The sequence below is a fragment of the Bubalus bubalis genome, chromosome 9, assembly GCF_019923935.1.
Source record: "Bubalus bubalis isolate 160015118507 breed Murrah chromosome 9, NDDB_SH_1, whole genome shotgun sequence".
Taxonomy (NCBI): Eukaryota; Metazoa; Chordata; class Mammalia; order Artiodactyla; family Bovidae; genus Bubalus; species Bubalus bubalis.
In genome coordinates, this window is record NC_059165.1 from 38,871,479 (window position 1) to 38,932,426 (window position 60,948).

Below are 60,948 nucleotides of genomic sequence, written 5' to 3' on the forward strand. Positions count from 1 at the left end.
TAGGTTTATATACTTTCCTGTTTGATAATTTGGCTAGATTTGTTTGTAAATGTAAAGAAACTAGGATTTTTATTTCAAAAATAAAATCATACAGTTTTATCCAAGCACTGTATGCTCAAGGCTGGAGAAGAAATGAGTCATATGAAAAGCCACAGTCCCCTTCCTACCCAGTTACCTTAACAGTTGCTGTTTTAACAATTTATAGTCCCCCCAAAATATCTAAGTAATATGTTACACCAAATACACATGTGCCAGTTTTGACTTATAAGAGTCAGAAGTTATATATTGACTCCTCTAGATAATATGTAAGGACTGAATTTATAAAGCATCCATCTCCTACTACTTCCAGTTTTTTGTCATGGCAGTATTAATTTTATTTCATAAATTGATTCTTCATAGCCCTTTGAAGATTTTTTTCCTTCTAGGAATTTCTCACATGGAAAGAATCAGGGGTGTCCACAAAGTTTATAAGGTGGGTAATCATAGCATTTTTGAAAAAAATTTTTTTAACTTGAAGGGGAATGAAGTCTATCAAATTTAGATGCCACTTGAGTATGCAAATTGAAATTTATATTTCCTACACAAAACTAAACTTTATCCACCAAAATGCTTTATCAATGAATATAAATACACCCCTTCTTTTCTATAAAAATTTTAGTTAGAAAATATAAGTCCTAATTTTTCCTAGTATAATCTAACATCAAGAGCAGTAGGAGAAATTTCCAAAGCTAATACAGGAAAAAATCTGGAAGAGTATATATGGAGTTTAATATGTATGCATATCTAAAGATAGGAAGGAAGTAGGGATGGGAGCAAAGGCATGAATGAAGCCTGGGACTTAACAATACAATAGCAAGATTAGGATGAAGTGCCAAAAGCAAATGACTTGTGATAGCCAGCCATTAGTCCACTAGAATTTTCTCTTAGACTAAATTCATTAATTTCTGCTCTGTAACAAAAATCCAAAGGACATTCTAAAGGCAACGGCTAACCAAGTTCTTCATTCTTTTTTAAATTCTAGAACAGTTCATTTTCCTCTGATCAAATGAAAGAGACTGCAGTGTCTGCGAAAATGAAAACTTGAATTTCTTTTTTTAATTTAAAAAATCTTTAGTGGTACATATATTGGCAGGTTTAAGTCCTATATGTTGTTTCTTTTTCTTCCAAGGAAGAAATAATTGTTTTTCTTATATTTTCACAATATGATGTCATTGATAATTGCAAAAAGTCAAGATGTATAAAGTATAAAGACATAATTTTATAACCAGCAGATGTCACTCTTAGTGGATGATTGGTTAAAAGCAAACTTACTCTCATTACAATTTTCCCAAATATCTGATTTTCAACATCTTTAGAAAAGGGGTGTGAGTCTGGAGCTTCCAGTTGTCAACTTCCCTGCCAGAGGGTGGAGCCAGCAGAGACAAAGCCAAGAAAAGGAAAGAGGTTCCTTACAACGTTGTTTCCGCACCTAAATGCATTATACTTTTTTAACTTTTTAGTTCTATAAACTGATTCCCTCTTCTGCAGTTTCCTGTCACATGCAACCGAGAGACTTACTTCATATACTTGGTTTCCAGTCTTACTTTTATGAGTAAATATGGCGAATAGGAAAGTTTTTACTCCATTAATTTTACTATCAATTTTGGACAACTCTTACTTGTCCCCTATAAGATGAAACAATTGGACAAGTTTTCCCTAGGAAACCTTTTCTTTTTTTTCTACAGAGGTCATATTTCATCTGCTTAATTTTTGAATTTTGATGGTATGACATAGTAGACCCTTTCCTAGATATAAATAGAAAAATAGACTTTTTGTTTGTTTGTTTTTTCTTTTTGGTAATGGCATCAGCTTGGTTTCTGGAGCAATCACAGTTCTTATGTATCATTTCCTTCTACTAACAAAAGACGTAACCTAGAATTTTGGACACTTTCACCCTTTATCAGGTTTACTCTTTTATTCTGGTAAGAAAGAGACCTTTATCTCTAATGCTGTATTATGAAAAGTCTCAAACATACCAAAAAGTTGGATGAGTAATACAGTGGACACCCATATGGTTATTTTCTAGATTCAAAAACTGTTAACATTTTGCTATAGTTATCTGTTTATATAAATGTATAGGTGTCCCTGTACCCAACAGAGTCCAGTAAGAACAGAAACTGTACCCATTTTTAAATAGTATCTACAATGAAGAATCACTGACCTGCTACTAGATAACTGGAAAGGCAAAAGGGGATACTGAGGTGTCACAGAGATAATAAATGCACGAAACAGCTAGCATTAATAGGGCTAATAAACAAGAGGCTGACATTATTAAGACACAAGCTTGAATTGAGGGGTCCCTTGAAAATGAGGCTCAGGTGTCTGAGGAAGAGGCCCTGACTGGTATTAATGTCTTAGGAGCTCATAAGTCTTAAGAATGGGTGCTGTCTCTAAGCATGTATGATGAGGCTGGCTCCAGAAAACACTGAAAACCTAAACCAACTGTTGCTCCTAAACTAACTCTCACTGCCAGGGTGAAGAATCGCTGCACAGATGATGTCGTCAGCAGTAGGAAGCAAAAGAGGAAGGAGCAAGTCCCTGGTCCTTCCTCTAGATTGCTACCATGTCTCTTGTTTACCCCTTATTTACAGGGCCTAACAGAAAGCTGGATGATAAAGAAGTGTACTTTGCGAGATCCCAGCCCCAGCATGACAAAGCAAATGACAGGAAGTAGAGAGGGTGGGTTTGAAGTTGAAAGACAGTAACTTAGTAACCAGCACAGGCCATCTTTTTGGCTGCTCATCCTTCTATCCATAATTGAATCTCTATACAATGAACATAGCTTTGTGGTTCTCGTAAGATATAACTGTCCTCTGTACAAATAAAGATGCTTTACCTTCTCCCTAGAATGAGGAAACAGAAGTCTTAACTCCTCCCATTTAGTAACAGTGCCATTTAATTATTCTGTTGCCTAAAAACTAGCCCCAACAACCAACTTTTTTGTGTGGGCTTGAGTGGGCAAAAAAGAAGTTATAAATCATCTCCAGGTATAAATCATCTATCTCACTGTTACAATAAACACTAAAATAAATAAAACAAACTACCCTAAAACTCCTCAGATACATGGTTACAAAACAACACTATTCATCAGGATATGCCATGCCTTGAGGAGACCAATTTCAGGCCCACTGGCATTACCCAACAGCACAAGCCAAATAAGGTCAGTAGCAGTCTGAACTCCCAATTCAGTAGAAACACTGTTAGGTCCCTTGGTGAAGACATTCCTCCCTTGGGAACCAAGGGAGCCCCAGTCACAGCAATGGGAAGCAAAAATTCTGTGAATTCTCAGGTGTTCACCCCCTGATTCCCAGACTAATGTATTCTGGCTTGGTGGATAAAAAAAAGTATATTCATTGGTGACCAATACAAAGCATAATTGCATCCTATAAGAACCTTAGCTTTTAGATTTGTTTTTTCCATTGCAAGTAACAGTATTAAGTAGATCATTCTGTCATTCTAACAGACTAGGTGCTTCTGAGTGATCAAGTACATGACAAGACCAATAAATTCCATAGGTGTCAATCTGTTGCCACACTCTGTTATGAATGTCTGTGTCCACTCCCAAATTCATATGGTGAAGTCATAACCCCCAATGCATAATATTTGAAGATGTGGCCTTTGGGAGGTAAGTTAGGTTTAGATGAAGTCATGAGGGTGGAAGCCTGGCCCAACGGGATTAATGCCTTTATGATAGTCTTGGCTCTGTATCTCTGGTGCACAAAAGTCATGTGGGCACACAGAAAGATGGCAGCCTCCTACAGCCAAGAAAGGTCAGAATGAAACCTATCTTGCCACACCTTGATCTCGGATTTGTTGGCCTCCATAACTGAGGATTTTCTGTTGGTTAAGCCAGTCAGTCTATGGTATTTTCTTATGGCAGCCCAAGCAGATTAACACGCACTTCTTTGCTGCTGCTTGATAAGGTTCAGTGTGGTGCAGGATACAATGACACAATAAAGCTGGCAGAGGCTCTGAAGACGAAGCTACATCCAGATGGTGTGTCTTTTTCCAGTGAGACTAAGCAGCTGCCTCTTCCAAGATAGAAGGAATCTAATGTAATAAGTCTATCACCAGGTGCCCATGTTTGGGGCTAAGTATTGGTCTCTGCAATTGGCAGCTCAGGCACTCAGTGGGACAGGGAGGAGGGAGATCCATGTTGTTGAGCCTCCATTCTTGCCAATGTGGCCATTGCTGTACGTGGCCCATGGGGATTAGGATGATTGGAGAAAGGCTGACTAATCACTGCAAAGTACATCATCTTGTCCTCTTGATTACTGAGAGCTTCCTCTTCATTAATGTAGGTTCAGCAAGGCCAATACGAAGTCCTCGAGCCAAAGGCAGCTGTCACAGGAATAGGCCTGCTGTTGATTAAAGTGAAAGAGGAGAGTGAAAAAGCTGGCTTAAAACTCAATATTCAGAAAACTAAGATCATGGCATCCAGTCCCATCACTTCATAGCAAATAGATAGGGAAACAATGGAAACAGTGAGAGACTTTATTTTGGGGGGGGGCTCCAAAATCACTGCAGATGGTGACTGCAGCCATGAAATTGAAAGACACTTGCTCCTTGGGAGAAAAGCTATGACCAACCTACACAGCATATTAAAAAGCAGAGACATTACCAACAAAGGTCCATCTAGTCAAAGCTCTGGTTTTTCCAGTAGTCATGTATGGATGTGAGAGTTGGACTACAAAGGAAGCTGAGCACAGAAGAATTGATGCTTTTGAACTGTGGTGTTGGAGAAGACTCGAGAGTCCCTTGGACTGCAAGAAGATCCAGCCAGTCCATCCAAAAGGAAATCAACCCTGAATATTCATTGGAAGGACTGATGCTGAAGCTGAAACTCCAACCTGATGCAAAGAACTAACTCATTGGAAAAGACCCTGATGCTGGGAAAGATTGGAGGTGGGAGAAGGGGACAACAGAGGATGAGATGGTTGGATGGCATCACCAACTCAATGGACATGAGTTTGAGTAAGCTCCAGGAGTTGGTGATGGACAGGGAAGCCTGGCGTGCTGCAGTCCATAAGGTCACAAAGAGTCAGACACGACTGAGCAACTGAACTGAACTGAGTATCCCTGCCTCTCTCAGTCACTTGCTGGGAACAGCTCATGGGAAGTGTGAACCAGCCCAGGTGCAGTGGTGTGCATCAGAGGGCAGCAGCTAGGGCTTTGGTTAATTGTGTTCCCCGTAGTTGTATGTCTTCAGAGTGTATTCTCATGTTTGCACAGTCCTTTGGTGAACATTCTCCCAGAGCACAATTACCTTCAACTCTGTCCACTGAGAGTTCCTTCCATATATCTCACCCACATACCCTTTTGTCACTTGTCTTCTAGGTCTTTTCTTTCCAAGACCCTCACCATCCATCATACCATGAGTGAGACTCCCCAGGTGGTCCAGTGGCTAAGACTCCATGCTTCCAACGCAGGGGTGAAAAAAAGGAAAGAAAGTGAAGTCGCTCAGTCTTGTCTGACTCTTTGCAATCCCATGGACTGTAGCCTGCAAGGCTCCTCTGTCCACGGGATTTTCCAGGCAAGAACACTGGAATGGGTAGCGATTTCCTTCTCCAGGGGATCTTCCTGACCCAGGGATTGAACCCAGGTCTCCCACATTGCAGGCAGACTCTTTACCATCTGAGCCACCACGGAAGCCCTATGCAGGGGACCTGGGTTCAATTCCTGGTCAGGGGACTAGATGCCACATGCCAAAACTAAAGATTCTGTGTGCTACAACTAAGACCAGGTGCAGCCAAATAAATAAATATTAAAAAAAAAAAAAATGAGTAACTGACCTTGAATACTAGAGTTTAGATCCATACTTCTGGATCATGCTCAATTTAGACAGCATAGACAATTAAATGTACTGCTCAAAATTCTGCTCCCTGAGAAGATTCCCTTCAGTAGAATCTTTCATAGACATACCTGATTGGAATTGTACTGCTACAGAAGTTTTTTCAGCAACCAGCTGATTCTAGCATATTGGGCAAAATAAACTGTAAACCAGACCTAAATTACTTCCTCCTAGTCAGCTAGTCCTAAGGAACTCCCCACGCGGCCAGGAGTTACAGACTGAGAGGAAAGGAAGGCTTTCAGGAAGAGTAATTGTCACAGGAGCTGGGTTACCTGTTCAAGCAACTTGCTTATTATGCCTTCCCAATCTGCCTGATCTCTAGTCAGCTCACGGGAGATAACTGCTGTGCACACTCCAATTTATGACTTGCTAGATCACACAGCACCCAATCCCATGGTCAGGTGTTCACTTCTGACAGGGCCTAGTAGCAAACCAAGATCTATTTCTCAAAAGGAGAATAGCAATCTTCAAAAGAGGGTGTGAAAAAAAGAGAAGGTGTGGACTTGCTCCAAAATCCTCAGGGTCTATGTTTCCATTCCCCTACTGGCATTTACCAAAGAACCCACACAGAAGCCTTATTTGCCACATTCCGGTGTTGCTGGATCTGCTGGGTCTTAGGTGGCGGAGTAGCAAGCACTACAGCATGGGCTTGTTGCAGAACGTTCTGGCGCTCAGGTCTCCACTCAACCTGGCCATGTTGTGGGTCAGAATAACACCTAAATGTGCTGTATGTTGCCTCCAAAAGCCAAAAAGGCCCATCAAGCATTGTGCCTCTGTTGTAGTGGCAAGAGAGGTCCCTTGTAAGGACTAGTGCAATACAGGCAGCAGTGTTGTGTTACAATCATCAGCTTGTTAAGCAACTCGATCTTAATTATTGCACCGCCAAAAGGAAACAATAATTATGTGACAGGACAGAGGTGCTAACATCACTACAATGGCAATCATAATTTATAAATGTGTCAGATCAGCATGTTGTAAGCCTTAAACTGATAGTTATTTTTTTAAGATTTTTTTTAAAATGTAGAACATTTTTAAAGTCTTTATTGAATTTGTTAATGTTTCTGTTTTATGTTTTGGTTTTTGGCCTAGAGACATATTGAATCTTAGCTCCCCCACCAGGGATTGATTGCATCGGAAGGCAAAGTCTTAACCACTGGACTGCCAGGGAAGTCCCAATTTACAATGTTATGTCAAAATATATTTCAACTAAAAAAAGACAATTTTTTGCTTTTTGTTTATTTATTTATTTATTTTAATTTATTTTTTTAAGATAATTTTTTAAAAAAGGAATAGACTATTGCAACATACTCCAGACCATTAGCACATTAGAAACTTCACCAATGTGGATGAGTCCCTGAATTTTTATGAGGTTTATCTTCCACTCTCTGACTCATATGCATTTTACTAAGGCATCTAAAGTAGTTTCTTCTGTGTTCTTATCAGATCCTTCTGTAAGTCATCAGTGAGGGGGACAAATTTGATGATCTGTGAAATGGCAAGATCATCAAAATCTCTGCAGATTAGATTATTGCAGACATTAATTTGATGTTGAGTGAACTCCGGGGGATGGTGATGGACAGGGAGGCCTGGCGTGCTGCTATTCATGGGGTTGCAAAGAGTCGGACATGACTGAGCAACTGAACTGAACTGAACTGAAGTCAATGTTGAAAAGCAGAGACATTACTTTGCCAACAAAGGTCCGTCTAGTCAAGGCTATGGTTTTTCCAGTGGTCATGTATGGATGTGAGAGTTGGACTGTGAAGAAAGCTGAGCGCCGAAGAATTGATGCTTTTGAACTATGGTGTTGGAGAAGACTCTTGAGAGTCCCTTGGACTGCAAGGAGATACAACCAGTCCATTCTAAAGGAGATCAGCCCTGGGTGTTCTTTGGAAGGAATGATGCTGAAGCTGAAACTCCAGTACTTTGGCCACCTCATACGAAGAGTTGACTCATTGGAAAAGACTCTGATGCTGGGAGGGATTGGGGGCAGGAGGAGAAGGGGACGACAGAGGATGAGATGGCTGGATGGCATCACCGACATGATGGACTTGAGTCTGAGTGAACTCCGGGAGGGAGTTGGTGATGGACAGGGAGGCCTGGTGTGCTGCGATTCATGGGTTCACAAAGAGTCGAACACGACTGAGCGACTGAACTGAAGTCGATGTAGCCCTAGGGCACAACTGTGAAGGTGATCTCTTGGTTCTGCAAAGTGAAAACAACTTCCTTGTGGTATTCATTGAAATTGATTTCAGTTCAGTCAGTCAGTCGTGTCCAACTCTGCGACCCCATGAACTGAAGCACACCAGGCTTCCCGGTCCATCACTGACTCCCAGAGCTTGCTCAAACTCGTGTCCATTGAGTCGGTGATGCCATTCAACCATCTCATCCTCTGTTGCCCCCTTCTCCTCCTGCCTTCAATCTTTCCCAGCATCAGGGTCTTTTAAAATGAGTCAGTTCTTTGCATTAGGTGACCAAAGTATTGGAGTTTCAGCTTCAGCATCAGTCCTTCCAATTAACACCCAGGACTGATCTCTTTAGGATTGACTGGTTGGATTTCCTTGCAGTCAAGAGGACTCTCAAGAGTATTCTCCAACACCACAGTTGGAAAGCATCAATTCTTTGGTGTTCAGCTTTCTTTATAGTCCAACTCTCACATCCATACATGACTACTGGAAAAACTATAGCTATGACTAGGTGGACTTTTGTTGGTAAAGTAATGTCTCTGCTTTTTAATATGCTGTGTAGGTTGGTCATAGCTTTTCTTCCAAGGATCAAGCATCTTTTAATTTCATGGCTGTAGTCACCATCTGCAGTGATTTGGGGAGCCCCCAAAAATAAAGCCTCTCACTCTTTCCATTGTTTCCCCATATATTTGCTATGAAGTGATGGGACCGGATGCCATGATCGTAGTTTTCTGAATGTTGAGTTTTAAGCCTACTTTTTCACTCTCCTCTTTCACTTTCATCAAGAGGCTCTTTAGTTCTTCTTTGCTTTCTGCCATAAGGGTGGTGTCATCTGCATATCTGAGGTTATTGATATTTCTCCTGGCAATCTTGATTCCAGCTTGTGCTTCATCCAGCCCAGCATTTTGCATGATGTACTCTGCATGTAAGTTAAATAAGCAGGGTGATAACATACAGCCTTGACGTACTCCTTTCCCGATTTGGAACCAGTCTGTTGTTCTGTGTCCAGTTCTAACTGTTGCTTTTTGACCTGCATACAGATTTCTCAGGAGGCAGGTAAGGTGGTCTCATATTCCCATCTCTTTAACAATTTTCCATAGTGTGTTGTGATCCACACAGTCAAAGGCTTTGGCATAGTCAGTAAAGCAGAAGTAGATGTTTTTCTGGAACTCTCTTGCTTTTTTGATGATCCAGCGGATGTTGGCAATTTGATCTCTGGTTCCTCTGCCTTTTCTAAATCCAGCTTGAACATCTGGAAGTTCATGGTTCACATACTGTTGAAGCTTGGCTTGGAGAATTTTGAGCATTATTTTGATAGCGTGTGAGATGAGTGCAATTGTGCGGTAGTTTGAGCATTCTTTGGCATTGCCTTTCTTTGGGATTGGAATAAAAACTGACCTTTTCCAGTCCTGTGGCCACTGCTGAGTTTTCCAAATTTGCTGGCATATTGAGTGCAGCACTTTCACAGCATCATCTTTCAGGATTTGAAATAGCTTAACTGGAATTCCATCACCTCCACTAGCTTTGTTCATAATGATGCTCCCTAAGGCCCACTTGACTTTGCACTCCAGGATGTCTGGCTCTAGGTGAGTGATCACACCATCGTGGTTATCTGGGTCATGAAGATCTTTTTTATATAGTTCTGTGTATTCTTGCCACCTCTTAATATCCTCTGCTTCTGTTAGGTCCCTACCATTCTGTCCTTTATTGTGCCCCTCTTTGCATGAAATGTTCCCTTGGTATCTCTAATTTTCTTGAAGAGATCTCTAGTCTTTCCCATTCTATTGTTTTCCTCTCTTTCTTTGCATTGATCACTGAGGAAGGCTTCCTTATCTTTCCTTGCTGTTCTTTGGAACTCTGCTGGGAACAGGAGCTCCGCCCATGGCAAAGGTCATGAGGAAGGAGGCTCGGCATACGCAAAGGCAGATCGAGCCTCAGGAGTCCCCCTGGAAATTCTCGAGCATCTACGCCCAAAACCAGAGTCTGCCTACTTTCTTCTTTGTGCTCTCACCTACACCTCTGACTTGACGGGGGGCTGTCCCCCACTACCTCTCTGTGAAAAAAGAGTTAACTTACAGCTCCAGTTAATAATTCCTGGGTGTGACAGTGTTTCAACCTACAAACTCCTTTGGAAGTCCTCTAGCCTGCCTGAATAGGTTTTTCCGGCCACATGTGATTGCTCAGAGCCTCCCAACTGTGAGAGGCATGAGATGTTCTAAACTGTCTAAATACAGATTCCTTTGAGTAGTTAAAAGATTGATTAGAAATTGTATTGGTGAAGGGTTTTTCACTTCTTGGGCCAATGTTTGCTGCTAAGTCTCCATATCCCTCACCTGCTGTGTCCCTGGCAGTGTATTGATTAATATAATTGGTGTAAGTAGTAGCCTTAATATTTGCAACCTTGGACCCTTGAATTAATTCTTTTCTTGTTATAGCCCACCACACCTTTGCCCTATAGGAATGCAACTTTATCCAATGCTTTTTGGAGGCTGGCGCCTGACTTTAGAATAATCACCTTTAGAGAAAAATAAGTTTCTTAAAATGTTAACAGGCCTCCGGGCCAGAAGATGATGCAAATCACCTAAACTTTTGCATATGATATGTTTGCAGGAAGAAAGCCTGGCTTACTGCATGACTCTACCCCTTCCCACATTATCCTCTATGCATAACTTAAGGTATTAAAAACTACTTTGGAAAATAAAGTGCGGGCCTTGTTCACCGAAACTTGGTCTCCCCATGTCGTTCTTTCTCTCACCTTCTGGCTGAATTATTCAGCCTCTTTTCTCCACTGAATTTCCTCACTGAGCTATCCTTATTCTATTACTCTTTATATCCTTAATTAACGTTTAATTAAGCAGTTGTTTCCTGATCCTCGCCGACGCCATCCCTGCTTCGAATTCCCTGGATCCACCGGGGCTGGACCCCGGCAGAACTCTGTATTCAGATGGATGTATCTTTCCTTTTCTCCTTTGCCTTTCACTCCTCTTCTTTTCTCAGCTATTTGTAAGGCCTCCTCAGACAACCATTTTGCCTTTTTTCATTTCTTTTTCTTGGGGATCGTCTTGATCACTGCCTCCTGTACAATGTCACAAACCTCTGTCCATATTCTTCAGGCACTCTGTCTGTCAAATCTAATCCCTTGAATCTATTTATCACTTCCACTGTATAATTGTAAGGGATTAGATTTAGGTCATACTTGAATGGTTAGTGGTTTTCCTTACTTTCTTCAGTTTAAGTCTGAATTTGGCCATAAGTAGTTCATGATCTGAGCCATAGTCAGCTCCCCGTCTTGTTTTTGCTGACTGTATAAAGCTTATCCATCTTTGACTGCAAAGAATATAAGCAATCTGATTTCAGTATTGACCATCTGGTGATGTCCATGTGTAGAGTCTTCTCTTGTGTTTTTGGAAGAGGGTGTTTGCTATCACCAGTGCATTCTCCTGGCAAAACTCTGTTAGCCTTTGCTCTGCTTCATTTTGTACTCCAAGGCCAAATTTGCCTGTTACTCCGAGTATCTCTTGACTTCCTACTTTTGCATTCCAGTCCCCTATAATGAAAAGGACATCTTTTGGGGGTGTTAGTTCTAGATGGTCCTGTAGGTCTTCAAAGAACCATTCAGCTTCAGCTTTTTCAGCATTACTGGTCAGTGCATAGACTTGGATTGTTGTGATATTGAATGGTTTGCCTTGGAAACGAACAGAGATCGTTCTGTCATTTTTGAGACTGCATCCAAGTACTGTATTTCGGACTCTTTTGTTGGCTATGAAGGCTACTCCATTTCTTCTAAGGGATTCTTGCCCACAGTAGTAGATATAATGGTCATCTGAGTTAAGTTGGTATAGAGGGGCAAAAGCATTTGCCAGATCACTACTGGTATATGCCAAGGGTTATGCTGATTCTCTTTGGTAGAGTTACACATCTGAAACAATTGCTGCAATTTGAGCCATCGTCTGTGCAGTTTACAGTAATCCATAGTCATTGTCCAGATCCAACAACGTTATGCACAGGAAAAGCAGGTGAATTTAAACGGGGATGTGATACATATTAAGCCTATGCTGCTGCTGCTGCTGCTGCTGCGTCACGTCAGTCATGTCCGACTCGGTCCGACCCCGTAGACGGCAGCCCACCAGGCTCCTCCGTCCATGGGATTTCCCAGGGAAGAGTAGTGGAGTTGCCACTGCCTTTCCCAATTAAGCCTATGATAGTGGCACTAATCTCTTCACTTTCCTCCAGGAATGTGGTAATTGATTTTGGTTTACTAATCTGGTAGGGAGGGGCTTCCCTGGTGGCTCAGCCAGTAAAGAATCCGCCTGCAATGCAGGAGACTCTTGTTCAGATCCCTGGGTCAGGAAGATATATTGGAGAAGGGCATGGCAACCCACTCCAGTATTCTTGCCTGGAGAATCCCATGGACAGAGGATCCTGGCAGGTTACAGTCCATGGGGTGGCAAAGAGTAGGACACAACTGAGAGACTAAACACACACACCCTGATAGGGAAGGGACTTTCTAGGGACTTCTACTTGGCCCTTTTTACCATAATAGCCTTCACTCCATGGATCAGAGAGTGAATCAGGATTCTGCCAGGAATTGTCTATTCCAATTTCATGTTCACAAACTAGAGATATAACCACTGGGTTCACACACCTACTAGGCTCTCTGTGATTTTAGCTTGGGCCGATCAATACTCCTCTCATTACCTGACCACCACCAGTTCTCACTGCAACTGGAGGACCATTGTAGTACTTTGGTCCCAGGAATTAGCCTTAATTCAGGGTGAGTGCCTATTATTTAATCCCTAAAAGATCTGAGGATTTCCTTTTTTCGTAATACTAAGTCACCTATTAAAGTCTACAGGTCTCTGGGGAAGTATTGAAGGAAGTCTCTAGTATATACTTGTGGCAGTGTTGTGGCATTCTTTTTTTTTTAATTTAATTAAAAAAATTTTTTTTGGCTGTGCTGGGTCTTCATTGCTGCACGGGTTTTTCTTTAGTTGCTGAGGGTGGGGGCTATTTTTTGCAGTGTGAGGGCTTCTCACTGAAGTGGCTTCTATTGTTGTGGAGCACAGGCTGTAGGGTGCACAAGCTTAAATAGCTGCAGCTTCCAGGCTTAGTTGTTCTGCGGCATGGGGGATCTTCCCAGATCAGTGTCGAACCAGCATCCTGCATTGGCAGGCAGATTCTTTACCACTGAGCCACCAGGGAAGCCTTGTTGTGGAGTTCTTAAGGGGACTCAACATGTCCTTCAAACAAGGGGCTCTGGATCTGACAACTGACTGAGGTCTAGAAACTGGAGGAGAGATTCTGATTCTCTCCATAGTGACTTCAGTCGGATTTCTGGGCATCAGACCTTGTGCTTTTTCTGTTATAAAGGTCAAACAGTGCTTTACTAGACTGTCTATTCCATTCCTAGATGTACCGTACCATTTAGCTGCTGTTTTAGTCAGGGTTCTCTAGAGAAACAGAATCAGTAGGATTGATTGATTAATGATAGGAATTGTTTCACAGTTATGGAGGCTGGTAAGTCCAAAGTCTACAGGGTGAGCCAGTAGACCACAGGGCCAGGAGAGCCAGCGCCGCAGTTCCAGTCCAAAGACAGCCATCTACAGAATGCTGTCTTGCTTGAGGGTAGTCTTTTTGTTCTGTTCAGGTTTCCAGCTGACTGGATGAGGTCCACCCACATTTTGGAGAACAGTCTGCTTTACTCAAAGCCCGCCTCATCCCAAATGTTCATCTCATCCAAAAACACCCTCACAGAAACACCCAGAATAATGTTGGACCAAATATCTGGGCACCTGGTGACCCAGCCAAGTCAACACATAAAATTAACCACCACAGCTACTATCAACAATCACTGTGGGTCAAAACATTCTGATTTCCATTTTGTCTCTGCTGTGCTCTAAGTGCATCCACCTTATCCCTCATGATGGAACACTGCCACGTGGCCCTCGCTACTCCAGGATCCTGTCGACCCCACCAAAATCCATGAACTCATCTCAGTGGCAGCACCTTCTACCATCCCACCAGCCCACAGAGATTTCTGAGGATATCGGTGATCTCCTCACTTATGTATTGCTCAGTATCTCAAGGAAGGGGTGTCCTCTGGGCCCTCTTGAACCATGTAGCACTGGGGGTAGTGGGTGAGGGAAGTTCGAAGGTCATACATACAAGTTTACCAACATTTCTGTCTCCCCAAGTCTCTGAATTCCTTTCTCTTCATTGTGCCAGGGAAGTTCTGGGATCTCAAACTCATTATATGTAGGTCACTGTTCAGTCCAATTTCTCCAAGTAAGTGAATGCTTACACAAGCTAACATTAAGTCCAGAATCCCTGATAAGTATACCCATATCAGTGCATTTGGCCTGTTATATCCTGCCTTTTTTGGTCTAACACTCCTAGAATCCCATTCCCACGTCTATTCACCAGGTTTCTGCCTATATAAATTAGAAAAATTTTGTAGTTCTTTTGGATTATACATTCTTACCTCCAGGTTCAGACTTTGTACTTGTTGCCTTGGAATGTGCTGGATCTGACCCTAGTTATGGGTCTAGTAGCAGCGAAGAGCAGTAAGGTAGGTCTTGAAGAGTATAGGTATCTCCTTCAGTCACCTGTCTCAGGTGAGGGTATTCCAGGGACTTCAAGCATAGGACATCTAATCTCAGACACAGAAGGGGAAGGCTCAGAGTGACTTAGGGGTTAAGATTCTCAGTTTCATCTGAGTCTACCTGGACGTCCTCATTCCAAGTCCGGAGGACACTTCCCCAATCCTCATCCTGACTCTCACTGTGGGACATCAGCTGTGAACTCAATCTACATTAAATTCTGCAACCTTCACAATGAAATCCTGTGTCTGAGTTAGTAACTCTGATGGATCTGAGATAACTTTAGGGGCTGTCATAGACCCTCTCTAGTTCTCTGACTGGGACTTAAGCTGAGATGTTAAAGGGCTGAGTGTGTTTTCTTTCTGTAAGCACTCCAGAGCACTCAGAAGGAAGCATCTCACCCCACAGTCCTTGTAGTCATCGTTATTCCCAGCAGCCACTTGGGTCCCCCAATGTACCTGTCGAGTCTGGCTCAACAAGCCAGGGTTTCCTGAAAGCACAATATGGCAAAAGTATGAGAAAGACACAAGAATTGAAAGCGAGGATCAGGGGACCAACACCACTTCGAGGTGAAGGTACCCAAACTGATCAGGTCAGCTTTATTATATGTTTTCAGGCAGGGGAGTACATGCAAGGGAGAACATGCTCTCAGAAGCATATGGAGCCATATGGCTGTTAAAGATAGGCTAGGAATGTGACATGAAGATTAACTAAGCAAGGTTTACTTTTAACTAACAATTTAGGTTGCTGTCTAAAGAATAAAGCTCCAGATACAAAAAACATTTGACTCAGAGACGCCAGGTCATGGAACAGCCTGATGGCTTCCCACCTCCAGGCACACATCCTGCTTTCAAGATGTTTTTCTGTTCCCTCTGGACTTAATCCAGGAGTCATATGTCTTGACGTATCTGGTCAGCAAGAATGATAATGCTTTCGCATGCCTTTCCTGGGGTCTGCTTTTTCTCCCTTGTACTTGCTTCCTACATCTCCCCCTTTTTGTTTTTCAGCAAGTGGAAGTAATTGTAAGAAAGGCTAATTGTTGTTGGTGATGTTGTTGTCATCTCGCTGTTCTTCTCCAGACTACACAGAAGCAAAAGAAAACAATTAAAATTATAGCAGAGGTTAACATAATTCAGTATCCTTAAGCCTTGTTCTGTTTAAGAGGGTTTAGAGAGATATACCATTAGCAATAGTATCAAGTAAATTAGACCCAGAAATTATATCCAACTTTTTATTAAAGGTTTTTAATATATCATGTTGTAGATCTTGAATATCTAGAGAAATATTTTCTTGATTTAATAAATGTTGCTTGATTTTGTCCCAATTAAACCTTGACTGATTGTATTTATGTGCTGTAACACAAAAAGAGGTGTAATTCCAATCACATTTTAATCTTAGGTGCTTTTGTAAACTAACCAGTTGATCTCCCAATAGTATTACTGTCTGTTGGAGATCAGCCACCTGAGAAGCTAATTTTCCATCTATTTTTGAGTGGACCATAAAATGTCAGCATCCTTATGCCATTCTTGTACAAACTGTACTATTTGGACAGACTGATGTAAAGCTACTCCAGCCACTCCAGCAGTGGTAGTGATAGCCATAATACCTAAAATAGCAGCTATAAGCATTCCAATGAATCTTTTGGCACATTTTAAACCTTTAATAATTTCTTCAATGGCATACAGTGTAGGACTTTCTTGCCAAGATTCTTTCTAAATCTATTGGTATCCAAATGTCCACTCTAGTTTTAAGAATACTCTGTAAGCTGCCACTGGATGGGATAGTATTATTTAAACACATGTAAAAGGAACACTGTAAACAATTTATAAGTCCTGTAAAATTGATAATTATAATTTTATCATAATTAGCTGGACCAACCATGAATACAAAAGGAAGTCTAACACAAGCTTGGATATTATGAGTAGAGTTTTTTGTAAAAGTAAAAGTTGTTTTAGGATCATTTGAAATATATTCGGTATATCACCCATTCCATGTCTCAGTTTTCAAAGTCATAGGTATTTTCCAGATCTCATTATGAATAGGATGGTGAACTAGATGCAGAAAGGGAGGGGCAAATCCTACCCCATGCAAAACCAAAGATTCATTACCAAATGTACTAAGAGTCCCATTAAAAAGCAGAGACATTACTTTGCCAACAAAGGTCCACCTAGTCAAAAATATGGTTTTCCAGTAGTCATGTATGGATGTGAGAGCTGGACTGTAAAGAAAGTTGAGTGCTGAAGAACTGATGCATTTGAACTGTGGTGTTGGAGAAGACTCTTGAGAGTCCCTTGGACTACAAGGAGATACAACCAGTCCATCCTAAAGGAAATCAGTCCTGAATGTTCATTGGAAGAACTGATGCTGAAGCTGAAACTCCAATACTTCAGCCACCTGTTTCGAAGAGCTGACTCATTTGAAAGGAACCTGATGCTGGGAAAGATTGAAGGCAGGCGGAGAAGGGGACGACAGAGGATGAGATGGTTGGATGGCATCACTGACTCAATGGACATGAGTTTGAGTAAACTCCGGGAGTTGGTGATGGACAGGGAGGCCTGGAGTGCTACAGTCCATGGGGTCGCAAAGAGTTGGACACAACAACGACTGAACTGAACTGAACTGAAGAGTCCCTTGGTATACCCAAGGACTGGGGATATTGGTGTCTTTTAATTTTGGAGTCCCTCTGGGTCCCCAGTCAATTATGGGACCTTCAGTATTGATCAACAGATGGCCTTCTGCTCCTTTACAATTATTCCATTATATCCAATCTTCTATCCCATGTCCTATCCTCATAATACATTCTGGGATATCAGGAGGACTATAATGTATTACGTTATTTTCCTTTTCTAAAAATGTGAGAGCAGTTACAAGGAAAAAGGAAATCTTATCATCTTTAGTAGATTTAACAACAGATAACCATTTTTGGATAATCTGTTTTTAAATAGATCTCTCCATGTCCAATGCAAATGGGGGTACTTTCAGACCCAATAGTGTAATTGTTTAATATATATCCTGCTTCTTCTGGTTTATCTGGGAAACTTTGATCATAGGGGCCGAGAAGCCAAGCTGAGTCATTCACAAAAATGGGAACTGTTGAATCTTCCCATGTAATAGAGGTGGGTTAGGAACATAGAAAGAAAGAAAGTGAAGTCACTCAGTCACATCTAACTTTTTGCGGCCCCATGGACTGTCGCCTACGAGGCTCCTCCATCCATGGAATTTTCCAGGCAAGAGTACTGGAGTGGGTTGCCATTTCCTTCTCCAGGGGATCTTCCCCACCCAGGGATCAAACCCAGGTCTCCCGCATTGCAAGCAGACACCTTTACCGTCTGAGCCACCAGGGAAGCTCACTCCCAATACTAATAATTGGAATTAGCCTGTACACTTACTGCCATTGTTAACAATGTTACCATGGCCAAGAACAGGTTGTCAGGTGTTTTAGGAAGTTTTCGCCTATGTACTATCTTTTCAGCTTCTTGGGATAGCTTCTTCATTTGTCCCCGTGTTGGTAGAGTGGTGCTCTGTGTCCATTTAGTTTTGGATGGACCTGGTCTAAGTATTAATTGAGACATGGCTCCAATCGGTGGCTCAAACAGGGGATCTATGTCAAACCATATTCTTTTCTTTCTAATACCAGATTTTTCATTTTGGGATCCACGGATGTTCATTGTCCTCTGTCAAAATAAGAGCATAATCTCATCCTTGTTTAAGCATAAGCCCTGTTTTCCACTGTTTATCATCCTTCCACATTATTTTTTGGTGAACTGTCTGTTCTTTTTTACCAATTATTTCATGAGAGGTTTGTACTTCATCCCAATGTACTTCAGCTGCTGGCTTTTCACTACTTCCCCTAATATAAATAAATAATAAATGTAATATAAAATAAATAAATTTAATATAAAAAGGGCTATAGCAATAGCAAGTTTATTTTTAGGGAAGTTAGGCCCTAATCCATACCTCTTTCTCCCTTTTTTGTTTGTTTTAATGTGTGGTGGTCTCTTTTTGCTGTCATTTGACCTTGAGGATTATGGAATTGACCAATCTTCAAAAAATAATTTTTAAGTATGGCTTTTATACACTGGGCCGTTATCTGTTTTTATAGTTTTGGGGAGTCCCATATATGTAAAGGCTAGTTTAAAATGAGAAATGCAATGGAAAGTAGTCTCTCCTACATGATGTGAAGCAAAAATCATTCCTGAAAACGTGTCAATAGATATATGAATCAGTCCAGAATTTCCAAAAGATGACATATGAGTTACATCTGTTTGCCATATAACATTGGGGTATAATCCTCAAGGATTAACGCCTTCTGGTAAAGATGGGATGACGTTAGTTTGTTGACATGTAGGGCATTGTGACATGATGTCACAGCGACGATGTTTGTTGCCGTGAAATTTGAAATTTATGTTGTCGTCCTCTTACATTTGTATGAGTTAATTCATGAAATTGAGTGGGTGTCATAAGAGAGATAAGTTTAGTATCTCTTGTCTCATTATCAGCCACTAATGGTCCAGGAAGTTGGGAATGGGAACGAATATGGGTAATATAGAAGGATAAGTCCTATTATTTATTACTGATTGTACTTTTTAAATATTTGATATATTATTAGATTGGACGTAGGGATTTTATCAATCTGAGATGTGACTTTTATAGCATATTGGGAATCAGAAATAATATTAATGGGGGCATTTATATCTGTCAAAACAGTAAGAATACCATCTAATTTAGCTTTTTGTACAGAAGAATATTGGGATTGTCAAATTTTTTCTATAGGGCCAAAATATCCAGATTTAAAATCTTTGTTTGCATCTGTAAAATAAATATCAGCATCTTTTATAGGGTCTGATTTAGTAATCTTGGGTAGTATCAGGGTATTTTTTTTAGAAAATTAATAAGTTTAGATGACAGACAATGACAATCAATATTACTTATAAAATTAAAGCAATTTGCCTTTCAATATTTGCATATATAAATTTAAATTTATTCCTTTGAAAGAGGGACTATAATATTATGTGGATCATATCCGGAAAGATGTTGAGTACGATTACGTATTTTAAAAATCAGTTTGCTGATCATATCTATATAGGTGGTTAGCAATTTTACTTGTATATGAGGTAAAAATACCCATTTGAGTATAGCTTCTGTTAACATTCTCCATTTTCCTGATTTTTTCTTTATAAAAAAATGGGAATGCCAGGGGCTAAAAAATTCTATGACATATCCCAATTCTTTTTGTTCATAAACTAATGTGGTTAAACCTTCTAGTTTATCTTTTGTTAAGGGCCTAAATTCAAAAATATGCACCAGATCCCATCAATTGTTCTAAAGAAATGTTAACGGGGGCAGGGGGGAGCGGGGAGCGGACTGGTGGCTGCATTCCTATCAGCTTGCTGACTAGCCTCATCTAGTCAACATCTCCTAAATTGTAAAAATTCAGAAGTAGTTAAACAGGTCCTAGCAACCATCTCCCAATCATGAGGGATCAATCTTTCTGCCTGTGACACACCTTGAATCAGTCCCATAGTATAAGGAGAATTAGTTCCATATTGAGTACAAGCCTGTTTGATCTCTTTAATAGTTTTGAAAGGTGAAGGGTTATAATCATAATTTAGTCCTTTATGTGGGAATTGAGGTCTGGGTGGAACCTGTGTCACTATTACAGGAAGAGCTAAAGCATCTTCATCACCTTGTAACTGAGCCATACAAACTTCCCTATGAAATGGAGAGATCGGATTGGGAACGGTTACTTGTGGCTTTAACATAAAGCCATCATCCCAAGGAGTCTCCGGATCAAAAGGAGGAAGCTTACCCAGGGGTGCAGACGGGCGAGCTGTTCTAGCAAACAAAATTTGTTCATTACTTCCATAACATTTCCCTCTTTTAATTTTTGCTTTTAAAGGTTTTTTCTCCTCCTCTGAATCACTGTTGTCATATATATGTAACTCTTCTAATTGTGTCTCTGAGAAGTGGAATCATCAGACTCAGAGACCTTGGATTGTAGTGGACCCAAAGCTGTGAGAATGAGATTTCCTAATGACCATACTGACAAGGGTATTTTTTCTCTACTTTGATAAGCTCGGCGCAAGCAATGCACTACTTCTTGTCATTCTTTATACCTTAAAGTTCCTTTAGTTGGATCAAGCCAATAGCAATGTTTTTCAATAGCAGAAAATAAGTCTAACAGCAGACTGAGAGACTTGCACTCCCGAGCTTTTCAACAGCCTTTAAGACTGGCATATTCTGCATGCTTAGAAGGATTTTGCCCCATTGTTACCCTGATTCACAAATCCACGGGGGTGTACTTACCAAGTACTTCATTCGTTCATACACGGGGGTGTACTTACCAAGTACTTCATTCGTCCACTGCACCAGCTGGATTTCCCTGTGTTCTCCACTGCTCTGAGCTGAGCCTCATAGGCTGATTTCACTTTCAGGTCCCTGTTCGGCCACGACTTGTCAGTCCAGCTCAACAAGCCAGGGTTTCCCGAAAGCACAATACAGAGAAAGAATGAGAAAGAGACAAGAATTGAAAGCGAGGATCAGGGGACCAACACCGCTCTGAGGTGAAGGTGCCCAAACTGATCAAGTCAGCTTTATTATATGTTCTCAGGCAGGGGAGTACGTGCAAGGGAGAATGTGCTCTCAGAAGCATATGGAGCCATATGGCTGTTAAAAGATAGGCTAGGAATGTGACATGAAGATTAACTAAGAAAGACTTAGTTTTAACTAATGATTTAGGTTGCTGTCTAAATAACAAAGCCCCAGATACAAAAAACATTTGACTCAGAGACGCCAGGTCATGGAACAGCCTGATGGCTTCCCACCTCCAGGCACACATCCTGCTTTCAAGATGTTTTTCTGTTCCCTCTGGACTTAATCCAAGAGTCATATGTCTTGAGGTATCTTGTCTGCAAGATTGATAATGCTTTTGCATGCCTTTCCTGGGGTCTGCTTTTTCTCTTTTGTACTTGCTTCCTACAGTACCTGCTTTAGGAGATTTTTTTTTTTTTTGGCTGCACCTTGTGGCATGCAGGATCTCAGTTCCCCAACAAGGGATTGAACCTATACCCCCTGCAGTGGAAGTCCCCAGGAGGTTCCTTATCACAATAATCTACAGCCAATAATTTGATTAATCAGGGCCACTCCATGCCAAGAGTTACTAGCATCTCATTTCCATGACAAGGAGTTCAACACTACACTCAAGTCTAAAGACAAACCCAAACACCTAAAAAAGGGGGTCTGTTTCCTGAGATCCCTTGTTCCAATTTCTGCATCAGTCAAGGTTCAGTCAGGAGATACAAACGCCACCAGTTACTTTTGCAGAAAGAATTTAAAGAACTGTCAACCAGGTATTCGGAGAAGACAATGGCAACCCACTCCAGTACTCTTGCCTGGAGAATCCCAGGGATAGGGGAGCCTGGTGGGCTGCCATCTATGGGGTCACACAGAGTCGGACACAACTGAAGCAACTTAGCAGCAGCAGCAGCAGCAGCAACCAGGTATTAGAGAACTAGAAAGGTAAAAGGAATACTGTAGTAAACACAGAAAGCAGTTACCATCCCTAGGGCTTGGAAAATAGGAGAAGAGCTCAGGATTAATAGAATTTAGAAGCTTGGATTAGGGGTCCCATGGAGCTGGGACAGAGAAGGCATTAGCCAGCTGATACATGTATTTTCTTGGGCTGCAAAATCACTGCAGATGGTGACTGCAGCCATGAAATTAAAAGATGTTTGCTCCTTGGAAGAAAAGGGGTGACAAACCTTGATAGCATATGCAGAAGCAGAGACATCACTTTGCCAACAAAGGTCTGTATAGTCAAAGCTATGTTTTTTCCAGTAGTAATGTGTGGATGTGAGAGTTGGACCATAAAGGCCGAGCACCGAAGAATTGATGCTTTTGAACTGTGGTGTTAGAGATGACTTTTGAGAGTCCCCTGTACTGCAATGAGTTCAAACCAGTCAATCCTAAAGGAAATCAGTCCTGAATATTCATTGGAAGGACTGATGCTGAAGCTGAAGCTCCAATTACTTTGGCCACCTGATATGAAGAACTGACTCATTGGAAAAGACCCTGATGCTGGAAAAGATTGAGGGCAGGAGGAGAGGGGACACAGGATAAGATGGTTGGACGGTATCACCGACATGAGTTTGAACAATTCCAGGAGATAGTGAAGGACAGGGAAGTGCAGTCTGTGAGGTCTCAAGGAGTCAGACACAACTGAGTTACTGAACAATAACAGGTATGTCTGAAGAAGCATAATGAGGCTGGTTCTGAGATTGTGGGAAAAATGTAAACTTAAACAAGCTGCTCCTACAGGAAATAAATGTCATTCCCAGGGTGAGGGACTGTTGCTTGGGTGAGGCTGAGAGTAACAGAAGCAAAACAGAAACAAGCAAGCTCTTTGCGACTCCTTTAGACTCCTAATTCTCTTCTAGAGCCCCCTACAGGCAGACTAACAGAAGGTCCAGTGGCAGAGGAGAAACGTCATTTGCAGAGTCCCAGCCCTGACATCACATAGTTCAGTTTGAAACTAAGACTACAGCTTAATATTAATCAACTCTGTGTGTGTGTGTAGCGGGAGTGGGGTGGAGTGCAGGAGTTGTTCATGCGTGTATGTGAGTTTCTGTGTGTTCATGTGTGTTTTCTAAACCATTTAAAAATAAATTCCCAACATCATGATTCCTCCCTCCACACTTTAGCATGCATCCGCTAAGAATAAGGACGTTATCCTACATAACCACAAAACCACTATTCACACACAAGAAAATTATCAATAATTCCCTGCTAACCTAAGTCACTTCAGTCGTGTCCGACTCTGTGCGACCCCAGAGACGGCAGCCCACCAGGCTCCCCCGTCCCTGGGATTCTCCAGGCAAGAACACTGGAGTGGGTTGCCATTTCCTTCTCCAATGCATGAAAGTGAAAAGTGAAAGTGAAGTCACTCAGTCGTGTCTGACCCTCAGCGACTCCATGGACTGCAGCCTATCAGGCTCCTCCGTCCATGGGATTTTCCAGGCAAGAGTACTGGAGTGGGGTGCCATTGCCTTCTCCCAATAATTCCCTAATATTGTCTAATACTCAGGCCATATTCAGACTTCTTCCAATTGCCCCCCAAATATTTTTTATTCCTAATTTTTTAAACCTCTTTTTAATATTTCTATGATATTAACATTTTGAAGAATGCCTCACTCTCTGAACTGACTGTTTTCTCCTGTGTTGTTTACCGAGTTTCTCTATTCCCTATGCTTTCTGCTAATCAGAGGTCAGGTGTGAAGGTTTGATTATAGTCAGGTTAAACCCTGGATGTATCATGTAAACGTCAGGTTTCATGCACTTGGTAATGCTAAATTTCTGTACTTGATTAACAGAGTGGCCACCAAATCTCTCCATTATAAAGGTATGTTTTTCCCTTTGAGGTTTTTAAGAGCATGTTTTACTTTTAAAATGTGAACAGGTATATGATAAATTGAGACAGTACAGTGAAGGCTGTACCTCCCACCCCATCTCAGCTCCACAGTTCTCTTCCTAAGAGGCAGCCACGGCTACCAGGTTACATGTCTTTAAAGAGTGGTTAAAAATGTGTGTGCACATAAACTTTTATCTTCATAATCAGTAGCACATTAGACAGACTCTTGAGTGCTTTTTAAATTTTTTTATCATACCTATAATAAAGTGGATGAGATGTGTAGAGTTAAGTGTCTTCTGAGTATTTCTTAAATCTGCAGAAATCTTTTAAAATACAAGATTTAGAGAAATTAATCTCTTTCCACATCACAGCAGCTAACAGAATAAAACATTTCTTTCTAACCACAAGGTAAATCTCATTTATGCAGTTTCAACAAGCCTCATTCCCTCAATCTGGGATGTCTGTGCTTCCAATCTCAGCCAAAAAGCAGGGACAGACCCTGTATTTCACATATTCCCTCCCAAAATTATGCTGACAAAGCATGGCAAAGATTTGCCTCCTATACTCATAGGCTACTTTCTCTAAGCTTGATTCTACAAACCAGAAGGCTCTAGACTTTCTTAACAGAGCATCTCCCTCAAATCAAATGTTTGTTCATTTTTCAATCCACAAACTGAGTTGAGAGAAATCTCATCAAGAGGTTTTTGCATCAGATTCCAAAATGAAGTCTCTCCAACTGAAGCCTTTCAAGTTACATCTGGAAACTGGTTGGATCTTTTCTGGGTCATTTCCCGTTGAATAAGTGGTGTCTATTTTGGCCTGACTTCATTTGTGCTGGGACTGTAGCTGGCTCAGGCCATTAACTTTCCTGAAACCTCAGACCAGAAAAGCCCCTTAGAATTCTCTGGTTCTTCTTTTTCTTCCCATGAAAAACTATGCTTGTTGAAGCCCTCTGTCCAGCTAAACATGGCCAAGAAGAAGGAACTTAAGCCTGGGCAAGTTCTGAGCTCTCATCCATCCCAGTGCTGCCCCTCTCTCACTGTGTAACCTTGGGAAGACGGCCTTGCTTCTGGACCCCAGTTCCTTCAACTGTACAAGGGGGGAGATACTTGTCCCAAAAGTGGAAGACTGCAGCAGACTGTTCTTTGAGAATGTTTTTTTTTTTAAGTAAGTATATAATTGTTGGGTGGGGGGAGGGGGCGGGTATTATTATTAGCTCCCTAAACTCTCTGCCACATCCCCAGATCTGACTCATCTATCAGAGCAAAAGAAGAATTTCTAAGAAGCACAACACAGCATTTTTTTACTTTTTATTTTATTGAGTGCTAAGTAAATGATATCTATTGTTTTAAAAATCAAATTATTCCAAAAGACATAAGTAACAAGATACAACTCTCTCTCATTGCTATTTTCCAGTTCCTCTCTCAGAGACAACTTCTGCTGTTACAACTTTTTGTATATCCTCCTAGAGACAGAATATGCTCATATATCCATATGCACCTGTGTTTTCCTCACCTCTTCTTTTTTAAAAATTTTTATTTATTTTTGGCTGTGCTGCATCTTCATTGCTGTGTGAGCTTTTTTTTCCTCTCGTTGTGGTGGGGGCCATTCTAGCCGCGGTGCACAGACTTCTCACTGTGACCGCTTTTCCTGTTGTGGAGCACAGGCTCCGGGGCACACAGGTTTCAGCAGTTGTAGTTCTCGGGCTCCACAACACACGCTCAGTAGTTGTCGTGCACAGGCTTAGTTGCTCTGTGGCATATGGGATCTTCCCAGACCAGGGATCAAACTCATGTCTCCTGCATTGGCAGGCAGATTCTGTACCACTGAACCACCAGGGAAGCCTCTCCTCTTCTTTTTTAAATTTGAATGGCAGCAAACTATACACACCATTCTGTTCCTTATTTTTATAACTAAACAGTATGTCTTGGAGAAAATTCCATAACAGTATATAAAGTTCTGCCTGTGTGTGTGTGTGTATACATACATACATATATATATATATATATATATACACACACACACATATATATATATAATGCTTTCTTTAATTAGTCCCCTATTGCTTAACATTTAGATTGTTTCCAGTCTTTTATTAGCTCAAACAAGGTTGCAATGGATACCCTTATGAATATTTCCAGGATAAATTACTGGACATAGAACACCTATATTTAAAAAATAGTGTATTTTGAATTTTTATAAATCTGCAAAGCTTTCCTTGCAATTCAACTATCATCTTGTTTCATTCTAAGTGTTACAACACCCAGGGCAGGGAACCTTCACTCCAGCATTGTGATCTTTCCATGGGAAGGTAGCAAGTCTCCTTTGTGAACAGCTGTCTCCCCAGTGTTGCCACATATTAAGACCCCATCTGGAATGATCTCATTCTGGAGACTTCACAACCTCAAAGTCCCTTGTTGAATGTAAGCACTGACAACATGGATCGTGAACATTAGCTATTTGGAATGATTCAACAATCATTTTAAAACCCTCTTTTGTACCAAAATCTGAGAAAGGAAAGGTTGAAAAAGGCACAGAGGAAGACCAGGAAGGCCTATATTTTAATCATGTGTGTAAGTCAAAAGATCCTGGGCTTTATCTTGACTTCACAACTAACTACCAAGTCACTGAAGGTCTCTGGATCTCTTTGTCCTTATGTGTGAAGTGAAGACCTTGGACCAAATTATTCCTCAAGACCTTTCCTCCTTTGAGATTCTGAAGACTTCAGTTCAGTTCACTTCAGTCGCTCAGTCGTGTCCGACTCTTTGCGACCCCATGAATTGCAGCACGCCAGGCCTCCCTGTCCATCATCAACTCCCAGAGTTCACTCAGATTCATGTCCATCGAGTCAGTGATGCCATCCAGCCATCTCATCCTCTGGCGTCCCCTTCTCCTCCTGTCCCCAATCCCTCCCAGCAGCAGAGTCTTTTCCAATGAGTCAACTCTTCGCATGAGGTGGCCAAAGTACTAGAGTTTCAGCTTTAGCATCATTCCTTCCAAAGAAATCCCAGGGCTGATCTCCTGCAGAATGGACTGGGTGGATCTCCTTGCGGTCCAAGGGACTCTCAAGAGTCTTCTCCAACACTACAGTTAAAAAGCATCAATTCTTCAGTGCTCAGCCTTCTTCACAATCCAACTCTCACATCCATACATGACCACAGGAAAAACCATACCCTTGACTAGATGGATCTTTATTGGCAAAGTAATATCTCTGCTTTTGAATATGCTATCTAGGTTGGTCATAACTTTCCTTCCAAGGAATAAGCGTCTTTTAATTTCATGGCTGCAGTCACCATCTGCAGTGATTTTGGAGCCCACAAAAATAAAGTCTGACACTGTTTCCACTGTTTCCCCATCTATTTCCCATGAAGTGATGGGACCGGATGCCATGATCTTCATTTTCTGAATGCTGAGCTTTAAGCCAGCTTTTTCACTCTCCACTTTCACTTTCATCAAGAAGCTTTTGAGTTCCTCTTCACTTTCTGCCATAAGGGTGGTGTCATCTGCATATCTGAGGTTATTGATGTTTCTCCCGGCAATCTTGATTCCAGCTTGTATTTCTTCCAGTCTGGAAAAGGTCAGTTTTCATTCCAATCCCAAAGAAAGGCAATGCCACAGAATGTTCAAACTACCACACAATTGCACTCATCTCACACGCTAGTCAAGTAATGCTCAAAATTCTCCAAGCCAGGCTTCAGCAATACGTGAACTATGAACTTCCAGATGTTCAGGCTGGTTTTAGAAAAGGCAGAGGAACCAGAGATCAAATTGCCAACATCTGCTGGATCATCGAAAAAGCAAGAGAGTTCCAGAAAAACATCTATTTCTGCTTTATTGACTATGCCAAAGCCCTTGACTGTGTGGATCACAATAAACTGTGAAAAATTCTGAAAGAGATGGGAATACCAGAACACCTGACCTGCCTCTTGAGAAACCTATATGCAGGTCAGGAAGCAACAGTTAGAACTGGACATGGAACAACAGGCTGGTTCCAAACAGGAAAACGAGTACATCAAGGCTGTATATTGTCACCCTGCTTATTTAACTTCTATGCAGAGTACATCATGAGAAACGCTGGGCTGGAAGAAGCACAAGCTGGAATCAAGATTGCCGGGAGAAATATCAATAACCTCAGATATGCAGATGACATCACCCTTATGGCAGAAAGTGAAGAGGAACTCAAAAGCCTCTTCATGAAAATGAAAGAGGAGACTGAAAAAGTTGGCTCAACGCTCAACATTCAGAAAACAAAGATCATGGCATCTGGTCCCATCAGTTCAAGGGAAATAGATGGGGAAACAGTGGAAACAGTATCAGACTTTATTTTTGTGGGCTCCAAAATCACTGCAGATGGTGACTGCAGCCATGAAATTAAAAGATGCTTATTCCTTGGAAGGAAAGTTATGACCAACCTAGATAGCATATTCAAAAGCAGAAACATTACTTTGGCAACAAAGATCCGTCTAGTCAAGGCCATGGTTTTTCCAGTGGTCATGCATGGATGTGAGTTGGACTGTGAAGAAAGCTGAGCACTGAATTGATGCTTTTTAACTGTAGTGTTGGAGAAGACTCTTGAGAGTCCCTTGGACTGCAAGGAGATCCAACCAGTCCATTCTGCAGGAGATCAGCCCTGCGATTTCTTTGGAAGGAATGATGCTAAAGCTGAAACTCCAGTACTTTGGCTACCTCATGTGAAGAGCTGACTCATTAGAAAAGACTCTGCTGCTGGGAGGGATTGGGGGCAGGAGGAGAAGGGGACGCCAGAGGATGAGATGGCTGGATGGCATCACTGACTCGATGGACGTGAGTCTGAGTGAACTCTGGGAGTTGATGATGGACAGGGAGGCCTGGCATGCTGCGATTCATGGGGTCTCAAAGAGTCAGACATGACTGAGCGACTGAACTAAAATGATGATGATTTCAAATAGCGCCTTGATGTCACTAAACTCAAACTTGGGAAAAGAGGCAAAGAATTGGCTGCTGGCTCCAGAAAACCACCAGCAATGGATTCAAAGCAAGCATTTCCTTTAGCAAGCATGTCCTAAATTGAGAGGATTTCATGAAAGGGGAGAGATTTGAACCAGGGATTAAGGGAAATTGAATTAGGACACTTTTCGTGATAACTGACAGAAACAATCCAAACTAGCTCAAGCGGGGTGAGAGAGAACATAGAATGTGAATGCTTTAGCACAAGACTCTGAACAAAAGGCTCTAATAACGTGGTCACAGGCTTGGTGGCAGGCTCCCTGCCAGTGGCGATCCAGGGCTCTGTACTTAGAGTTAACAGTTCAGAAGAGTGCCCTCCCATGGAGAGCCCATGGAAAGCCTGGCTGGCTAGGCTTAGATGGCTGGCTGGTTCACATCCAGCCCCTGGCTCTTAACTGGACACAGAAGGAAAGGTCCACACACCTGGGCAAGCCGGACACTCTTCCTCTACCACTCAAACACATGAGAGTCATCCAATACAAATGCCCCAAAGGACAGAGGGATGCTGGGTAGATAGGAGAACGCATTTCTCGTAGAAATATGGGTAAGGCTTTGTGGAGGGGCAGAAGAGCAGGTAATAATTAGAGGGAACTGCATAAGTGGAGGTGCAGAAACATACAAGGTTAAAGGTGCATTTGGGAGCAAGCAAGAAGATCACCTGACCAAAGCGGAGGGGGCGGGGAGCAGGAGGGGAGGCAGCAGTTTTCAAAGAAAGGTGACATTGCCCCTCTTGGGACGTTTGACCATGTGTGGAGTTATTTTTGGTTGTCATAACTAGGGTTAGAGGCCTGAGTACTATCACCTAGAGAGTAGAGGCCAGCGGTAACATCCAACAGGGCACAGGACAGTCCCCACAGTGGAGACTCATCCAGCCCCAGATGTCACTAATGCCAAGACTGAGGAACACCGTCACATGGGAAGAACAGGAGAAATGTCTGGGAGGATGACAAATCACAGACGGCTTTCAGTTACTGAGGCACAAAAAGGCTAAGGATTGAGGCATTATCCTATGGCTATTACACAGGGAGCAACAGGAAGATGTTGAGAAAGGCTCACATGGCTCTTACATACTCTGTTCCTGCTGCTTGACACCTCTCCGGCACCTCCTCTGCCCTTGGCACAGCTGGCTCTTTTTCATTCCTGTGCGGCTCACCTTAAATGTTACCTATGTGAACAATCTTCCCTGACCTCCCAATCAAAATAAGTTCTCTTGCAGGCTCCACACCATCATTTTCTCCCACAGTTCCCTCTTCTTTTCCTTCATAACTCTTACCATGATTTTGAATTCTGTGTTTATTTGAGTGCTGGCCGAGCATCCGTCTTTGCATAAGCAGAGACCTTGTGTATCTGTTCACAACTGTGACCCTGAACATCAGAGTGTCTTGTGCACTGTAGTTGTTTGACACAATCAATTCAATTTATTAGTTCATTTGAAGATTGATTATAGGATGAAAGAGGGCGAGGGTAGGAGGTGGAATTGAAAGAGGAAAGAATTGCAGTCCTCTGGATTTCTTCCCTGCTCATTCCACTGTGCACTCGTGTCCCTTCTCTGACTTTTCTGGCACCTGTACTTCGCAGCATAACATATCAATTAGGGTTCAAGTGAAGAGATAAAACCCTTCTAGCTATTTTAAGAAAACATGGAATTAATAAAATAGAGTTCAGAATCAGCACAGAGCGAGTTCTGCCTGGGCTTCCAGGAATGATTCCCAGAACACCATCCATAGTACTGGACCCCCAAACCCCCCCTGCCCCACACACATCCAATCTGGAAGCTAGAGTTCAGGAATGACTGGCCCAGTCTCTGGCTATAGGAACACACCATCCTAGGTATAATCTTGAGACCAGGAGCTACCGTCAGAACGCCAGAGCCATGCTGTGCCTTTTGGGCTGATCCCAGCAAAATGGATTTCCCCCAGGCTGTTGCCTCCTCTCCAAACTCAATCAGTTTTTCTTCCTAACTCAGTTTTGAATTCAGGTCTTGCACAAGCACACAGGACTAACTAAACCTAAATCTCAAACAGGAACCCAGCAGCAAGGAGCCTAGCAAATGGGTTTTTAGTTTTCCAGCCATGGCATCATCAAGTCAATGGACATGAGTTTGAGCAAACTCAGATAATGAAGGACAGGGAAGCCTGGCATGCTGCAGTCCTTAGGGGTAGCTAAGAGTCAGACACAACTCTGAGTGACTGAACAACAACAATCTCTGCAGTATGAGATGGCACACTCATGAGAGGCATGAACAGATGTCGAAAAACAAATTTACCCTGTCAGGTACATGGCTGCCCCTATCAGATTGTAATCCCTCTCTGGTCATCTGTATCCTAATGTACTCATCCCCTCTCATTCAACCGTGAGGATGTTCTCCAGACATGAATGAAACTGTGAAATGAACTGAACTGAATCAAAGGGGGAAAGCCTTCTCATTTTTTATAACACATTGTACTTTTCCTCTGACATACTGTATTTTGTATCTTAGAGTAATTTGTACTCACATTCATTTCCCTGTAGACCAGAAGTTCATCTCTCTATCTCCACATTCATAACAGGTAATACATGTTTGTGGACTGAATAAAAAACATAAACAAGTTAGTGAGAAGAAGTCTTGAGCCCCCATGTAGCTAGAAGTAGCTCCCGGAATAGCCATGTCATGAATATTTTAGATTTCCTGCTCTGTGAAACCATCACCACTGCAGAGACCCACAGGACAAGGGCCCCAGGAATCTCCTTGGCTTCAGGGGACCTGGGTTCCAGGGTGCCTCGAAAAGTTAGGAAAACATCCACTCGCATTAACGCAGCCAGTAAACACTTATTAGGTGCTGCCCGGTGCTAAGAGTGGCACCACTGCCTTTCCCTATACTGCTCATTAACCATTTTCTTGCCAACAAGGGCATGCCAGTGATCTCAACCTGAGTTACACTGGAGACCCGTGGGGGGTGAGATTCTTACCCTACCCTAGGAGAGGGGCTTTCCTGAGCCCTTTAGATTCTGAATGGCCTCCAGGCATCCTTAGCCAGGTTCCCTCACCTTGTCTATTCCTGACATGTCTGGGAACAGACCAAGGTCCCGTTTCCTATGAACTGAAACACTAACTCCACTTCACATGTTATCTTTCAGTCAATTTAGCGCTCTCACCCTCTCAACTCCCCTACACCTAGACAAGTCCCCGCCATCCCTCAGGCTCAACTGAACGCTGCTTCCCTAGGTCTTCCCCTGACCTCCCAGTTTCATATTCAGTATCTCCCTCTTCTGTAATACATTTCACATGAAACCACCTGAATCATCCCCACTAGATTCTATGTTCCAGAAGGCTAGGCACCAAGTCTATTTGGTTTACCTCTAGATCCCCAGGTGGCTCAGTGGTAAAGAATCTGCCTGCAATGCAGGAGACACAGGAGACATGGGTTTAATCCCTGGGTCAGGAAGATCCCCTGGAGGAGGAAACGGCTACCCACTCCAGTATTCTTGCCTGGAGAACCCCATGGACAGAGGAGCCTGGCAGGTTACAGTCCGTAGGGTCACAAAGAGTCAGATACAACTGAGTATGGGTGCATCTAGATCCCCAGCACCTAGATGGGGGCTGACACATACAAGATGTTTACTAAATGTTTGCAGAGCCCACTAACTTTCATCCTCAAATAATATTTACATAATATTAATTCTCTACATAGCTCGATGGCTTACCAAACCTCGCTGTGAGTGAGTGTCACAACTCAAAGGGGAAAGACAGGGCAAGTAATATTATTCTCCCTACTTTTCAGAAAGTGAAGTATCACCTGGGGTAACTGACGTGTCTACAGCGGTGGAACGAGCATGAGAATTTGAATACATATCTGCATTCAAATAAACCCTGGGTCATATACCATCTGTTCATCAGATGCTCTGGCAGCCAAGTGAAATACTGGTAGCTAATGAAAGAGAGCAGGGGAAGGAATAGGGAGAAGCAAAAGACAGGCCTCTAATCACTTTTCTTTCCTCTGGTGTCTGCTTGCTACCTAAACATGGTCACCCTGCCCATCTAGGGGCTGGGGTCCTCCAGCAGGGGCATGTCTCTCAAGGACCTGAGGCTGAGCCAAATAGTTAGTGAGGCCAGTGAAGCCTCATACTCTGGGGAGGAGGGAGATGAGGGTGGGGTCACAGGGGCCCCCAACCATTATTATGTGTGTGCACACAGTCACGTCTGGACAAAACCCACACCAAGGTACATTTACATATAAACACTGCACAAACAGGTGCCACACAGTATCATACACATACACATTGATAAGCAGTTATTGCCTACTCATACACACATTTAAACGTGCACCCAACATAGAAATCCAAACACTAGTGTGTACATACCACAACTGAAGTACACTTCTGTTGCACATCAAGCTGCAAGCTTGGATATATGCATGTGTATGTGCAGACACAGCCCTGATGTATATTTGGACACATGCTCTTATGCACACACACACATAAAGCTAAACACATACACGTAATTCATAGTCTCTCTCAAGCACCCTTACATTCAGTACACATGGAAAGGTATTCTTTTATAAGCTGTCACGTCCACAGTACTCCTAGATTCACAGCGAGATGCATGCTCACACACAGGCCTCATTAGACATGTGCCACATACCCACACCCTTGCAAACGCCTGGATAAGGATCACTCTTCTGCACAGAAATCTTCAAATGCACTGACAAGTTCTAAGCACAGAACGATCCATCGACACAATCAAGTTGTCACAGGAGCTGAAATCAAAGCCCAAGAGCCCGCGGCCGCTCTGCGGGCTGGCCCACGTGACCGGGTGGAAAGCTCTCCCGCCCATGACGGGATGGGAAAAGTATGCCTGGGGCGGGCGCCGGCTGAGCTGCAGCAGCGGGAGGCGGGAGGCGGGACGGCCCAGAGCTTCGTGGCTGCAGACGCCCCTGGACGTGGCCGGCGGCGCTGAGGGTAAGTGTCCACACGCGGTCCGTGCGGCCCGCACCTCCGCCACCCTCCGGCAGGGACATTAAGTGCGGGCAGGGATGGGGAGAATACGCAGTGACTGCGGGGGTAGGAAGTGCGAGGGAGGGAACCGCCAACAGCCCCTCTTTGCAGGCCGGGCAACCCACGGATCCCTGGCTCTCGTCCTCTGCCTTATAAATTACAACATGAATGGACATTTACTGAGCGCTTACAGAGCCTGTGGCAGGATCTGTGCTCAGTGGTTTTCTTGATAGTAATGGTAATAGCTCGACCGTTTATGGAGCGCTTATTTTATGCTAGGCCCTGCCAGCATCATTTCCATGACAACACGTTATGCCCACCTGCAGAAGGGGCACCGGGTTCAGAGACAATAATGACTTGCTCAAGTCACACAGCTAGTCGTTGGTGGTAAAAGGATTTGAACCCTGGTAAGTCTGAGCCCAATACCTGAGCTAACGATCATAGTTATGTATTAAGTGCATTATTTCATTGATTCTTGACATTGCATTAATTAAATATATCATACAGATGGGCAAGCTGAGATATGCAACCAGCAAGCTGAGATATGCACTCAGTTCTTCATGAAGCTCTTCACTCTCCCTCCCTGCTGCCTCTCTCCAAGCCTTGTCTTATTTACTTTGTTCTTATTTCTCTTTCTTATTTCTCCATCCCCCCTGCCACCGCCCCTTTCTGGGACTGCTCCTCTCAACTAAACAGCGGCACTGCCCCCCTGCAGCCTCGCAGCTCAGGTCAGTCCTTTGCACAACCTCAGTGCACTCCTCCTCTACCCTTTGACTGAAAAACTGTCCTGCGTGGAATCCTTCAAGGGTCCCCTCCTTAGACTTGCCATCTCCCAGGGACCCCACTGAACCAGCAGCAACTGTCCTATATCTGTCAACCCAAAGCTGATACTCAGTTAGCATTGTTCAAAATCCTCTCTGTTCCTCCATTTCTGCCCTCCCACCTACACAGCTCTCCTCTGATTCATTCTGTTGTCTGGTAATCATATCCATTACGTCCACTTTCAATTGCCCCTCTGCAACCCCTCCACACTTCTCACACCCTCCCTACTGCCCTTCACGCTAATACACCCAGTGCAACACATGCTTCCTTTCTCACCAGATGTCTGACTTCTCCACATTCCCTAGCAGGGACACAACCTTGCCTATCTTCCAATCCTCAAGCCTTAGGGTTACCTTTTGTTTTAAATGACACAAAACTAACAACGTTTATCTTAAGAAATTCACACAGTATATAAAGGTGAAAACTGAAAAGTAAAAACCCACATACTCTTTCCCAATTCTGGGAGGTAACCCCTTTAACAAGATGTGTGTCCTTGCAGAAATTTCATTATATATATAAAATCTGTCTATATATACATACGTACAGATATACATCTCTATTTATCTGTCTTGTTTAACTTAAAAGGCATATTTGACATCCCCTGCTGCAACTTGCTTTTTCGTCTTTCTGTATCTGCATATACTTTGTTCCTGTGTATAGTGTGTCATTACACAAACGAATTTTCTTTCACAAGTCTGGGGCATCTTGAAAGACACTCAGCCTCCATCAGATATTCAGCGAGTTCCCCCAGGAAGTTACTTCTTTCTCTGCACATCCCTCCATTCTTCCCTGTCTTGCTGTTCCTCCTCTCATCTTCACCTGCAGACTGGACATAGATGACTTGGACCTTCTCGGCCACAGTCCCAGGCTCTGATGCTTTCTACTCCCAAATGCTCATTATGGGCAGCACAGTCCCTGTGTTACTCATAGCTTCCCCCACTTTCCCCCAGGTCAAAGGCCTGCCAAGTTGGCACTGCCTCCGTGAGATAAACTGCTGCATAAGTCACATTTCTGTTAATCAAGTTCTAATCTAGGTTTCACTTGTGAAGGGAATTCTATGCCAAATATTTTTTCAAGAAAATAATCTTCCTTTGGATTTGTGCATTGCTGTAACTGGCTTATACCACACACACACACACACACACACACACACACACACACACACACACAGCTGCCCAGTTAGTTAAGGCTTGGGTTCTGTCCCAGCTTTGACCTGGGAAAAATGAGTTCACTTTTCTGAGCTCTGTATTCTTTCCTGCCAAATGGGGATGACAGAACCAGCCTCTTAGAAGTTTGGGGAAAATGAAAGGAGAAAATGAACATGAGAGCTTTGAAATAGAAACACACAACTTATATGGAGAACACATATGGAGAATACCCTCTTCCTCTAGATCAGGGGTTGCAAACTCATATGCCAACAGGGACCATGCATGATACGTAAGTGAACAGGATGCACAGCATTTAGGAGTGGTGAGGACTGGACACCGAAGAACGTAGGTCCTGGGTATTAGTTTGCTAGGGCTGTCTTAGCAAAGTAACACAACTGGATGGCTTAAACAACAAAAATGTATTTTCTCACAGTTTTGGAAACTAGAAGTCTATGATTAAGATGATCACAGATTTGATTTCTTCCAAGGCCTCTCTCCTTGGCTTGCAGATGCCTACCTTTTGACTGTGACCTCGCATGGTCATCCCTTGGTCTGGGTGTTGTGTCCTAACCTCCTTTTATTATAAAGATATTAGTCATATTGGATTAGGACTCACCAATATGACTTTGACATTAATTACCTCTTTAAAGATCCTGTCTCTAAGTACAGTCCCACTCTGGGTTTCCAGGGGTTAGGACTTCAACACATGAATTTTGGAGAAACACAGTTCAGCCATAATACCTTGTCCAAAAGGCAGTCAATTGGTGCCAAGAGGCAGTCAATTGGTGCCCTGCCAGAATGTTGCCAGGTCCTTCAGATCCTGAAAAACAGCTGGAAATCTTTTTTTGTTTCAAACTAGTTTATTTAGGGGTTCCATTTTCAGTCCTCAATAGATTTTGTGTATTTCTCATATACTTCTTCACTCATTAGTTCATCTATTTCTGAAGGGTTATGGAGTGTCATCTTGATCAGCCAACCATCTTCATAACAAGTTTTTTTAACAAGTCCTGGATGTGCTGCTAGAGCTTCATTAATTTCAGTTACTTCTCCTGATAGAGGAGAAAAGAGTTCCCTAACAGCTTTCACAATTTCCAAAGCACCAAATTCTGGTTTGTTCAATTTTGTCCCCAATTCAGACAGACTACAGTAAACAACATCTCCCAAAACTTCCTGTGCAAAACTGCTGATTGCCACTGATCCAACACCATTTTCTGTTGTTACCCATTCATGTTTTTCTGTGAATTTCCACACTGTCTTCAGAGCGGGGTCCCCAGGACCACGGTGGGCAGGGCACGTTGGGTGCAGAGATGGTGCGCAGGCAACGGACCACAGCCTGAACACTCCGCACCAGCTGCTCACAGTGCCACGTTTGCAGAGCTGCCTGGAAATCTTTTTTTTAACTGAAATACAACTGACTTAGGATATTAGTTTCAAATGTATAACACAGTGATTCAATAGTTTTACACACTACAAAATAATCACAATAAATCTAGTTATCATGTTACTATAAAGTTTATTACAATGTTATTGACTATGTTGCCTAGGCTGCACATTACATTTCTGTGACTTATTTATTGTGTAACTGGAATTTTTTATCTCTTACTCTCCTTCACCTATTTCAGCCATGTCTCCTCTGCCTCCCCCCAGCAAACATCTGTTTGTTCTCTGTGTCTATGACTTTGTTTCTGTTTTGTTATGTTTTTCTTTTGTTTTTTAGATTCCACGTGTAAGTGAAAATCATATGGTATTTGTCTTCTCTGGCTTATTTCTTGTGAAATAAAATCCTCTGTGTTCATTCTAGGTCTATCTATGTTGTCACAAATGTCAAGATTTCATTCTTTTTCATGGTTGGTAATATTCTATATCTTCTTTATCCATTTATCTATCAATGGACACTTAGGTTGCTTCCATATTTTGGCTATTGTAAACAGTGCTACAGTGAACCTAAGGGTACACATATCTTTTCAAATTGGTGCTTTTGTTCTCTTCAGATAAATACCTAGAAGTACAATTTCTGGATCATATGGAAGTTCCACTTTTAATTTTATTAGGAACCTCCTTACTGTTATCCACAGTGGCCGCACCAATTTACATTCCTGTCAACAATGTACAAGGGTTCCCTTTTCTCCCCATTCTGTCCAACATTTACATGTTGTCTTTTTGATAACTGCCATTCTGGCAACTGTGAGATGATATTGTGGTTTAGATTTGCATTTCTTTGATGATTAGTGATATTGAGTATCTTTTCATGTGTCTATTGGCCATCTTTGGAAAAATGTCCATTCAGGTCCTCTGTTCATTTTTCATCAGGTTTGTTTTTGTTTGCGTGTTTGTTTTGCTGCTGAGTTGTATGAGTTCTTTGTATATTGTGGATATTAACCCTTTATCAGATATATTGTTTGCAAATATTTTCTCTTGTTCAGTTGGTTGTCTTTTCATTTTGTTGATAGTTTCCTTTGCTATGCAGTAGCTTTTTAATTTGATGTAGTACCATTTGTTTATTTTTACTTTTGTTGCCTGTGGCTGAAGAGACATACTAAAAAAATTTATTGCTCAGAGTGATGTCAAAAAGCATACTACCTATGTTTTCTTCTAGGAGTCTTATGATTGCAAGTCCCACATTTAAGTCTTAAATCAATTTTGAGTTTATTTTTGTATACAGTATGTGAAAGTGGTTCAGTTTCTCAACATCAAGTTTGAAGAGGCTGTCTTTGTCTATTTATATGTTCTTGCCTCCTTGGTCATAGATTAATTGACCATACAAGTATGGGTTTATTTCTGGGCTCTTTATTCTGTTCCATTAATCTAAGTGTCTGTTTTTGTGCCAGAGCCACACTGCAGCTTTGTAGTATTGTTTGCAATCATGGAGCATGATACCTTCAGCTTTGTTCTCCTTTTTCAAGATTGTTTTGACTATTTGGGGTCTTTTGTGTTTCCATGCAAATATTAGAATCATTTGTTCTAATTCTGTGAAAAATGCCATTAGTATTTTGATAGAGATTGCACTGAACCTGTAGATTACCTTGGGTAGTATAGTCATCTTAACAATATTATTTCATCCATGAGCACTATATATCTTTCCATCTGTTTCTGTCATCTTTAATTTCTTTCATCAAAGTCTTATAGTTTTCTAAGTACAAGCCTTTTACCTCCTTGGTTAGATATATTCTGTATTTTACTTTTAAATCTTGATTTTAACATAAAATCTCCCAAATTTTACATTGGCAACAATTTCAAATTGTTTATTTAAAAATAAATAAATGAATGAATGAAAGCACAGTGCAGTCTGTGGTTTGCATAAGGCCATTGATAAGCCAGTTGGTCACCTCTTGTCTAGATTATAACTTCATCAGTGGCAGGACCATCTTCCACAGCTCTCAGCCAGAAGTCCTTGCACATTGCAATCTCAACAAAAAGCTGATCATTGAATGACTAAATTCCAATTTTAGATGCTTGTTTAAAGTAGGGTACACCCATAGAAATCCTGCACCTTTGCATTCATGCCATGCCATAAAATCCCCTCAACTGTTACAACTGCCTTCAATGCTGTTTATCCCAAAGCTCACAACTGTTCAACTCCTCAGAAGGTCACTGTTCTCACCATTTTACAGATGAGGAAACAGCAGACCCAGGTCTGCTCGTTTATCCTTCTCCCATTATCTCTCTCATTGTCTTCAAATTTTATCATTATATCAGAATAATACCATTATTAATATTACTGAGGGCTTATTGTGAGCTATTCACTGAATGATCCTATTTAATATTCACAATTACTCTATAATGAGGTATGAGCAATCAAATTATTCATGGAGACATTCCTAAAGTCCTCAAATAATTCAAACTGATGTAACTCAGTACTCACCTGCTGAAGGATGACAGGTATTTCTGCTTACCCAGTAGAATTTCTGCTCACCTATTAGAATATCCTTGCAAGGTTCTTGACAAATTTTCACATATAAAGTAAAACAATAAATATTTTTATATCATGCTTTTTTTTCAAATTTACTAATTCAAATACGACCATACACATAGCTTTTCCTATTTCACAGACAAGAAAACTGAGAGCTTAAATAACGTAACAGAAGTCAAACAGCTAGAAAATGACTGTTAACCACTTCTTAACCACCAGTTCAGCCATGTGCTCTCAAAGGCTAGCGTTGTGTCACACCTTTAAAGTTACCCTGAATGCCCATCATGGCCTGACTGGAAGTGAGTTCCTGGAAAACAGCAAGCCCAAGGAAGTCAAGGAAAACAGTTTTTTCTCCCGAACCCCTCAGAGTACAGACTTTGTTCCTCTCCCTTAGTTCCTGAATCCTCAAGCATAGTCCCTTCCATACCGTTCCAAGGGATCAACTAGTTCCCAAATTGCCTTCCCCTGCCTCTGTGGGGTCCTGGATGCTCCTCAAGGGAGCCTAGATCAAAGAGAAAGGAGCAAGGCTTGTTTCTCACCTGGTCGCATAGGTATGCCAGTGGGACCCTCAGTATAACCAGACCATGTGCCCTATAAGGGAAGCACCCACATCTTTTCATCTTCAGATCCCCAATGTCTAGGCTCCAACGCAATAAGAATAAGCCACACCATTAGGCATCCTTTCCAAGTCACAGTACCAAGTATCTACATACATGATAGCCCATTTAGTCCTCCTGTCAGTTAATGAGATCAACACTCTGACTGATTCTCCTATTTCTGTTCCGTGGAGCCTGAACCTGCCAGATGAATCAGGGGTAGGGGGCCAAGCCAGACACCCCCGTTCTTCCCTCTTGATGGAATGGCAGGAGTGAAGGCCAAGCCTCCATAGGACTCTCCTTTGGTAGCAAGAGACAGAAAAACAAACTATCTTACCTGAAAATGGATAATTTTTAGGAGAATACAGAGGCTCCAGGTGAAATGCCACAGGACTCATGGAGGAGGTGAGGGTAATTTTTGGTTGATTCAGTTTCTGTTGGTGACAATTTTAAACAAGGTCTGAATTTTTGTATCATGTTTCAACCCCATCATCCAAAATAAAAAAAATCCATCACCTTGTTTGCTTTTCGGAAGGACAGAATAGGCAATGCTTTTATATCTCTTCCCCTATACCAGGCCTTACTCTAGGAAAGTTAAACCCTTATAAAAACCTTCTAAGGTAGGTACCATTATTATCATCCTCATTTTGGAGGGGGGATGAGGATGAGGGAGGGAGCATAAGTAACCCGTAGAAGGACCCACAGCTAGTGGCCAGTGCTGCAAGGGTGAAGTACACACTGGCCTCAAAGACTTAGTGGTAATTAAAGAACGTAAAATGCCTGAACAACTTTTACACTGACTACATGTTGAAATGATGGTATTTGAGATATATGGGGCTAAATACCATGAAAATTAATTTCATCTGCTCCTTTTTATCTTTCTCACCTGGCGGTGAAACCAATTAAAAAGACACATGTGACTCATATCCTCCTCCTATTGGGCAGCCCTTTAGAAGGCCACTTGGACGCAGAACTCAGTAGAAGCTGAACACAGGCCTCTGAACACGTTCGGGCCTTCTCGCCCGTCCTCACACCCTATACATCAGCTGCCTGCTTCTCTCCCTACGGTCTTTGGTCTCCAGGGCAGAGAAAGCTGTGGGTAGCACTGAAACCAGACGGCTTTGGCTTCAGCCGCCTCAGAGTCTGACTCCAACCGCAGCTGAGGTCCCATGTGAAGCAGCCTCGGGCCCAGAGAGCGGGCTGCACGCCCACCACATGTCACGCGCATTGCTGTGGAAGAGATTGGCTCTATCTGTCAGAGACTAGAACTTGGTGGCATACTGCAGTGCCCGCCAGGCTGACTTCCGGTGTGCAGTCAGAGTTCCAGCTGAGGCAAATCTCGCGATATCTGGCTCCTAAGCCTCGTTAGGTCACGCTTTGTCGCTGGACCCTTTTTATTCTCTGCTGCTGCTGCTAAGTCGCTTTAGTTGTGTACGACTCTGTGCTACACTGAGCCAAAAACAGGGGCAGAGGGTGGGAGGAGAAAGCCGCAGATCAGATATTTTCGGAGGTCTCCTGGCAAGTGGGCCCCATGACTTTTAATCCTTTGTGTTTAGACTCGGTGCAGCAGTGTTTCCACATGGGCATCCGTCTCCAGATACGAGGAAAAAGGGGACTGGTTCCGTGAGCCCTGTGGGAGGATCGGCAGCCAGCTCCTCTCTCTTCCCATCGGGCCTCTCTTCAGCTTCTCAGAGAAGCTGTTTCCAATTTGCTTCTTGGAATTCAGGGAGGGCATGGGATGTTTTTCATCATGGAATTTTCACTCCCATCAAAGCGAATTTTCAGCGAGCAAGCCCCACCCCATTCCCACCACCAGCCCTCTTCTTTCAACTGCAAACACAGGGAGAATTGCCCGCCGGGTCAGAGTCCGGTGTCCTCCCCTGAAGCGTCCCGGGGCTTCTGCTGAGAGGTCAGGATGGTGCTGCTGTTAGTTCCGCTGCAGTTGGTGGCAGTTACTGTTTTAAACAAGGCTCTAACTTTTGTATCATGATTTGCTTTCAACTTTGGTTATCTTATTAGATTCTCAGAAGAACCTTGTAAGGCAGCCAGGGTGAGGGTTGTGATGTCCATCTTACAGGTGAGGAAGTGGAGGCCCAACTAAGAGGAAATGACTTTCCCAAAGCCACATGGCCAGTGAGTTACAAAACTAGAACGGGCACCCACCTCTTCTGAATCCAAGACCAGTGGTCTCCTTGGGTTTCCCTCAGTAGCCAAGTGTGGCTTTGTCATCCTTTTGCTCCTGTTGCTCTTTTATTACATACGAGTGACTATTTCATTCAAGGCTGTTGAACAGCTGAGCCGAGCTCTGGGCACTGGTGACATAACAGAGAGCAAGATAGGCAGGGCCTCTATATTCCTGGACCTTCCACTCTAGGGGGAAGACAGAGCAGAAAGTTAATGAGCCAAGAAACAAAAAATATATAATCACAACTTGGGCCAAGTGCTTTGGAAGGAAGAGCAGGGTGGTCTGAGCAAACAGGCAGGGGTGGGCCTCTCTGAGGAGGCGTGAGCCCTGAGACGTGAAGCATGAGGCAGGCAGCTATCTGAAGGCTTCCAAGGGAAGGCAGTTAGGCAGAGTTCAGAGTTCTCTTCAGCTGCTGAACTTTTTACTGTGTCACACTTGGGGCTAGACACTTTGGATACATTAGCTATTATTCTTGCGCAAACTCCATGTGTTGAGTATACTGTTATTCCCTTTGGATAGTTGAGGAAACTAAGTGACTGCTTCCTACAGCTACTAGCACTGAGTGAAACACCACCACCACCTGTCAGTGTGACCTGGTAACCAACAGGTCAAATTTATTTGAGCACAGTTTATATCTTACAGTCTCCAAGGAAGATTGTGCGCAACTCAGACTCAGCAGCCTCAAGGCCCGGACAAGTGTCTCTGGAGTTTGCACTGGCAGCCACATTCAGGTAGAGGCAGTGAGAGACCCATGTCCCCGCTACTGGCCCTTCTCATGTCACTTTGTGAATAGAGGGCCCTTGGGAATGAAGCAGGGGTTTGTGTCCTGAGGACCATGAACAAGAGCAGGGAGGAGGTCCTGACAGTGGAACTCAGGCCGAGGCCCTTTAGCTCCTACTGTTTTCCTAGAACACATGGCTTTATGATTCATTAACTACTTAACTGAGAGATGAGGAACCCAGGGACTGAGCAAATTAAAACCAGACTGAAGAACTTCATCCAAGTTCAGCACCTCATGATTCCATTTTAGAGGTTGAACCAACTAATATTGTTTTCCCTTCGGCAGGAAAATTACCATGCAGCCTTCCCTGTTCAACTCACACTACCAAGGACAATTTAGGAACTAAGAGAGTTTTTTTTTTAAAGATGAGGAAGGGGACTTCCCTGGTGGTCCAGTGGCTAACGCTCCACACTCCAAATGCAGGGGCCCTGGATTCAATCCCTGGTCAGGGAACTAGATCCCGCATGCTGCAACTAAGACCCAATGTGGCCAAATAAATAAGCAAATAAAAGACAAGGAAGGACCAATACTTTTTTTTTCTTATCAGTTGAACAGATATTTATGGAGGATCTGCCATGTAAAATATTCTGCCGGCCTTCTCCCCAGAGGAGGGGTGGAGCCCTGTGCTCTGAGGTGAAAAAGAAGGTGGTGGAACAGAGCTTGCAGACCAAGGGGTGGGTTAGAGCTTGGCCTGAAGGGGAGGGGAGTGTAGGAAGAGAGGGGACTAGCCTGGGTTAGGATGGAAGCAGGGGACCATTTCCTTTAGGTCTGCATCAGGGGTTCCAATATTTGCTCTTTGCAGCCATTGGAGTGAGACTATCTAGAAAGTGATGTGGCTGAGCTACATTTGTAAATGATCCCTCTGGCTTGGGCAGGCGAATGGCTATCAGGGGAGCAAGAGACCTGGGCGGAGGCACTTGCCAGCTCTAAGCCAGGAATGAGCTGATGGTGTTTGGGGGAGGTGCTTTGTGCACCCTCATCTCTTGGTTCAGCCCCTGGGAACACCCCATTGACATTCCAAAGGGGCATCCCAATGGTGGGATGTCAGGGCTCAGGAGACTGCTCCTAATCACCTTGGCTAAGCCACATATGGGCCTCTCAGAAGACAGGAGTTTCCCGCAAATGTCAATCTCAAATATCCTGAGGGAGAAAAAGCATCACTTTTACATTTTCCAAATCACGTATTTTATATATGTGTGTATGTTTGGCATGTGTGTCTGTGTTTGAAATGATATAATAAAAAGATATCAAAGAAATTTCTCTATTGCTGTGCGTGGCTTTGGCCTGTGCTTGCTATGATTTGGGATATTTAGGAAGAAAAATCCAAGAAATGCTGACATAATGGAAAGCATTTGGGCATTAGGGTCAGCCAAACCCAAATTCAAATATAACTTCTGCCACCAACTAGTTGTATAAACACAAGCAAATTCGCCTCTCTGAGTTCAGTTTCCTCTTCTATAAATCAGAGAGGGGGAAAAAAGAAATAGCAGAGAAGGAAACAAGGTGTAGTACATTACACGTCATCTCCAGAGCCCGTCAGACTTGGGTTCAAATATTCTCCCCAGAACTCAAATTGTGTGATTTGGGGTAAATCATTTCACTTCTCAGAGCCTCTGTTTCTTCTGATGAAAAGTGAGACAGTAAGTTTACTGCTTTGTAGGGCTTATTGTAAACTTCAAATAAAATAATCCCAGTAAAGAGCTTTGCACAGTGCCAGGAACTTTTTAGGTGTCCAGTTAAGTCAGTTTGCCTATGTCTTAGTTTCCCTGTCTGTAACCAATCAGGTTGGATTGGATGGTCCCTTGGGGCTCTCCTCAAGTTTGTAATTCTAAATTTTTAAAATATATTTATGTTTAATTGGAGGATAACTGCTTTACAATGTTGTGTTAGTTTCTGCCATACATCAACATGAATCAGCCATAGGTACCCATATGTCCCCTCCCTCTTGAACCTCCCTCCCACCTCCCACCCCATCCCTCCCCTCTAGCTTGTCACAGAGCACTGGGTTGAGCTCCCCGTGTCATACAGTAAATTCCCGCTGGCTATATATTTTTAAAAATAGGGAACACTTCATAGATTTGCATGTCATCCTTGTGCAGGGGCCATGCTAATCTTCTCCCTATAGTTCCAATTTTAGTATATTTGCTGCCAAAGCGAGCACCTATATTTATTTTTAAAACTCAGCAAGAGTTCACTTGTCTGGATGCCTGAGCACTTGTCCATTCTCCACGCACTTACCCCTAGTTTTTTCACCACTGTTGTGTGGAGAGTAGGCTGGGAGCAGGGCTGTGTAGAGCTGGTTGTTTTGGAGGTGTCCCAGAGGGAAGGAAACTCTCCTCTCCTTCCCTCTGGGTTTGGAGTCAGAACCTAGTCTCCCCGCCTCTATTTCCAAAACAGTTGCTGGCTGGAGCTGCAGGAACCTTCAGGCTCCAGTTCAGAGAAATCCCTTCCTCCCTTTGAGTTCCAGAGCCCCACGCCTCCACCCAGCCCCTGGGGCCTGCCCTGGGCCAGCTTCACTGAGCCAGATCCCCTGCTGTCCACAGAGGCTGGAGAGCGCAGACCTTGCTCCCTCTTGCCAGGCTTGTGTGTCCAGAGTAGAGATGAGAAGCAAGAGGGGAGCCAACCCAAAGCACAGGGTTCCCCTTTCACCCTTCTCTCTCTCCTCTTGCCTTCTGTCTTTCCTGCCTGTCTTGCGGACTCTCATCTGCCTGGAAGACTTGCTCCCACCTGCTTCCTTCCTTCTTTGCTCCTTCCCTCGTCCAAGATATTTGCAGGTTGTAACTTTCCAAATTATTTCAAATCTGCTTTGAGAAGTGGGTTTCTCTTCTGGGGTCCCAGATGTGTCCCAGCTCACAGGTAACACTAAGACTAGTTTTGCAAGACTCTCGTCAAGCAGACAAGAGAAAGAGATGGAGATTCCTGGAGCCTGGGGAATCTAGGACACAGTTTTCCAAAAGTACATCAAACATGTAAGCTTCCACCCCGTTTCCTAAGTCTGCCTCCCATCTCTACCAGTAACTACACAGCCCATGTTGAGCACAGGAGACACCAGAAGACAGCAGCTTAATTAAACTGCCCCTTAATTTTTGCCTCCCTCTGCTCTTTTATAGGGATTTCCCTATAGCTCAGATGGTAAGGAATCTGCCTGCAATGCAGGAGACCCAGATTTAATCCCTGGGTCAGGGAGATGCCCTGGAAAAGGAAATGGCAACCCACTCCAGTATTCTTAGGTACTATAACGCTCCTCTATAGGGTTTCCCAGGTGGCGCTAGTGGTAAAGAACTCGCCTGGCAATCCAGGAGACATAAGAGTTTGATCCCCGGGGTCGGAAGATCCCTTGGAGGAGGGCATGGCAACCCACTCGAGTATTCTTGCCTGAAGACTCCCATGGACAGAGGAGCCTGAAGGGCTCCAGTCCACAGGATCAAAGAGTCAGACACAACTGAAGTAACTTAGCACGCATGCCCCTTTATAATTTAGCCAGTGAAGGTGTTGCAGAAACCAGTACTCGAGAAACCAAGCACCACACTTGGAGAGTTGGAGAACTCAGGTTTATCATGCTGGAGGGTCCAGAGGAGTTAACACTCCAAGCTCTGAACCCTGAACAAAGGGGTTACAGAGGTTTTTATACATGGACAGGCGTGATTAAGCAGGTTTTCGGGTTTGCAGGGGTTAGGGCGATGGCAAAGAGCAGGACAAGGGTGAGTGAGATAAGCTCCAGTTCCTAGTATTGTGAGTCCCCACTTTCTGAGACCTACATGATCTAGACTTTGCAAGGAGCAAGTTGAGTTACAGAGGCAGAAGGAGAAGGAGGTAAAATTTTAACTTTTCCTCTTCAAAGGTGCTCCCCTGGCAGTCTACTCCCAGGTAATCTGCTCTTCAATCATCATTCAAAGGTGAGGCTTCCTCCTGTCCCGCAGTGGAGCTGTGATGCTGGCTGGGACACCTTAGCTCACCTCTTTCCAGGTTGAAGGAAGGAGCAGAAGAAGCACTAATTGGACAGATGGTTCCTGTTTCATGGCTGAGACAGGGCTAAGCTCCTCTGGACCCGGCAGACACGGATGATGTCTCTTTCTTGGGTGTACCTTCTGTGGGCGTTCCCAAGTTAAGCCCTCTGACTGTAACAACTGTGAAGCAGTCCGTCACACTTTCATTTTGCAGGCAAGTCCAGGCTTCCCATTTTCAGATAACCCTGCATGATTATCCCTGCTGGGCCCCTCACTTCCTGTCCTGGTCCCTCTGGCCCAGGCTGGCTCCTACTGCAGAATGTCTGGTACCTTCTGTGTACCAAGGAGGGTGAGAAGGCAGTCTGCTCCCTCCCTGCACCCCAGAGAGCTCTCTTCCTCCTTCCATTCGGCAGGCAGCTGCTCTCCCAATGGCCAACTTGGCATGCAGTCCTCAGATGTATGTCCACAGCTCTCCCGCTCCCAGCCTCAAGAGTGGCACTTTAAAAATATATATATTTACTTATTTGGTTGTTCCAGGTCTTTGTTGTGGCTTGTGAGATCTTTAGTTGCAGTATGTGAACTCTTAGCTGCAGCATGTGGGATCTAGTTCCCTGACCAGGGATCCAACCTGGGCCCCCTGCATTGGGAGAATAGTATCTTAGCCACTAGACTACCAGGGAATTCCCAAAGATTGCCTTTTAAAATCCAAGAGTGCCCAGAGTCATGGAATGAGCTCTCAAAACTGTTCCTTTAGATTTCCCTGGTGGTTCAGTGGTTAAGAATCTGCTTGTCAATGCAGGGGTCACGGGTTTGATCCCTGGTTCAGGAATATCCCTCATGCCATGGGGCAGCTAAGCTCCTGCACCACAGCTACTGAGCATGAACTCTAGAGCCACAACTCCTGAACCTGCTCCACAACAAGAGAAGCCATCACAATGAGAAGCCTGTGAACTGCAATTAGAGAGTTGTCCCAGCTCGCTGTGACTACAGTAAGCCTGTGCATAGCAATGAAGACCCAGTGCAGCCAAAAATAAGTAAATAAATAAAAAGAAAGAAAAAGAACTTTAAAAACAAAACAACAAAAAAGGCTCCTCCTTTGTCAGTTCTTCACTTTGGCCTGACCCCTCGATTGAGCATACAATATGTCCTCGCATATGTCCTGGTGCACAGATGAAAATATGGATTTTTAACACTCTTTCTATCACCCACTAAGTCTTTCTTTGCATTGTCTCCAAATGACTAGATCCCCAGAGCTAACTTGCGCCCTTGTTGAGCCCCTTTCCTCACATCGGGCCACAGGCCTTCCTTGCACCCCAGCAGATGCTTTATCCCAGGGTGTCTGGCACCATAGTCCTGTCTGGGGGTCTCCAAGGTTTCCAAATTGCACAAAATTTCATAAGAATGAGTGTGCACTGCCACAGATGACAGTGTTCTTCATTGAAAAGGGATATTAGGAAGGGGTATGGAGACATGAAAGATACACTGTCAGCAAACTGAAACCTTTTTTCTTTACTTAGTTAAGATTACAGAAATTGAAAAGATAATAACTTTGTTACTACATGTTATTTAAGGCAGTGTCTGGTTCTAAATCATTTCTCCCTGGCCAGGGACGCTTCTTCTCTGAGGTCCAGAGAAGGAAAGTGACTGGTGCAAAGTCACCAGGTTGGTGAGCACAGAGCTGAAACTAGAGCAGCTCCCCGAGTCCCAGCACCATCTCCACTCCTCTTCCCGGCAGGGGAGGCCTGGTTGTCTCTCCTCCTCATGTGTTCCCAGGGTTAAAGATTTGGAGGGGCCAAGAGGAGGGGCAGAGTCAGCCTGTGTCCAGAGCAAGTGCAGAGGTCTGAACAGGCTCCCAGGCCCCTGGCAAAGCAGGATGCGAAGGGAGACTGAGGGCCCAGGAGGGAAGTGTGAGCCTTGACAGTGAGACCTGAGCAGTGTTTCAACTTTACTGCCAGCCCTATGGCTGCAGGAAGCCCTCTCATGCTTGAAGGCTCTGATGAAGTGGTCGAAGGTTATGTGGGAACAGAGAAGCCAGCAAGGCTTTGCATCTGTTAAGAGAGGGCAGAGTGGAGTCTGAGAGTCTCAGTCAGCATCAGAGGTGAAAGGACCTTAGAAATCATCTAGTCTGTATGTGTGCTAAGTTGCTTCAGTTGTGTCCAACTCTTGTGACCCCCACCATGGACTGTAGCCTGTCAGACTCCTTGGTTCAAGGGATTCTCCAGGAAAGAATACTGGAGTGGGTTGCCGTGCCTTCCTCCAGAGAATTGTCCTGACCAGGGATCAAACCCGTGTTTCTGGTGTCTCCTGCCTTGGCAGGTGGGTTATTTACCACTAGCGCCACCTGGGAAGCCCAAGTTGCAGTCAAATGGGTCCCTGGACCACCACCTTCAGCATGCCTCAAAGTACCTCAAATCCTCCAGCCCCAACACAGACCTACTGAACCGCAAACTCTGGGGGTTGGGCCCAGAAATCTGGGTTTAGACAAGCCCTCCAGTTGAATCTGATGCACACTCAACCCCTTATTTTTGGTAGATTTTTTAAAATGTTTTATTTTTATTTTTGGCTGTGCTGAGTCTTCATTGCTGAGTGTGGACTTTCTCTAGTTGCGCCTTTTGAAGTGTGTCCCTTATGAGAAAAGACCCTGGGGCCGAAGACAATTTTATTTCAGAGAGATGCACTGAGTTCTGGGTCTTCCTCAGTGATTAAAGCATGAAGGCCTAAAGATGGATGGTGTTTGCCGAGTCACACAGGAAGAGGAAGGGCTGGTCCCCCAGGGTGTCTGGGAAGGTCACCTCCTTGGTACACAGGCTTCGCATTTTCTGGCTTATCATGTTTTCGAACATGGGATCTAGGGCGTGCCGGCTTCAGTAGCTGTGGCACATGGGCTCAGTAGTTGCTGCTTGAAAGCTCTAGAGCCCAGTCTCAGTAGCTATGGCCCACGGGCTTAGTTACCCTATGTCATGTAGAGTCTTCCTAGACCAAGGATTGAACCCACATCCCCTGCTTTGGCAGGCGGACTCTTAACCACTGGACCACCAGGGAAGTCCTCCAATCCCTTATGTTTCAGGGCGTAGAAACTGAGGCCCAGAGAGGGAAAAGGGCTTACCTAAATTCACAAAGCCAGCTACCACTTCAGAGCCCATCCTAGAGGCAGAAAGTCTTGCTTAGAATATTCTCCCTCCTAGGGAGAATATTTCATTCCTAGGAGAGAGGCTATTCATTGCAAAGTGACTGAGTCAGTTTGTTACAAGATCTTGAACAAGTGGCTTATTTCTGCTTTGGGCCTTTGCTTTGGCATCTTCCCGGAGAGGGGCTGGGGTAGATAATCTCTGGTCATGTAACACTCTGGTCTCTGGTGTGATCATGTCGCCACTGTCCCAGCCTTAAGAACATGGCGTGAAATTAAGACTTATTGAGACTTGCAAAGTGTCCCCCAAAATTACATCCCACACTTCTTATCCAGGAAGCTATTGTAGGAGAGTGAAAAAAATAAAATAAAAGGAAGGCATGGATTTGTAAAGTGAAATGAAGTCATTTAGTGGTGTCCGACTCTTTGCGACCCCATGGACTGTAGCCTATCAGGCTCCTCCATGCATGGGATTCTCCAGGAGGAATACTGGAGTGGGTTGCCATTTCCTTCTCCAGGAGATCTTCCCAACCCAGGGATTGGACCCAGGTCTCCCACATTGTAGGCAGACACTTTACCGTCTGAGCCACCAGGGAAGTCCAAAGCAGGAGATAAAACACAGGAGAGAGACAAAGAGAATCACCATGATGGTTATAAAGGAAAATCCTGGGCTGTAAAGTGTGTACACAGTTGGAATGGGAGGAGGGAGGGCTCTGGGACTTATGTCTTCAGGAAAATAAATGGGAGAGGTAAATTATCTGATATATTTGATAATGTACAAATTAGTGATGTAGAAAACTAAGCAAATAAAATTATTAATATCTCCAGTAAGAAAAGTGTATATAACAAAGGAAGTATAATTATAGTATGGTGCTTAGCTTAGCAGTAAATAATAGTTATAATACTTCAAAGAGTGAATTTTGGTTTAGTCAAAAATTATGTTTAAACAGCATGAGGGAGAAAACAGGGTGATGCAAGAGGGCTGAATCCTCATCTGTCATAATAGGAATTCAAAAGGCAATGTCTGAAATTGATGGGACCTGCCTGGTGGTTCAGTGACTGGGACTCTGACCTTTCACTGCAAGGGGCACAGGTTCAGTCCCTGGTGAGGGAACTAGAATCCTGCATGCTGTATATCACAGTACAAAAAAATAAAAAAGAAAACAACAAACATCTTTAAAACAGATAAAAATAAGCTACGTAAGCATATTATCTTTTAATGTCAATAAATTCCAGAAGAAATAGCCAAAAGAGTTTGGGCGAGGGGAGAGGGTTGATGTGGAGGATGGGTAGTGCTGAAGATCACACAGGGTTTTTCATTATAAGCTTTATGTTATTACTTGACTTTATAACAATGTGAGTATATCATTTTTATTATTCTTTAAATGAAAACAAAAACAGTGTAGCCTGGAGCAAAGCACACGAGCTCTGGATCTTCATGGCCTCATTCAAATCCCAGCCTTGCCACAATAATTGCCTGCCTTAGTCACCTTGTGAACTTCTCTGAGCTCCCTTTCCTCCTCATATATATTCGGTTAGGATGCTATGAGATTAAGTAACGTGTGGAAAGCTCCTGGCCCAGGCCTGGTACACAGGGAGCCCTCAGCAGAAGAGCTGTGCCCATCGTCTGCCAGTGCTGCTCAGGCTTGCGGCACCAACACTCAGAACTGATACCTCACTTCTCACCCGCTAATGTGCTGCCCCGAATCCTCTAGCATAGTTACAAATCACCACCAGCAGTCTGAAGTATCTCTGCCCTTGTAACTTTCCCTTCAGGCCACATATTTGAATGAAACCATGGATCGATTCTCTCCATCCACAGCTCGTCCCTGTCAGCGGTCACTGGGCTCAGTCCTGCCACTCCAGAGCATGAGGATGTGAGGACAAGTGCCTCCCTCATCCAGGACCCCTCCAAAGTGTATTCTGAGTCCATGACTCGGCTCATCCAGAGACGTCCGGGTGTGGGAACACTGTCCGGCTACTTGCGTGTGACGTGGAAGAGTGGGAGGAGCAGCAGTATAACCGTGTCTCTCCCAGGTGCCCTCTCCTTCTCTGGACGACTGACCTCCAGTTAGCTCCGTGGCCAGACTCACCTACTCACAGCTCTCTTGCCTCCCACAGGTGGCCACCATGATCCCCTGGGTGCTCCTGGCCTGTGCCCTTCCTTGTGCAGCCGACCCACTGCTGGCTGCCTTTGCCCGTAGAGACTTCCAGAAGGGCTCCCCTCAACTCATCTGCAGCATGCCTGGCCCCCAGGGTCCACCCGGCCCCCCAGGAGCCCCAGGGCCCTCAGGAATGGTGGGAAGAATGGGCTTTCCAGGCAGAGATGGCCAGGATGGCCAGGACGGGGACCGAGGGGAGAGCGGAGAGGAAGGTAAGAAGCCCAGTCCCTGTCCCTCCTGTTCCCACCCGTTGATAACATCTGACTCAAAAGGGGTTTGCAAAGTTATGAAAACTAATATATATGAATCTTATTTCCTTATAAACCAAACTAATGTCTCTTTGAAAAACAGAGTAGGAATTATCTGGCATTCCAGTGTTTAGGACTTTCCACTTCAGGGGGCACGAGTTCAATCCCTAGTTGGTGAACTAAGATCCCATACATGGCACAGTGCAGCCAAAAAAAAATTTTTTAATTAAAAAAAAAAAAGGTGTATTCTCTGGAAAGGAACAATGAGGCTCAGATTTCCTGTCCCTACCCCTGCTGCACTGTTGATTTGCTCAGTGACTGTAAGCAAGTCTCCTGAAATAGTACTCAGAACTCTCTAGGTTGCAAGAGACAGAAACCCAATTTAAATAAATAAATAAATAAAAATTTAAAAAGAAACCCAACTTATAGCCCCAAATGGAATTTATTGGCTCATACAACTAGAAAGCCTGAGAGCCAAGCTTCAGGAATAGCTGCATCCAGGAGCTCAAATATTGTCAAGGCTTTGCTTCTCTGTATATTGGCTTGGTTCTCACAAAGGTTGGAATTTATGAAATGCCCACTTGATCCATAGAGCAGTTCTCAGGATGACTGATTCTTCTTGATCACATATTCATTCTGAACCAATCACTTGGACCATAGAGGTGAGGTACCACCATTCACCAGGACTGGGTCAAGTGCCCACCCCTGGGCGTGAGTGTGCCTTGTGTGTGTGGTGAGCGCAGCTGATCACTGTGACTGACAGCCTCACTAGGACCACATTAAGCAGTGAACAGCAGTTTTCCAAAGGAAGGGGTCCCAGGCAGACAACAGACCCACTGGAGACTGCCCACTCCACCGCAGCGTCCTCCTGTCATCCCACAAAGGTGAGCACTGTCAGCCGGTTAATGCATGTCTTGCCTGGTCCCTTTCTGTGTATTTACATATATGTATACTAATACCAAACGTTGCCAAGTACTTAGCATAAGCGATCTGTTCCTGAAAACTAGATGTTCAGTGAGAAAATGCTGTTTGGGAATTTATTTCCCAATTACTCAAAATAGGAAAAATTTAAATGCATTACACATTAACCCAAAACTCTAAATCACACACACACAAAAAGGCCTGCATATATACATATGAGAAGCAAAGCACCTTGTTAGGATGTAAAATATCTGCAGCATTACTTGCTGATCACCCGGTTCATAGGGTGGTTAACGGACCCTTGCTTTGTGAGCAGTGATGCTAAGACACTGCTTACACCTGGCAACCTCCAGCCGCAGGCTTCTTAATTGACATCCAACGTGTTTCCCTGATGGCTCAGCGGGTAAGAATACACTGGCAATTCAGGAGACACAGGAGACCCAGATTCAACCCCTGGATCGGGAAGATCCCCTGAGGAGGGTCTGGGAACTCACTCTAGTATTCTTGCCTGGAAAATCCCCATGGACAGAGGAGCCTGGCAGGCTATAGTCCAAAGGGTCGCAAAGAGTCGGACATGACTAAGCATAAACATGCTTTCCAAAACATCTGCCCACCCCCCAGCTCTGCCAGCCTGCCAACTGTTTCAATTAACCATTGTGTTTGGATATGACTCCAGTTACCCGTACATTTTGTTTAAAATGTAAAATGTTGTATTGAGTTTGGGGTCGTAAATACAAATGTTTTTATATAATCATCAGCCAAAAATACTGTGTTGAGAGAAATGCACAGTATTAGAATATAGGAATTAAAAACCCAGAGGTGTTCTGCAGGCAACATTACCATGGAAATGTTCTGCAGGATACACCAAGTGTATACATCTAGTGAATGGTTACTAGGTGCCAGGCACTCAAATGTGCAAATGGGCATTGTGGTTTTCTTTGAACAAAAAAGAGTTTCTGCCACCTTCTTTTTCCACTTAACAGTATATTTTAGAGAAGTTTTCATATGGTATGTGTAAATCTGTGTCATTTTTTTTTAAACTCCTACAGATAATTGCATATAAGGGATGAACCATAATTTTTCTCATCTCCCTTTGGATAAGCATTTAATTGTTCCTAGTTTTTGTTATTGTAAGCAATGCTGCTGTAAAAACCCATGCCCACGTGGGCAGGGATCTCAGGCACTGGTCAAGGATTTCACTAAGGTCAATGCTTTGAAGTCAAGAGGCTTCTTACAATTCTTGTCTCAACCCATTATTAGCACAGCCTGGGGAAGGGCTGACCTGGCAGACAAACCAGACTCTTCCTTCAAAGGCAGGACAAGGGAAGGTCGTGAATTGTGACAAGTTATCTTTGCCCCAATCTACATGATTCTGGAAGGTGCATATTACCATTCCCACTTTCCAGATAAGATGGGAGAAATGCCCCTGGTAATGTCATAATTTGCATCCATTTCTGTGTGACTGCACAGACTGTGTTCTTTCCTTTACCCAAAGCCTTGTGTTCCAAGGATGGAAAGCCAAAGCCAGCCCTCTGCCTAGTTCTCTGCAGTCCCCTCCATGACACCAGCTGTTCTGTCTTCCAGGTTCACCTGGCCGGACAGGTAATCGGGGGAAGCCAGGCCCGAAGGGCAAAGCTGGGGCCATTGGGCAGGCTGGCCCACGTGGCCCCAAAGGGGTCAGCGGTGCCCCGGGCAAGCACGGCACACCCGGCAAGAAGGGGCCCAAGGGCAAGAAGGGGGAGCCGGGCCTCCCGGGGCCTTGCAGCTGCGGCAGCAGCCACGCCAAGTCGGCCTTCTCCGTGGCAGTGACCAAGAGCTATCCGCGGGAGCGGCTGCCCATCAAATTCGACAAGATACTAATGAACGAGGGTGGACACTACAATGCTTCCAGTGGCAAGTTCGTCTGCGGTGTGCCAGGCATCTACTACTTCACCTACGACATCACGCTGGCCAACAAGCACCTGGCCATCGGCCTGGTACACAACGGCCAGTATCGCATCCGGACCTTCGACGCCAACACGGGCAACCACGATGTGGCCTCGGGCTCCACCATCCTGGCGCTCAGGCAGGGGGACGAGGTCTGGCTGCAGATCTTCTACTCTGAGCAGAATGGGCTCTTCTATGACCCATACTGGACTGACAGCCTCTTCACGGGCTTCCTCATCTATGCCGACCAGGACAACCCCAGTGAGGTGTAGACGGGACAGTGCTGGGTCTCCCAGCTGCTCTTGGACTTGGGCTTCCAGCACAAGACCCCTAAACTGTTGGGAGCTGGAAGTCAGGATCATCTAACCTCAGGCCAACCTCCTCCACCCCTTTTTCCTCCATCATTAAATCCAAGCTTTTTTATTCATTCTTCTATCTATCCATTTGCTAATTTTCTTAATAGGCACGATGTGAAAGGCACTGCGCTACACTCCAGAAGGTACCTCAGTGAACAAGACAGAGCAAGGTTCTCTCCTCATGGGGCTTACATTCTAATGGGAGAAACAATTTACAAACAAAACAACAAATAGTGTAATTATTGTACCAGGACGGGAAGGCACGTGCTGCGGTGAAGAGCCATAGAACAGGAGACAGGGAAGTGGGTGAAATTATTTTTTTTAAAGATATTGTCTTTTGGGGTTTATTTACATAAAATCTGGGCTTCCCTGGTGGCTCAGGTGGTAGAGAATCTGCCTGCAATGCAGGGGGCCCGGGTTTGATCCCTAGGTCGGGAAGATCCCCTGGAGGAGAGTATGGCAACCCACTCCAGTATTCTTGCCTGGAGAATCCCAAGAACAGAGGAGCCTGGCGGGCTACAGTCCATGGGGTCACAAAGAGTTGGACATGACTGAAGCGACTTAGCATGCACATAAAGTCTACATATCTTAAATGGACAGCTCAGTGAATTTTCATGTATTCACACACCTTGTCACTTTCGTGTAGATCAAGTACAGAATATCACCAGCTCCCCAACTCCTCAAGGCAATCTGAAGTCCCCTCCACATCAGTACACAAAGAGGTTAATTTTTAAGCTGGGCCCTGAAGCTCGAGCTATGGCAAGACAAAAGGGGGGAGGGTTGTCCTGGCAGAAGGAGCAGCCCCGCTGCAGGAAAGAGCTTGGCCTATCCGAGGAACCAGATGAAGGCCAGAGGGATGAGTGAGTGAGAAAGGAGACAAGGACAAGAGATGCAAAGCTGGAAGTTTATGCAGAACCTCACAGGCCACGGCAAAGAGTTCATTCTACAGTCAGATAGGGATGACCTTGAGTCTGTTCCAGCATGAGTCAAGTCAACGTCATACTTAAGTGCTTCATTATCAGTTACAAATCAGCCCCAGGCCCACTTCTCCCTCAGTGGGGTACACAGGGTACGCCAGCCTGTCTGAGAACCACCGGGCAGACGTGAGGAGCCTATAGATGAATCTTGCCCCTAGCCCAGGGGTTTCCAGCGTGCAGGGATCTGAGAGGCTGGTGCTGAGAAGGCCCCCTTCCCTGCCAGGTTGGTTACTGGAGAGGATTTTCTGATGGAGCCACAGTGCTAGCAGATTGTGCTGACTGACTTCTGGCTGGAAAAGTGGGACCAGGGGGACCCTTGGGGACAGGAAACACTGCCTGGAGTAGTCCTGGAAGGAATGGACCCATCCATAAACAAAATGGAGTTTGCTTAAAATAATTCCATTCTCTTTGATGTATAAAATCTATGGGGCGGGGAGGGTTTGGGGCCCAAGTAGATTAGTATGTGGTTGGGACCCTCCCCAGCTCCCTGTAAAAAAGAACCAGCTTCTGAGCTCAAGAAGCATCTTTGTCTACAAACAATTCTTTTGTCTTTTTCTTTCTTTTACTCTTTTTAAAAGAGCATCTTTAGCCACTTCCTCTCCCTTCCTCTAGGGTTGCAGGTATTTGAAGGCAGGTGACAATCCTGTGAAGCCTGGGTAATAAATCCAGCCTGATAAAGGTGGGCAGGGCCCCGAAGGTCCGTGGTTGCCACTTCTGGGCCTGACCTAAACCCATGTCCCATTAACAGCCTGCCAGGAAACCCCCAGAAAGGGTGGTAGGGATGATAGGGATCACTCAGCACTCTTTGTGGGGGTGGGGCAGAGGCATGCAGAGGCCTTGTAGGACCAAAGGGCCAGGGTCTCATCTTCCTTGGATGTAGGCCAGGGCTGCTGGAAAGGGTGAGATAGGATTGCTGGGTTTGTGGCAGGTGGACAGAAGCAGGTGACACGGCTGAGGGGTCTCTGATAGCAAGGATGAGGGCTGATGTACCCCTAACACTTCTGAGGGTGCCTACCTCCTAGGTGCCATGAGGACTTGGAGTCCTCCAGCAGGTGATGCAGGATGCAAGCCCAGTTGAGGAAGGTGTTCCAAGAAGGTGGCCTTCCCAGACATCCTGGGGCACCAGGCCCTCCTCCGAGTCTGGCTGCTTCCTGTGGGACTCTGCAAATAGCACCTGTCTTTAGGCCTTTATGCTTTAGGCACTGAGGAAGACCCAGAACTCAGTGCAGTTCAGTTCAGTTACTCAGCCATGTCCAACTCTTTGCGACCCCATGAATCGCAGCACACCAGACCTCCCTGTCCATCACCAACTCCCGGAGCCTACTCAAACTCATGTCCACTGAGTTGGTGATGCCATCCAGCCATCTCATCCTCTGTCGTCCCCTTCTCCTCCCACCTTCAATCCTGCCCAGCATCAGGGGCTTTTCCAATGAGTCAATTCTTCACATTAGGTGGCCAAAGTATTGGAGTTTCAGCTTCAGGATCAGTCCTTCCAATGAATATTCAGGACTGATTTCCTTTAGGATTGACTGATTGGATCTCCTTGCTGTCCAAGGGACTCTCCAGAGTCTTCTCCAACACCACAGTTCAAAAGCATCAATTCTTCAGTGCTCAGCTTTATTTATAGTCCAACTCTCACATCCATACATGACTACTGGAAAAACCATATTTTTGACTAGGTGGACCTTTGTTGGCAAAGTAATGTCTCTGCTTTTTAATATGCTGTCTATGTTGGTCATAACTTTTCTTCCAAGGAGCAAGCGTCTTTTAATTTCATGGCTGCAGTCACCATCTGCAGTGATTTTGGAGCCCCCCAAAAATAAAGTCTGTCACTGTTTCCAGTGTCTCCCCATCTATTTGCCATGAAGTGACAGGACCAGATGCGAAGATCTTAGTTTTCTAAATGTTGAGTTTTAAGCCTACTTTTTCACTCTCCTCTTTTACTTTAATCAAGAGGCTCTTTAGTTCTTCTTCACTTTCTGCCATAAGGGTGGTGTCATCTGTATATATGAGGTTACTGGTATTTCTCCTGGCAATCTTGATTCCAGCTTGTGCTTCATCCAGTCCAGCATTTCTCATGATGTACTCTGCATATAAGTTAAATAAGCAGGGTGACATTATGCAGCCTTGACATACTCCTTTCCCGATTTGGAACCAGTCTGTTGTTCCATGTCCAGGTCTAACTGTTGCTTCCTGACCTGCATACACATTTCTCAGGAGGCAGGTAAAGTGGTATGGTATTCCCATATCTTTAAGAATTTTCCACAGTTTGCTGTGATCCACACAGTCAAAGGCTTTGGCATAGTCAATAAAGCAGAAGTAGATGTTTTTCTGGAACGCTCTTGCTTTTTCGATGATCCAGTGGATGTTAGCAATCTGGTTCTTCTGCCTTTTCTAAATCCAGTTCAAACGTCTGGAAGTTCACGGTTCACTGTTGAAGCCTGGCTTGGAGAATTTTAAGCATTACTTTGCTAGGGTGTGAGATTAGTGCAATTGTGCAGTAGTTTGAACATTCTTTGGCATTGCCTTTCTTTGGCATTGGAATGAAAACTGACCTTTTCCAGTCCTGTGGCCACTGTTGAGTTTTCCAAATTTGCTGACATATTGAGTGCAGCACTTTCACAGCATCATCTTTTAGGATTTGAAATAGCTCAACTGGAATTCCTCCACCTCCACTCGCTTTGTTTGTAATGATGCTTGGTAAGGCCCACTTGACTTCGTATTCCAGGATGTCTGGCTCTAGTGAGTGATCACACCATCGTGATTATCTGGGTCATGAAGAACTCTGCATCTTTGTGGAATAAAATTTCGCTTGGCCCCAGGGTCTTTTCTCATAAGAGACACACTTCAGAAGGCAGCCATTACCAAACAGGAACAAAGCTGATCGCTAGTTAAAGTGGTAAGGGCTGATTTTAATCAGTCATGTATCATTGCGGTAGCGAAGAGTCCAGTGTGAACTGGACTCACTTTGGTTTATGCGGCAGTGTTTTAAATGAAAGATGAGGGAGTCAGGGTGGGGCTGAGGGGGAGGAGCTCTGTAGACTCAGGGAAATGGAAAATTACAGAAGGGGGAGGGGCTGATCCAGGTGAATCTCGGATGTGCCTTTATGCCTGTTAGCAAGCCCATGGTGAAGGACAGGGAAACCTGGTGTCTGCAGTCCATGGGGTTGCAAAGAGTCAGACACGACTGAGCAACTGAACAAAAACAAACAAACAAACAGGACTTTATCAAAATGGGACTCCTACCTTCCCACAAAGACTGGGAAATGGGGTGCTATCTTCAGATGCTGGGTGGAACGATCAGTACATTCTTTTGGCTGCCTTGAGTATTTTCAGGCAGACACTTTAAGTGGGGGGAATGGGTCATCCTAAGGATGTGGCCTTGAGCTGTCGAAAGCTTTATTAGTGTTTGTTCAAGTCTTTATGGCTGCAATCCACAGGCCCAGTAAAGAAGAAGGAGCCTGGCTAGAGTTTGGGCAAGGAGAATGTCTTTGTCACCATTCACTTCTGGAGAACGCCTGGGGAATCTGCAGCTCTATTACAGTGCAGAGAGCCCCAGACCTACACTGCCCTCACAGGCCAGCCCAGCCCAGCCCTCGCTCGACCTCAGGGCGCCTCTGACGACGAGCGGCTCAGCACATCAGGTACCGGCAGGGTCTTCCAATGCTACCTTCTGAATTAAGACTGTGATCAAGGGGAGGTCAACAAAGCAGTCACTTCAGGCACAGAATTCAAGGGGTGCCTCCCAAAGTAGTCAATAGAAATAATATTTTAATGCAACATTTTAATAAATAAAAATTAATA

The 60,948-nt window shown here is 44.0% G+C and overlaps 1 protein-coding gene, 1 non-coding gene and 1 pseudogene across 2 annotated transcripts; 1 reads left to right on the plus strand and 2 right to left on the minus strand.

Moving 5' to 3' along the window:
* The first annotated feature begins 33,888 nt into the window (after nucleotides 1-33,888).
* On the plus strand, nucleotides 33,889-56,238 carry C1QTNF2 (C1q and TNF related 2). The gene is made up of 3 exons (XM_006073450.4): nucleotides 33,889-34,002; nucleotides 52,676-52,928; nucleotides 55,470-56,238. The coding sequence occupies exons 2-3, from the start codon at nucleotides 52,685-52,687 to the stop codon at nucleotides 56,081-56,083; spliced, it is 858 nt and encodes a 285-aa protein (XP_006073512.3). The 5' UTR covers nucleotides 33,889-34,002; nucleotides 52,676-52,684; the 3' UTR covers nucleotides 56,084-56,238.
* On the minus strand, nucleotides 36,888-39,696 carry LOC123335196 (annotated as a pseudogene).
* LOC112587213 lies at nucleotides 45,535-45,637 on the minus strand. Its single transcript, XR_003111729.1, has one exon. It is a non-coding gene; the product is annotated as a U6 spliceosomal RNA (small nuclear RNA).
* Nucleotides 56,239-60,948: the final 4,710 nt, after the last annotated feature.

Bases quoted from the DNA above. Each gene is read 5' to 3' on its own strand.
- C1QTNF2 (XM_006073450.4), top strand. From the start codon at position 52,685: ATGATCCCCTGGGTGCTCCTGGCCTGTGCCCTTCCTTGTGCAGCCGAC. The intron at 52,929-55,469 runs GTAAGAAGCCCA...TCTGTCTTCCAG, and splicing joins AGGGGAGAGCGGAGAGGAAG to GTTCACCTGGCCGGACAGGT.